This window comes from Hemiscyllium ocellatum, chromosome 35, assembly GCF_020745735.1.
Source record: "Hemiscyllium ocellatum isolate sHemOce1 chromosome 35, sHemOce1.pat.X.cur, whole genome shotgun sequence".
NCBI lineage: Eukaryota > Metazoa > Chordata > Chondrichthyes > Orectolobiformes > Hemiscylliidae > Hemiscyllium > Hemiscyllium ocellatum.
This window is the reverse complement of record NC_083435.1, coordinates 45,916,318-45,988,406: the sequence shown is the minus strand read 5'-3', so window position 1 is coordinate 45,988,406 and position 72,089 is coordinate 45,916,318. Positions and strand designations below refer to the sequence as shown.

At 48.0% G+C, this 72,089-nt stretch overlaps 1 protein-coding gene across 1 annotated transcript; it reads right to left on the bottom strand.

The window, feature by feature from the left end:
* Positions 1–31,514: 31,514 nt before the first annotated feature.
* On the bottom strand, positions 31,515–58,635 carry LOC132832855 (antigen peptide transporter 2-like). The gene is made up of 11 exons (XM_060851042.1): positions 58,038–58,635; positions 54,500–54,614; positions 50,084–50,214; positions 49,350–49,555; positions 47,323–47,520; positions 46,915–47,043; positions 42,334–42,522; positions 38,665–38,838; positions 36,837–36,996; positions 36,378–36,514; positions 31,515–31,966 (listed from the first exon to the last, which is right to left on the bottom strand). Exons 1-11 carry the CDS (start codon positions 58,561–58,563, stop codon positions 31,751–31,753), a joined length of 2,181 nt encoding a protein of 726 aa, XP_060707025.1. The 5' UTR covers positions 58,564–58,635; the 3' UTR covers positions 31,515–31,750.
* Positions 58,636–72,089: the final 13,454 nt, after the last annotated feature.

Genomic DNA, 72,089 nt, shown 5'->3' with positions numbered 1-72,089 from the left:
TGGTCCTGACGGTGAAAGGGATCGAGAATTGGTCGGTCCAGTTCCTGAAGAGCATGGCCTCGCTCTTGGCCCCCGAGGCCTGTTCGAACTGGTCACATATGCACATGAGTCTGCGCACGGACAGCGGATCCGAGCAGAAAACGGCGACGTCATCCATGTACAGGGAGGCCTTAACCTGCAGGCCCCCGCTGCCCGGAATAGTCACCCCTCTCAGGCTCGCATCCTTCCTGATGGACTCGGCAAATGGCTCTATGCAGCACACAAACAAGGCAGGAGAGAGAGGACAGCCCTGCCTGACTCCAGATCTGACTGGGAAGCTATCTGATTCCCACCCATTGATTGAGACTGCACTGACAATGTTGGTGTAGAGCAGTCTGATCCAATTGCAGATTCCCTCTCCAAAGCCCATTTTGGAGAGAACATCTCTCATATACCTGTGTGATATCCTGTCAAAGGCTTTCTCCTGGTCCAGGCTGATAAGGCAGTTGTCCAACCCTCTGTCCTGCACGTAGGCGATCGTATCTCTGAGGAGTGCGAGACTCTCCGTGATCTTCCTGCCCGGCACAGCACAGGTTTGGTCAGGGTGAATCACCGACCCCAGAGCAGACCTGACCCGGTTGGCGATTACCTTTGACAGGATTTTGTAATCCGCATTCAACAGTGTGATCGGTCTCCAATTTTTGAGTTCCTCCCTCTCCCCCTTCCGCTTGTAGATGAGGGTGATGATGCCTTTCCTCATGGATTCACTCATGGTACCTGCCTGAAGCATACTGACACACACCTCCAGCAGGTCCTGGCCAATCAAGTCCCACAGAGCGGAATAGAGCTCGACCGGTAAGCCATCACTTCCGGGAGTTTTATTCTTTTCGAAGGACTCGAGGGCCTTGATCAGCTCGTCCAGAGATAGCGGCTGGTCCAGCCTCTCGCATGTTCTGTCGTCTAAGACCTCCGTGATAGAGGACAGGAATGACTGGGAGGCCGTGCTGTCGGTCGGCTTCGCGTCATACAGACTGGCATAGAAGGATTTACTGATCCTCATGACGTCAGCCTGAGATGACGATATCGAGCCATCTTCTTCCTTCAGGCTGCTGAGCACGGAGCTCTCTTTGTGCACCTTCTGGAAGAAGAAACGTGAGCACGTCTCGTCCTGCTCCACCGAGCGGACCCTGGACCGGAAGATTATCTTGGAGGCCTCCGAGAAAAAGAGCGAGGCTTGCTGGCCCTTCACCTCCTGGAGGTCCTCTGTGACATCGACCCCCATCGTCTGCAGCAGGAGCAGGTTCTGCATACTTTCCTGGAGCTGGGACAGTTTTCCCCACCTCTCCCTCGCCTCCTGAACACCTTTGAGGATGAAGAACCTCTTGATGTTCCCTTTAACTGTTTCCCACCAGTCTGCTGGAGACTCAAAGAGGGGCTTCATGGTTCTCCAACCTGCGTAGTCCCTCCCAGAGCAGTACACATCCACTTTTTTTTATTTCAAAAATATACTTTATTCATAAAATATTTGATACACTGTACATTTGGTAATGCCATACATATGTCAACATTTACATACACACCTCAGAATTTTCATTATTACATACAGATCTGTGCATTTCTCACTCACATATTGAGCTGAGGCGTCAGCAGAGCCCAAATGACTGCAGGGCCCCCTGATCTTCTTTAGACAGGCAGATGTCACAGGGCGGTCTTTCCCCACCGCGCCTTGGCGGCAGCTGCCCCAAGCTTCAGCGCGTCCCTCAACACGTAGTCCTGGACCTTGGAATGTGCCAGTCTGCAACACTCAGTCGGGATCAACTCCTTCAGCTGGAAGATCAACAGGTTTCAGACCACCCAGAGAGCATCCTTCACCGAGTTGATGATCCTCCAGGCGCAGTTGATGTTTGTCTCGCTGTGCGTCCCGGGGAACAGGCCGTAGAGCACAGAGTCCCGTGTCACGGCACTGCTCGGGACGAACCTCGACAAACCCCACTGCATTCCTCTCCAGACTTCCTCTGCACAGGCACATTCCAGAAGGAGGTGTGTGACAGTCTCTTCCCCCCGCAGCCGCTTCGAGGGCAGCGTGCGGTGCGGCTGAGAGTCCGGGCGTGCATAAAGGATCTCACAGGCAGAGCCCTTCTCACCACCAGCCAAACCATGTCTTGGTGCTTGTTGGAAAGTTCTGGCGATGAGGCATTCTGCCAAATTGCTTTGACTGTCTGCTCAAGGAACCACCCGATAGGATCCGCCCTCTCCTTTTCCCGAAGGGTCCCTAGGACGCTACGTGCTGACCACTTCCTGATGGACTTGTGGTCAAAGGTGTTTTTCTTCAAAAATTTCTCCACGAAGGACAGGTGGTACGGAACGGTCCAACTACTCGGAGCGTTCCGCGGCAGCGAGGCCAGGCCCATCCTTCACAACACCGGGGACAGGTAGAACCTCAGTACGTAGTGACACTTGGTGTTTGCGTACCGGGGATCCACGCACAGCTTGATGCAGCCGCACTCAAAGGTGGCCATCAGGGTGAGGGTGGCATTGGGTGTATTTTTTCCCCCGTTGCCCAGATCTTTGTATAGTGAGTCCCTTCGGACCCGGTCCATCCTTGAACTCCATATGAACTGGAAGATGGACCGGGTGACTGCAGTGGCGCAGGTTCTGGGAATAGGCCAGACCTGTGCCACGTACAACAGCAATGACAGTGCCTCACACCTGATGACCAGGTTTTTTCCCACGATGAAGAGCGACTGTAGCTTCCATCTGCCCAGTTTCTGCCTCACTTTACTGATACACTCCTCCCACACACATCCACTGCAGCAAACCCACAGCATCTCAACAACACTTTCTTAATAAGCAGGCTTCGATTAACTGGTGTATGACCCTCGACCTTCTTCACAGTCACCCTGTCTGTGTTTCGAACCCCCTGTCCAGGGCTGCAGGCAGCTATTGAGGCCATAGCTCTTGAGGTTGGCTGGTCCCTGAATTGGCGTTAGGCTGAAGCCAGCATGAAGATCCACCAAGAGCAGGTCAGTGCAACCAAACCATCCTCCAAAGTCCAATCATGATCCAGCAATGATCCCCAACTAGCTCTGGTGACTCGCAACTCAACACCAGTCCTGATCAGAACAGACACTTGATCTTAGCCAAAAGGAATGATTCTTCATCAGAGCTGATGTTTTGCACCCATTTTATTTTAGTTAGGTCACAGCCAGAGTACTGTGTGTAGTTCTGGTCACTGCATTATAGGAAGGATGTGATTGCATTGGAGAGTGTACGGAGGAGATTCCCTGAGATGGAGCTTTCCAGCAATGAAGGGAGGCTGGGACCTGAAAATTAAGAGGACCATGCAGAGGGTGAATGCAGAGCCGCTGTTCCCCTTAGTCAAAGGGTCAATAGCAAGGTTTCATCAACACGGATCGGCTATAATGTGATTGATGAGTAGGTGAATGCTATTTGTTTGGATATGTGTTGGCTGTGATGCGAATTCACCCCCAATACTTTAAGCGTTATTTTTATGGTGCGATTTTCTACAGCGCAAGGTCGTACAAGAATGCAACTATCGCATTAAAGCTGGAGAGACTGCACTTCACTGCAAAATGCCTGTTCAATTCCTTTGCTATCTCTTTAATTGGGTAGCTGAGAGGTCGGATAAATCGCCCTGGCTGGGTGCACAGTTTCAAAGGAGATAGTTGAGGAAATTGTAGAGGCATTATGGTGATTTTTGAGTGAGGGTCCCAGAGGACTGGAAGATGGGCTAATGGAACACCCCTGTTTAAGAAGGAAGGGAGGCAGTAAACAGGGAACTACAGACCAGTTAGATAAAATTTTAGAATCCATTAGAAAGGATGAGGTCACTGAGTATTGAAAGTGCACGGTAAAATAGGGCTGAGTCAGCATGGCTTCAGCAAGGGGAGACGATGACTAACAAACGTTAGAATCCTTCGAGGAGGTGACAACAAAGTTGGACAAAGGAGAACCAATAGAAATAATGTACTTGGATGTCCAGAAGGCTTTTGACAAGGTGCCTCGTAGGAAGCTGCTAAAAAAAACATGAGCTCAAGGTGTTCGGGGCAAGGATACAGGATTGGCTGACTGGCAGAAGGCAGAGTGTAGGGATAAAGGGTTCATTTTCAGGATGGCAGCTGGTGACCAGTGGATTTCCACAGGAGATAGTGTTGACATTACAACTATTTACCTCATATTATTGATCTGGACAAGGGAACTGAGGACATTGTTGTTAAGCTTGCAGATGACACAAAGGTAAGTGGAGGACAGGTAGTGTTGAAGAAGCTGGAAGGCTGCAGTCGTACTTAGACAGGCTAGGAGTGTGGGCAAAAAAAGGGCAGATGGAATACAATGTGGGAAAGTGTGAGGTTATGCACTGTGGTGGGATGAATAGAGGCAGAGACTATTTTCCAAATGGGGAAAGGCTTCAGAAATCTGAAATGTAAATGGAAGTCCTAAATCAGGATTCTCTGGAGATTAACATCTAGGGTAAGTTGACAGTCAGGAAGGCAAGTACAATGTTAACATTTACTTCAAGAGGGGTAGAATACAAGAGCAGACCTGTACTGCTGAGGCTGTATAAGGCTCTGGTCAGACTGCATTTGGAAGACTGGGAGCAGTTTTGGGCTCTGTATCTAGGAAACGATGTGCTGGCATTGGAAGGGGGGCCCCAGAGCAGGTTTACAATGATTGCAGGGAAAACAGACTTGTCATACAAGGCCCCAGAGCAGGTTTACAATGATTGCAGGGAAAACAGGCTTGTCATACAAGGAGCGATTGAGGACTCTGTTTGTACGCAATGGAGTTAAGGGGGAGACTGCTATTCTGAGATGCCTGGATGAGCGGAGATGTTTCCAACTAATGGGAGAGACATGAACTCAAGGGCACAGCCTCAGCGTGAAGGCTGAGGTGAGGAGGAATTTCTTCAGCCAGAGGTTAATCTGTGGAACTCATTGCTGCAAACAGTTATGGAGACCAAGTCATTGACTGTATCTAAGACAGACTGGATAGGTTCTTGATTGGTAAGGAGATCAGGGGTTATGGAGAGAAGTCAGGGGAACGGATTGGACATATATTTCAGTTTTGGGGCAGCACGATGGCTCAGTGGTTAGCACTGCTGCCTCACAGCACCAGGGACCCGGGTTCAATTCCCGCCTCAGGTGACTGTCTGTATGGAGTTTGCACATTCTCCCCGTGTCTGCGTGGGTTTCCTCCGGGTGCTCCAGTTTCCTCCTACAATCAGGTGAATTGGCCGTGCTAAATTGCCCCATAGTGTTCAGAGATCTGTAGGTTAGGTACATTAGTCAGGGGAAGATATACAGTAATAGGGTAGGGGAATGGATCTGGGTGGGTTACTCTTTGGAGGGGCAGTGTGGACTTGTTGGGCCGAAGGGACAATACTGGAGGGATTCTACGGTGATTGAATTGTAGAACAGACCCAATGGGCAGAATGGCCTAATACTGTTCCTGTATTTTATGATCTTACAACTGGAATGTAACTACACTGTGCTGATATCATTGGATTGAATGGCAGCCCTTGTTCTAATTGAACTGCTGTTCAGTTTATGTACTTGTAGACCGGATCAGTGACACAGCTCTCCATAATCCCCAGTCTCTGCAGCATCTTCTGTTTGTGAATGCTGTACGGACGCCAATTTGATCAACAGCTTCACACTTACGTCAGGGACTTTCCAACTGAGACAAACACCAGGGAGGGGCAGGGAGCACAGTAACTGCCAGGGGAAAACCAGATTGAACCAGACTGAGAAACTGAAAGTGGACGGAGACAGTACACAGGGTCAAAGTCCAATATAGCTGATTCCAAAATGTGGAGTGTTTAACAGTGTAGTCTGTGAGAGAGCTCTCCCCTCAGTCCCATCTCCCTGTGTCCTCTCTTGGAGAAAGGGAGAGAGAGAGAGAGAGGGAGATTGAGGAGGATCGCACTCACAGGTACAGAGACTGATTCCCAACGCCCCCATTCTCTCAGTGTCATGCATCAAGGTATATTTAGTTTAAAATCACACTACATCATATTATAGTCCAACAGGTTTATTTGGAAGTACAAATTTCAGATAAATGGTCTGGAAGAAGGTAGAGGTGGTCTGATTAGCAAGTTTGCAGATGACACTAAGATTGATGGAGTAGCATTCTAACAGATGAAAGGCTTAACAGACAATCAATTTTGCAATGTATAATTTCAGTTACATCACACTGTAAATGTTTGCTATAAATTCTGTGTTACGATCGAGCCCTCCACTATTACCTGATGAAAGAGCGTCACTCCGAAAGCTAGTGTGCTTCCAATTAAACCTGTTGGACTATACCCTGGTGTTGTGTGATTTTTAACATTGTCCAACATCGGCACCTACAAATGATGGAGTAGCAGATAGTGAAGGGGACTGTCAGAAAATACAGCCGAATAAAGGTAGATTGGAAAGTGTTCAGAGAAATGGCAGATGGAGTACAATCTTGGCAAATGCGAGGTGATGCATTTTGGAAGATTTAATTCAAGAGTGAACTATAAAGTAAATGGAAATGTCCTGGGGAAAATTAATGTACAGAGAGATCTGGGTTTCAGGTCTACTGTTCCCTGAAGGTGGCAACGCAGGTGGATAGAGTGGTCAAGAAGGTATTCAGCATCCTTTCCTTATTGGATGGGGTTTTGAGTATAAGAGTTGGCAGGTCATGTTGCAGTTGTACAGGACTTTGGTTCGGCCACATTTGGAATACTGTGTACAGTTCTGGTCGCCACATTACTAAAAGGATGTGGATGCTTTGGAGAAGGTGCAGAGGAGGTTCACCAAGATGTTGCCTGGTATAGGGTGCTAGCTATGAGGAGAGGTTGAGTAGGTTAGGATTATTTACATTGGAAAGGAGGAGGTTGTGGGGGGACCTGATTGAGGCCTACAAAATCATGGGAGGTGTAGACAGGGTGGATAGCAAGAAGCGTTTTCCCAGAGTGGGAGACTCAATTACTAGGGGTCACGAGTTCAAGGTGAGAGGGAAAAGTTTAAGGGTGATATGTGTGGAAAGTTTAAATTAGATTCCATACAGTGTGGAAACAGGCCCTTCGGCCCAACAAGTCCACACCGACCCTCTGAAAAATAACTCACCTAACACTATGGGCAATTTACCTACCCTGAGCATCTGTGGACTGTGGGAGGAAATCGGAGCACCCAAGGAAATCCACACAAAACGTGCAAACTTCACACAGATAGTCACCCAAGGCAGGAAGGGAAGCTGGGTCCCTGGCGCTGTGAGGCAGCAGTGCTAACCACTGAGTCTGTAAGTTCTTTATGCTGAGGGTGGCGGGTGCCTGGAATGCGTAGCCAGCAGAGTTGGCAGAGTTGAGCACGATAGCACCATTTAAGATGTATCTAGACAGATACATGAATGAGCAGGGAGCAGGGGGAAACACACCCTTTGAAAATTGGCGACAGTTTCAGATTGAGGATCTGGATTGGCGCAGGCTTGGAGGGCTGAAGGGCTAGTTCCTGTGCTGTAATTTTCTTTGCTCGTCAGGTAGCTAGTAGGACAGGATCATAGGATACAGGATCTTGCCCCACAGCTACTTAATGAAGGAGCGGTGCTCTGAAAGCTAGTCCTTACAAATAAACCTGTTGGACTATAACCTGGTGTTGTGTGATTTTTAACATTGTCCACCTCTGTCCAACACCCATACCTCCACACTGAGATATATTGATCCCCTGCTCTCTCTCCCTTTTGAGGGGTTGGTGTTTTGGGGTTCTTGTCCTGATCTCACTGATTGTCTTCCATTTCCCCCACTCTCTTGGTGGGGCTGACATTTTAGGGTTTGATCATGGGTCTGGGATGGGGAAAGGGGACTGGTAATAGGGTGCAGGTGAATACAGAAGGATGGTTTTGATTCTTGTGTGCATGAGGGGTGAGGGAGAATCAGTTTAATTGTTGAAAACATCCCGCTGATCTTTGAGGTGGTTCAGATCTCAGAACCCACTCAAATCCTGACGCAACAGGACCTCTCTCCCAGCCTTGACACTGTCCACTTTGTCACCCATTTCTGCTCAAAATAAGGGACAGAGCATTTTCCTACAGGACAGTTCACCTCTCTTCCCTCCCTCAATCTCTCCCCTGTTGCTCCTCTCTCTGCCTTTCTCACTCTGGACAATTTTAGGTTCTGTCATCCCCTCACTACTCCGATCTCCCCTTCCCTCAGCCCAAATCTCCGAACCCTGTCCCGATTTCTACTTGTGGGAGAATCCAGATCAGGGGTCACTGCTTAAAACTCAAGGATCGCCCCAATTTAATAGGTTTGCAGATGGTATCAAAATAGGCGTGCACTGGACAGGGTAGGAGGTTCAACAGGGCCCAGATCAGATGGGTCGGTGGGCCAAGGAGGCAGATGGAGCTTAATTGAGATAAATGTGAGGTGTTGCATGTTGGTAAGGCAAGTCATTATACACTGAGCAGTAGGTTCCTGGTCTTGAAGAGCGAAGAAACTTAATGGTGCAGAATCACAGCATAGAATCCCTATAATGCAGGAGCAGAACCATTTGGCCCATTGAGTCCACACTGAACCTCTGCAAAGCATCCCACCCATACCCACCCTCTCTACCCCATCCCTGTAACCCTGGCTAATCCACCTAGCCTGCACACACTGAGACACTATGGGCAATCCAACTGAACTCCCCAGACAGACACGGGGAGAATGTGCAAGACCACACAGACAGTCGCCCGAGGGTAGAATCGAACCCAGGTCCCTGGTACTGTGAAGCGGCAGCTCTAATTACTGAGCCACCATGCCACCCATGAAGGTTCATAGTTCCTTGAAAGTGGAGATATTGTTGGGCAGGACACTGAAGAATGGCTTATGCCAGAAACGTCGATTCTCCTGCTCCTCGGATGTTGCCTGGCCTGCTGTGTTTTTCCAGCGCCACATTTTTCAACTCTGGTCTCCAGCATCTGCAGTCCTCACTTTCTCCGGGCAGGATAGTGAAGGCGGCATTTGGTATGCTTACCTTTATTGGTCAGTACATTGAGTACAGGAATTAGGAGGTTATGTTGCAGCTGTACAGGATATTGGTTAGGCCACCTTTGGAATACTGTGTTCAGTTCTGGTCTCCCTGCTGTAGGAAGGATGTTGTTAAACTTGAAAGAGCTTTAAAAAGATTTACAAGGAGTCACCAGAATTTGAGAATTTGAGTTTTAGGGACAGGCTGAATAGGCTGGGGTTATTTTCCCTGGCGTGTTAGAGGCTGAGAGGAGACCTCACAGAGGTTTATAAAATGAAGGGCATTGATAGGATAAACAGACAAGGTCTTTTCACCGGGGTGGGGGAATCTAGAACTCGTGAGCATAGGTTTAAGGTGAGAGGGGAAAGATTTACAAGGGACCTAATCGGCAATTTTTTTCACACAGAGGGTGGTGCGTGTATGGAATGAGCTGCCAGAGGAAGTGGTGGAGGCTGGTACAATTACAGCATTTAAAAAGCATCTGGATGGATACATGAGCAGGAAGGGTTCGGGGGATATGGGCCAAGTGCCAGCAAATGGGATGAGGTCACATTGGGAAGACTGGTCAGCATGGATGAATTAGACCAAAAGATCTGTGTTTGTGCAATGTAACTGTACGAATCTAAGACAGTATTTCAAACAGAGATGGGGAGAAATCTGAAACAAAAACAGCAATTGCGGCCAATACTCAGTAGATCTGGCAGCGTACATGAGCTGCCCAGTTTCCCCAGTAATCTGTTTCTGTTTCAGATCTGCACCATCCTGCAGTTGGTCACTGATCCTGGGGAGAGATCTGTTCTCTCACAGGGTCATGAGTCTTTACAACTCTCCCTGTGCACAGTCTTTCAGTTTTGTTTAAGACCAAGGTGGGTTGATTCTTATTGAGGGATGGTTAAAATGCAGTCTCCACCCTCTCTCCTCAAACTCAGGGATTTCTGGAAAATCCTTGAATGGGGTGGGTCCCAGTTGGCACATAGACCAATCAGATTAAAGAGTTTGTGCGTGACGTGACGCCATCTGTTGCCGGGTAAAGTCCTTGATTTCAGGTTTGTTTCCAATCTTCGAGCGGACGGCCAGGTTCTGCCGCCCTCGTGTGGGCAAAAGGGGATTTGCAGGGGGACTCCTCACTGGAGAATGAGGAGGGGAGAGAAAAGGGGCAGGATTGAGGCCAGTGTCCTCTCTGGGAGGGTCACCAGTGGCATGGGGTTGGCGGGGAAGGGGAAATAAAGCACAGGGACAGATAAAAGTTTCTCCATTCTGAATCTACAAGGGGTCCAGGAACAATGCTACACTCAGTTATCTTTTACGATAAAAGATTCAAACCCCTAATTCCCTCTCTGAACATTTCTCAAAGTTTTCTGCTCAATCTGCCTCTCTCTAATAAGGTGCCTCACAGGCGGCTGCTAAATAAGATAACATTGGAAGTCAGGCCACACCAGGTTATAGTCCAACAGGTTTATTTGAAATCACAAGCTCCTTTGTCAGCCTCGTCCCCTACCCATGAAGATGGTCTCAGCCATGATAATGGTCCATGTGACAAGGGACAAGGTACTGGAATGGATACAGGATTGGTTAATTGGCAGAAGTTAGAGAGTGGGGAGTCCTGCAGGGGTCAGTGTTGCACAACAATGCATGATATACATAAACAATCCAGACAAAGGAACTGAGGGCATTGCTGTTAAGTTTGCAGATGACGCAAATATAGGTGGAGGGACTGGGAGGTAAGGTTTGTGAAGGTTTGTAGCTCAGGTTGAGGTTTAGGGTGTAGGTTTGCTCGCTGAGCTGTAGGTTTGATGTCCAGACGTTTCATTACCTGGCTAGGTAACATCATCAGTGGCGACCTCCAAGTGAAGCTAGCCAGGTAATGAAACATCTGGTTATCAAACCTACACCCTGGACTGGGAGGGAGCTGGAAGCCTGCACAAATACTTGGACAGGCTAGAAGAGTGATTAAATTGAATACAATGTGGCAAAGTATGAGGCTATGCATTTCGGTCAGTAGAATAGAGGCGGAAACGATTTTCTAAGTAGAGAAATGCTTTGGAAATCTGAACAAAAAGGGACTTGGGAGTCTAATTCAAAATTCTCTTAAGGTTATCAAGCAGATTCAGCTGGTGGTTAGGAAGGCAAATGCAATGTTAGTGTTCATTTCAAGAGGGCTAGAAAACAACAGCAGAGCTTGACTGCTGAGGCTGCAAGGGTCTGGTCAGATCGCATTTAGAATATTGAGAATAGTTTTGGGCCCTGTATCGAAGGAAGGATGTGCTGGCATGGGATGGGGTCCAGAGGAGGCTGACAAGAATGATCCCAGCCATAAAGGGTTTTCCATAGTTGGAGTGGTTGAAGACTCTGGGTCTGTTGTCAATGGGGTATAGAAGGATGAAGGGGGTAGCTAACTGAGACCTAAATAGTGTGGATGGGAGAAGATTTACAGCCTGCACTGTACTTCAATGTCTCAATATGTTGTAAATCTAATCCTTTCAGTACTTCAGTCATCTAACTTCCACAACTCTCAGAATTCCAGCTGTTCACTACTGTCTGGGAGAAGAAATTCCTTTGCTTCCTTTAAATAATTAGAGTCATAGAGATGTACAGCATGGAAACAGAACCTTTGGTCCAACCCGTCCATGCCGACCAGATATCCCAACCCAATCTAGTCCCACCTGCCAGCACCCGGCCCATATCCCTCCAAACCCTTCCTATTCATATACCCATCCAAATGCCTCTTAAATGTTGCAATTGTACCAGCCTCCACCACATCCTCTGGCAGCTCATTCCGTACACATACTACCCTCTGTGTGAAAAAGTTGCCCTTTAGGTCTCTTTCATATCTTTCCCCTCTCACCCTAAACCTTTGCCCTCTAGTTCTGGACTCTCCGATCCCAGGGAAATACTTTGCCTATTTATCCTATCCATGCCCCTCATAATTTTGTAAACCTCTATAAGGTCACCCCTCAGCCTCCGACGCTCCAGGGAAAACAGCCCCAGCCTGTTCAGCCTCTCCCTGTAGCTCAAATCCTCCAACCCTGGCAATATCCTTGCAAATCTTTTCTGAAACCTTTCAAGTTTCACAACATCTTTCCAATAGGAAGGAGACCAGAATTGCACACAATATTCCAACAGTGGCCTAACCAATGTCCTGTACAGCCGCAACATGACCTCCCAACTCCTGTACTCAGTACTCTGACCAATAAAGGAAAGCATACCAAACACCTTCTTCACTATCCTATCTACCTCCGACTCCACTTTCAAGGAGCTATGAACCTGTACTCCAAAGGTACCTTTGTTCAGCAACACTCCCTAGGACCTTACCATTAAGTGTATAAGTCCTGCTAAGATTTGCTTTCCCAAAATGCAGCACCTCGCATTTATCTGAATTAAACTCCATCTGCCACCTCTCAGCCCATTGGCCCATCTGGTCCAGATCCTGTTGTAATCTGATGTAACCCTCTTCACTGTCCACTACACCTCCAATTTTGGTGTCATCTAAAAACTTACTAACTGTACCTCTTATGCTCTAATTGTTCCATTATTCTGTAACAATGTACCCTAAGAGATTCCCCAATTGGTTGAAATATCTTCTCAAAATCTCCCCTGCCAAACCTCTCAGAATCTTGTACTTTTCAATAAGATTCTTCATTGCTTCTAACTGCTTTTCCAACGGATCCATTCGATCTGATAGGATTCATAACCAATGGCATTTATTGCAGATATAATCCTCAATATCCTGTAAACTCTCCCTAAACTCCCACATCCGAAAGAAGAGCGTACCACTCTACTAAAGGCCATTTTTGCTTCTTTCAATCTTCAGACCCAGAAAATACCACTGTCTTATTCCTCTACAAAACACTGCTCCAGGCTAACTTTATACTTATATTTTTAAGTTTAATCAAGAGACATACCTCAATAAAACAAGAAAGAACCCACTCCAATCACAACTGCAGACTTACAGCTGGGCTACACTTAAAACTATTCACTTATCTGCTTCTGTGCTTTGACTTCTCCCAAACAGGTTCCTCCAAGATTAGTTGTGAAGTTCACTGTTTGTTAATTTTCCCAGATGCACTCCGATGTCCTGCAATACACGAATTCAACAGCAAAGGTTGTAACTACCCAGGTTCACTGCTGTATTAGTTAGCAGTGTGGGTTTCTCTCTCTCTCCTGCACTGACCTCAGCATGTGCTCATGTGCTTGCTTTGTCTGTTCCTCTCCCTTTTAAAAGTGCCATTGTTTTGACTTTTTTTGTTCTCCAAAGTTCCAAAACAATGCAACAGCATACAAAACAGTAATTGCTGTTCCTGGAATTTGAGGAAATCACCTCCAACACCTAAAATACCCCAAAGAATGATGGCCTGTTACAGCTAGAAATTTTTCCCATCCTCCATCTTGGATTACCCAGACTACTTGGATTGAAGGGTCTGTTTCCATGCTGCATGACTCTATGACGATGACTATAACCTCTCCTTATAACTCAGTACAGGTAGCATCCTAATGAATCTTTTCTGCACTCTTTCTTAGTTTAATAATATCCTTTCTATGGTCGGATGACCAGAATCTCACACATTATTCCAAATGTCACCAATTATTCCAAATGTCAACAATTTCGGCACTTCCCTGAAGATGGTTTTCAGCAATGATTTCATGGTCATCAGTCAATTCTTAATTACAGACTTAAAAAAACAAATTCTAATTCCACCATCTGCCATGGCAGGACTTGAACCCAAACCCCTAGAACTTTAGCAGAGTTTCTGGATTAATAATCTAACAACAAGGCAATCGTCTTCCCCTATCTCCTGCTCCTCGGATGCTGCCTGATTGGCTGTGCTCTTCCAGCTCCACACTTTTTGACTCTGATCTCCAGCATTTGCAGTTCTCCCTTTCTCTTGTGACTGATGACACCACAAAGATAAGTGGAGGGGCAGGTAGTGTGAGAAAAACAGGAGGCAGACGAACTTGGACAGACTGAGAGAATGGACAACGAAGTGGCAGATGGAATATGATGTGGGGAATTGTGAGATTATGCGCTTTGATGGGAAGAATAAGATACAGATCATTTTCTAAACTAGGAAAAGCTTTGGAAATCTGAAGCACAAAGGGACCTGGGTGTACTATTTCGGGATTCTCTTATGGTTAACATGCAGGTTCAGTTGGCGGTTAAGAAGGCAAATGCAATGTTGGCATTCATTTCAAGACGGCCAGAATACAAGAGCAAAGGTGTACTGCTGTGCTTGTATAAGACTCTGATCAGGCCACGTTTGGAATATTGTGAGCAGTTTTGGGCTCCGTACCTACAGATGGATGTGCTGCTCTTGGAGGGGGTCCAGAGATTGACATGAAAGATCGCAGGATGACAGGCTTGTCATATGCGCAGCAGTTGAGGTCTCTGGGTCTATACTCGAAGGATGAGGTGAGATCTGATTAAAATGCATGGAATATTGAAAGTCCTGGGATGTGGACAAGATGAATGTTTCTCTAGCAGGAGAGGTTAGGACCTGAGGCACAACCTTGACATTTAGATCTGAATTGAGAAGGAATAATTTCAGCCAGAGGGGGTGCATCTGTGGAAGACTTTGCTGCAGGAGATGTTGGAGGCAAGTCACTGAGTGTATTTAAGTTAGTGAGAGATAGGTTCTTGATTGGTAAAGGGATCAAGGGTTACTGGGAGAAGGCTGGAGAATGGGGTTGAAAAAGATATCACCCATGACTGAACAGTGGAGCAGATTCAAAGGGCTGAATGGCCTAATTCTGCTCCTATACCTTATGGTCTTCTCTGAAGTCCCTCTCAACTTCTTATTCAAATGCAGTCAGCAAGAGTTTTTATATATACGTAGCAAAAAACTAACCAGCTTCCAAACATTCTTGGTCTTGTTTTTGTCAGCTTGTCCCTGGCTTCACTATTATCTGCAGGAGCAATCATTATTTTGTGGTTCTCTCTGACAAATAGGCAAGTGCAGAAATACAGGACAACGTAAACTCCTAGCTTCTCCACATCAAGGAGGACCTGGGCAGTGTGTACATGAGCAAATCACTGACGATACAGGGATTGAGAGCTGTGAAGAAAGCATGCCAATCTCCTGGTCATCATTCCAAGGTGCATGGAATACAAGAGCAAGAAGATAGATGGTTGTGAAAGCAAAGTCATTTTTTTATCAATCGGTTCAGAGATGTAATTACACATCAATGGAGCAGGTGGGACTTGAACCTGGATGTCATGTTAGCGACAAGGTCAGCCAAGAGGACCTCAAAGTATAAACGTTCCCTGATTGGGGTTGTTAACCTAGTCCTATTAGGGAGGTCTGGCTGACAGATATAAACAGAAGGGTTCCCTTATCCACTGCCCGGACACGCCTTGGCATGCTCATTTGCCGCCGGGCGGTGGGGATCCCCAGTGGAGGGTCCTCGACGTGGGAGTCCTCCCCCTTTCTCTCGGGGATCTGGGGTGGAGGGTGTTGCACGCAGCAGTCCCCTGCAACCGCAGATTGCGGTGGTTCACGGACTCCCAACCCAACTGCTTGTTCTGTGGTGCTGTGGAGTCCGTGGACCATGTGTATATTGGGTGTGGGCGTTTGCACTCCCTTTTTGATTTTCTTAAAAACCTCCTCCTCTGCTTTTGTTTGCACTTCAGTCCCACGCTCCTGATCTTCGGGCACCCGGTGCGGAGGAGGGAGGGCAGGTCTGAAGACCTCCTCGTGGGTCTGCTCCTGGGCCTGGCCAAACTGGCCATAAACAGGTCCAGGCAGCGGGCCGTGGAGGGGGTCGTTAGGGCCGACTGCCTGCCCCTCTTCCGCGGTTACGTTAGGGCCCGGGTGTCCTTGGAGAAGGAGCACGCGGTGTCCACCAACACCCTGGAGTTGTTCAGGGAGAGGTGGGCGCCGCAGGGAGTGGAGTGCATCATTTCCCCCTCCAACTCTATTTTGATTTAGTCCCTGCCCTCCCCTTCACTGTTTTGATCACACAGCATTGCCCTTTGATGTGAAGGGCACTGCTCATCACTGGCCACTCGGGTGTTTTCCTACTTTTCCTGGTGGTGGAAATTGAATAAAGATTTGTACACCTTGTCTCTCACTGTGTCTCACACCTGCACACACACACCATGGGTGCTGGGGATAAAAATAATAAGCACTACCGCAGTTAGGCGGTAGTGTGGGGGGTTAAAGAAAAAAAAAAAAAAAAAAAAAAAAAAGAAAAAAATAAACAGAAGGGTTCCCTTATCCACTGCCCGGACACGCCTTGGCATGCTCATTTGCCGCCGGGCGGTGGGGATCCCCAGTGGAGGGTCCTCGACGTGGGAGTCCTCCCCCTTTCTCTCGGGGATCTGGGGTGGAGGGTGTTGCACGCAGCAGTCCCCTGCAACCGCAGATTGCGGTGGTTCACGGACTCCCAACCCAACTGCTTGTTCTGTGGTGCTGTGGAGTCCGTGGACCATGTGTATATTGGGTGTGGGCGTTTGCACTCCCTTTTTGATTTTCTTAAAAACCTCCTCCTTTGCTTCTGGTTGCACTTCAGTCCCACGCTCCTGATCTTCGGGCACCCGGTGCGGAGGAGGGAGGGCAGGTCTGAAGACCTCCTCGTGGGTCTGCTCCTGGGCCTGGCCAAACTGGCCATAAACAGGTCCAGGCAGCGGGCCGTGGAGGGGGTCGTTAGGGCCGACTGCCTGCCCCTCTTCCGCGGTTACGTTAGGGCCTGGGTGTCCTTGGAGAAGGAGCACGCGGTGTCCACCAACACCCTGGAGTTGTTCAGGGAGAGGTGGGCGCCGCAGGGAGTGGAGTGCATCATTTCCCCCTCCAACGCTATTTTGATTTAGTCCCTGCCCTCCCCTTCACTGTTTGTACACACAGCATTGCCCTTTGATGTGAAGGGCACTGCTTGTCACTGGCCACTCGGGTGTTTTGCCTGTTAAGAGTTGGACCAGTGGCAGTGTTGTGCCTGAAGAAGGAGAAGAAGAAAGAAGGAGAAAGAGAAGACCAAGGAGGAGGTGGAGGAAGGAGGTGAGAGCTGTGTGTTCTGGGCCCTGTGTTTGAGCTGACCTGGGGCCCACTCCCACTGCTGGTCTCTGGGACCCCGCCTGGGCCTGCCCTCCACCACCGCAGCCTGGGACTCGCCTGAGGCCCCTTCCCACAACCTCCTCCACTGGTGTGACCTGAGGCCTACCTCCACTGCTGGGACCAAGGGCCAGCCTGGGACTCGCCAGAGGCCTGCCTCAACTTCTGCTGCAGCCAGAGGCCTGCCTCCACCAGCGCTACCTGGGAGTCCCTCCCCAACTGAGGGCCTGCCTGGGACTCGCCAGAGGCCTGCCTCCACCACTGCAGCCTGGGACTTGCCTGAGGCCACTCCCCGCAGCCTCCACCACTGCTGCGACCTGAGGCCCACCTCCACCGCTGCTGCCCAGGACATAATTTTGGGGCTGCCTGGGACTTGTCTTGGGGACCCCCCCAACAGGCCTGCCCCCAACACTGCAACTGAGGGCCTGCCGAGGACTTGCCTGAGGCCTGCCTCCACCAGCGCTGCCTGGGACTTGCCTGGGAGTCCCTCCCCAACTGAGGGCCTGCCTGGGGCTCGCCAGAGGCCTGCCTCCACCACTGCAGCCTGGGACTTGCCTGAGGCCACTCCCCGCAGCCTCCACCACTGCTGTGACCTGAGGCCCACCTCCACTGCTGCTGCCCAGGACATAATTTTGGGGCTGCCTGGGACTTGTCTTGGGGACCCCCCCAACAGGCCTGCCCCCAACACTGCAATTGAGGGCCTGCCGAGGACTTGCCTGAGGCCTGCCTACACCACCGCTGCCCAGGACTCGCCTCAGGTGACTGGCCTCGGGCACCTCCCCAAGGGCTCCACTGCTAATACTGCCAGAGGCCCACCTCCACCGCTGCTGCCAGGGGCCGACGGAGTATGGCGAGCCCGAAGGTCGCAGGGCCCAGCCGGACATACGCCGGGGTAGCCGCTGCCTTGGGCTCGGCTGGCCCAACCCCGGCCGCAACCGCATCCCCCTTCAGGCACCTGACCAAACGCCTGGGGGTCAAGGCCTATCCCCATCCCAACATGACCATCGAGGCCTGCAGTAAGGCAATGGCTAGTGTGGTCGGCCCACTGGCCATCGTCGCTGCGGCCCGCATGTACGGGAAGGCCGTCTTCTTTCTTAAGACCGAGCAGGCGGTCCACCTGGCCGTGGAGAGGGGGCTCACTGTGGGCGGGACATATTTGCCAGTCGACCCTTTGGAGGTCACGGCCCAGAGAGTCGTGATCTCCAACGTCCCGCCCTTCATTGCCAGCGAGCTCCTTCTTCCCCACCTCAACACCTTGGGGGAGATCCGGTCAGGTGTTCAACCGCTCCTGCTCGGTCTTAAGGACCCCACCCTCCGCCACGTATACTCCTTCCGACGCCAGGTATTCATTTGCCTGGCCCGGGAGGAGGTCACGGAGGGCGCATTCACCATCCTCCACGAGGGCGCGGCATACCGCGCCTTCTGGACGGCGGACGGCGTGCGGTGCCACCTGTGCCGCGAGGTGGGGCATATTAGAAAAAACTGCCCCACCCAGAAAGCTGCCCAGCCCACAACAACGGCTGCGGGTGGTGCCGCCGCACCCATTCCCCCTCCCCCAAAGCCAACACCACAAGCCCTGGCTCCGGGGGCTAAGCCGGAGGCTCCTAATACCTCAGCCTCTGGCAGGGAGGGGGGTGAGCGTCCGACCGGACAGAAGGCGCTCAGGAAGACGCAACGCGTCAAGCCCGCCCACGGGGAGACCACCCTATCCCCATCCCCTTCCCCTTCCCCTCCACGTAGCCCACGACCTGCCCCGCCCCGGCACGACAATGCCCCTGCGGCCGTGCCAGCGTCGCCCCGGCGCGGGAACCCTGACCCCCGAACCCCCAAACCCGTACCTGATCCCGGTCCCACTGACCCCGACCCCGTTACAGAAACACCTGAGGCTTCAACCCCTCCTCCGGAGACCGAGCCCCGCCCCACCCATACACCCCCTGACACTAACCTGAGGGGAACCACCGCTGCTCCACTTCCTGCAGCGACCGTGTCTCTGGGCCCCGGTGAGGGAACTGGGCCCCTGCCCCGCCCGCCATCACCTGATATACCAGGGGCGGGGCAGGAAGTGACACGGCTGACCCTCCCCACCCTGGCCACGCCCCCTGCCTTCCCCCAGCCAATCGTATTCCGGGAAAGGCGGGGGGGAGGGACCTCGGGCCCCATGACCACCAAGGCGGGCGGGGAGGAGAAGGCTCATAAACTCCCCCCTGTCTCTCTGGGGAAGAGGCACTGGCCCTTGGAGGGGGGAGAAATCCCATCAGCGCGCCGGCGGCGCTTCCCCTCTCCGGGGGATGAGCCGACGGTGCCCCCCCACTGTCCTGCACCATGGCCTGACCTGCCCAAACCCCCAGGGGCGACAGCCGGGCCTTCCACCGCCATAACTCCTCCAGCCCCTGGGGAGGATTTTAATAACAACGTGGGCCATGGTGCAGGCGGCCGTGTTCTTTTTAACATTGGGTCGTCGAGCGGTGGAGGGGAGGAAGGTGTTATCCTCGCTCCTCCCTCCCAGACTGTTTTTCCGGGGGCCTTGGCCCTGGGGGAGGACCTTTTCCCCGAGGAGCCGGGCGTCCCGGTGTCGGGAGAGGAGCGGGGCCCCGAGCCTCTGCCGCCCGGCGACCCGAACTCGGGGCGTTCCGGGAAGGGGTGCGCCGAGGAAGATACGGAAGGTGACCCTGGGGGTGGGGTCACTGGAGGTTTGAGGCCAGTTGGCGGTGCCGGACCAGCCCCCATCCTCTCGGTGGGGGAGGGGTCGGTGACCGAAGGCGACCTCCCGGAGGAGGGTTCTGGATCGGTGGCGGACACCGGGGACGACGCGGAGTCCGTCTCCAGCGACATTTTCGAGTCCCAGGTGCCCCCCACCGATCTCCCCCTCATCCCCCTCGAGGAACTCCGGGAATTTGTCGAGGAAACTCGGAGTCGCCGGGATAGAGCCCAACTGGCGCTCGACCGCTGGAGCTCCTTCGAAAGAATCTACTGGTCGGCCCACGCTGCGCGCCAGGCGCCCGGGCTTGACGTCAATGAGCGAAAGCGAGTCAGGAACTTCCTGGGAGCACTCCTGGTGAGGGCGAGGGACTTCTGTGCCCCTCTCTCGTCCTCCCAGTAAATATGTACATAGTTTAACTGTGTGTACTGGTGGTGGTTGCACTATACTTCCGACATGGAGACAACTATAGCCAGCCTCAACATCAACGGCAGCAGGGAGTCACAGCGCAGATTCCAGACCCTCTCGGTCCTTCGGGACGGGAGGTATGCGGTGTGCTTCCTGCAAGAAACCCACACTACCCCGGGAGACGAAGCCACCTGGCTCCTGGAGTGGCGAGGGGGGGTCTACATGAGTCACCTCACCCGCAGATCTGGCGGGGTGGCTATCTTGTTGGCCCCGCATTTTCAGCCGGAGATCTTGGGGGTCAGGGAGCCAGTGCCAGGCCGTTTGCTTCACCTGACGGTTCGGCTGGGGGGCGCGGTGCTTCACTTGGTGAACGTCTACGCTCCCCTGGCCGGGCCGAGGCAAGCGAGCTTCTTCGAAGAAGTGTCCGCTCATCTCGCTTCCATCGACGAGAACCAGTGCGTCGTCCTCGGGGGAGATTTTAACTGCGTCCTCGAGGACAGGGACCACGGCGGTGCCCGCACGAGTTCGACGTCGGGGAGGAGGTTGGGGGACTTGGTCAAGTCCTTGGACCTGGTGGACGTCTGGCGGAATCTCCATCCTGACTCCATCGCCTTCACCTTCGTGAGGCCTGGGGTCGGAGCGTCCAGAATCGACCGCCTGTACGTTTCGCGGGCGTACGCCTCCTGCTTTCCGAAGGCCTCCACGCGGCAGGTGTCGTGCACGGACCATCACCTGGTGTGGGCGGAACTCCTTCCGTTCGGCGCCAGGTTGGGCTCCGCGTACTGGCACTTTAACAACCTGCTGCTGGAGGACGAGCGGTTCCGGGACTCGTTTCGTCGTTTCTGGGCCGGCTGGAGAAGGAAGCGGGGAAGCTTCCCCTCCCTGAGGCTATGGTGGGACGTGGGCAAGGCTCACGTCCGCGTCTTCTGTCAGGAGTACGCGAGGGGGTCGACGAAGAGGCGGAAATCCAGGATCGGGGAGTTGGAGAGGGAGATGCTCGACCTGGAGTCACGCCTCGGTCAGCCCGACGCGGACCCGGCCCTGCGCGGGGTGTACGAAGAGAAGAAGGCCGCGCTCCGGGACCTGCAGCTCGTCGGGGCTCGGGGCGCGTACGTGAGGTCGCGGCTCCAGCTCCTCCAGGACCTGGACCGCGGCTCCCCCTTCTTCTACTCGCTGGAAAAAAGGCGCGGCACCCGTCAGCAGCTCCTTGTGCTGCTGGCCGACGACGGGTCCCTCGTCTCGGATCCGGAGGGTATCAGGGCCCACGTCCGATCCTATTACACGGCCCTGTTCTCTCCGGATCCGTCCAGCGAGGATGCTCGCAGAGTTCTGTGGGAGGACCTGCCGCAGCTCAGCCCGGAGGGCGCCGGAAGGCTCGACGCTCCCGTCAACTTAGAGGAGCTGACCGGCGCTCTCGAGGGGCAAATCCCCGGGGCTGGACGGGCTGACTGTGGAGTTCTTCAGGGCGTTCTGGGACGTCCTGGGGAGCGACTACGCACAGGTCCTGGGGGAGTGTCTAAATGCCGGAGAGCTGCCCCTTTCTTGGCGCAGGGCGGTCATCGTCCTGCTGCCAAAGAAGGGGGACCTTCGTTCCTTGAAGAACTGGCGTCCGGTCTCCCTCCTCAGCACGGACTACAAAATTTTTGCCAGGGTGTTGTCTTCTCGCCTGGCTTCCGTGCTGGCCCACATGATTCACCCGGACCAGTCCTACACGGTCCCGGGCCGGAGGATACAAGACAACGTCCATCTGGTCCGGGACCTGATCCATTTCTGTCGACGGGCTGGTCTGCCGAGCGCCTTCCTGTCTCTCGACCAGGAGAAGGCGTTCGACAGGGTCGATCACGAGTACCTGCTCGGGACTCTGCGGGCGTTCGGGTTCGGGACGCAGTTCGTCGCCCGGATCCGACTTTTGTACGCCGCCGCAGAGTGTCTGGTTAAAGTTAACGGGTCCCTGACGGCGCCCCTTCACTTCGGGAGAGGAGTGCGTCTAGGCTGCCCCCTGTCCGGCCAGCTGTATTCCCTGTGCGTGGAGCCTTTCCTGCGCCTCTTGCGGAGGAGGTTGTCGGGGCTGGTTCTGCGCGGCGCGGGTGCGGGGGTGGTCCTCTCGGCCTACGCCGACGACGTGCTCCTCACTTTCACCGACCCGGCTGACCTGGGGAGGATGCGCGAGTGCCAGGCCGTGTACTCGGCGGCGTCTTCCGCCAGGATCAACTGGGCCAAATGTTCCGGGCTACTGGTGGGTCCGTGGCGGGTGGACTCCCTGCCGGAGGAGTTTCAGGGGTTCAGCTGGAGTACCACCCATCTCCTCTACCTGGGGGTCTACCTCAGCCCGACCGAGGAATCCTGGCCGGCCAACTGGCAGGAGCTGGAGGCCAAAGTCTCGGCTCGCCTAGGCCGCTGGACAGGACTGCTCCGAGTGCTATCTTACAGGAGCCGAGTGCTGGTCATAAACCAGCTGGTGGCCACCATGCTGTGGTACCGGCTGGTCACTTTGGTCCCTCCTCCTGGCTTTGTCGCTGACATCCAGAGAACGTTGGTCGACTTCTTCTGGGACAAAAAGATGCACTGGGTCGCTGCGCAGGTTCTGAGTCTCCCCATTGAGGAGGGCGGTCAGTCGCTGGTGTGCGTCCGCACCCAGGTCGCGACCTTCCGCCTTCAGACCTTGCAGCGATACCTTTACGTCGAGCCTCCTCCTAGGTGGTGCGCCCTGGCGACGTATTTTTTCCGCCAGGTGCGTAACCTCAACTACGACACGCAGCTCTTGTTCGTCGACCGTGACGGTTTGGAGGTCGCCCTCAAGGTGCTGCCTGTCTTTTACCAGGACCTGATCACTGTCTGGAACATAGTCGAATCGCGTCGCGCCTACCCTCCGGCAGGAGTAGCGGCTGTCGTCAGGGAGCCGTTGCTCAGGAATCCGCACCTCCGTGCCCGCGGGTTCGAGTGGCTGTCGGAGGGGAGGGCCGTGGCGGCGAGGGTGACCAGGGTCGGGGACGTGCTGGGTGCCGGGGGGCTGGGCTGGACGTTGCCGCAAGACATAGCGAGCAGGGCAGCGGTAGACGTCCGGTACGTGGCCACCGGCATCCGACGCCTTAAAACGGCGGTGCTCGGACCCGACGTAGTGCACCAGTTGGAGGACGCTCAGGTGTGCGGTGGGATCCCGTCCGCGCTCACCCCTGCCCGGACGGAATTTCACATCGGCCCCAAGGTCCCGTACTTCCCGCGGGAGCCTGTGCCCCACAACCTGAGCCGCCTCCGTCATTTTAGTTTTGTCCCGTTCAAGGACGTTAAAAGGCGGGTCCTGTACAGACTGCTGCTGCACACCGTCCACCTCTTCTCCCTCATCCACCGCCCGGACACGCCCTGGCGTGCCCATTTGCCACCGGGCGGTGGGGGTCCCCAGTGGAGGGCCCTCTGCGCAGGAGTCCTCCCCCTTTCTCTCGGGGATCTGGGGTGGAGGGTGTTGCACGCAGCAGTCCCCTGCAACCGCAGATTGCGGTGGTTCACGGACTCCTAGCCAAACTGCTTGTTCTGTGGCGCTGTGGAGTCCGTGGACCATGTGTATATTGGGTGTGGGCATTTGCACTCCCTTTTTGATTTTCTTAAAAACCTCCTCCTCTGCTTTTGGTTGCACTTCAGTCCCACGCTCCTGATCTTCGGGCACCCGGTGCGGAGGAGGGAGGGCAGGTCTGAAGACCTCCTCGTGGGTCTGCTCCTGGGCCTGGCCAAACTGGCCATAAACAGGTCCAGGCAGCGGGCCATAGAGGGGGTCGTTAGGGCCGACTGCCTGCCCCTCTTCTGCGGTTACGTTAGGGCCTGGGTGTCCTTGGAGAAGGAGCACGCGGTGTCCACCAACACACTGGAGTTGTTCAGGGAGAGGTGGGTGCCACAGCGAGTGGAGTGCATCATTTCCCCCTCCAACTCTATTTTGATTTAGTCCCTGCCCTCCCCTTCACTGTTTGTTCACACAGCATTGCCCTTTGATGTGAAGGGCACGGCTTGTCACAGGCCACTCGGGTGTTTTCGTCCTTTTCCTGGTGGTGGAAATTGAATAAAGATTCATATACCTTGTGTCTCTCACTGTGTCTCTCACCTGCACACACAACATGGGTGCTAAATAAATAGAAAGAAAAGGAAAAAAAAGAAAAAAAATTAAATTGGAGTTTTGGACATCAGAAAAAAAATTATCAGAAGGGTTCCCTCATCCATCGCCCGGACACACCTTGACAATAGACAATAGGTGCAGGACTAAGCCATTCTGCCCTTCCAGCCTGCACCACCATTCAATATGATCATGGCTGATCATCCTCAATCACTATCCTGTTCCTGCCTTATCTCCATAACCCTTGATTCCACTATCCTTGAGAGTTCTATCCAACTCTTTCTTAAATGAATCCAGAGACTGGGCCTCCACTGCCCTCTGGGGCAGAGCATTCCACACATCCACCACTCTCTGGGTGAAGAAGTTTCTCCTCATCTCTGTCCTAAATGGTCTACCCCATATTTTTAAGCTGTGTCCTCTGGTTCGGCACTCACCCATCAGCTGAAACATGTTTCCTGCCTCCAGAGTGTCTAATCCTTTAATAATCTTATATGTCTCAATCAGATCCCTCTCAGTCTTCTAAACTCAAGGGTATACAAGCCCAGTCGCTCCATTCTTTCAGTGTAAAGTATTCCCTCCAATCCAGGAATTGACCTTGTGAACCTACACTGCACTCCTCAATAGCCAGAATGTCTTTCCTCAAATTTGGAGACCAGAACTGCACACCGTACTCCAGATGTGGTCTCACCAGGGCCCTGTACAGCTGCAGAAGAATCTCTTTGCTTCTATACTCAATCCCTCTTGTTATGAAGGCCAGCATGCTATGAGCCTTCTTCACTACTTGCTGTACCTGCATGCTTGCCTTCATTGACTGGTGTACAAGAACACCCAGATCTCTCTGTACTGCCCCTATACCTAAATTAATTCCATTTAGGTAGTAATCTGCCTTCCTGTTCTTGCCACCAAAGTGGATAACCATACATTTATCCACATTAAACTGCATCTGCCATGTATCTGACCACTCACCTAACTTGTCCAGGTCACCCAGTAATCTTCTAACATCCTCATCACTTTTCACCCTGCCACCCAGCTTAGTATCATCAGCAAATTGGCTAATGCTATTACTAACACCAACTTCTATATCATTAATATATATTGTAAAAAGCTGCGGTCCCAGTACTGATCCCTGCGGTAGCCCACTGGTCACTGCCTGCCATTCCGAAATGGAGCCGTTTATCACTCCCCTTTGTTTCGCCATTTGCCACCGGGCGGAGGGAATCCCCAGTGGAGGGCCCTCTATGCGGGAGTCCTCCCCCTTTCTCTCGGGGATCTGGGGAGGAGGGTGCTGCATGCAGCGGTCCCCTGCAACCGCAGATTGCGGTGGTTCATGGACTCCCAGCCCAACTGCTTGTTCTGTGATGCTGTGGAGTCCGTGGACCATGTGTATATTGGGTGTGGGCGTTTGCACTCCCTCTTTGATTTTCTTAAAAAACTTCCTTCTCTGTTTTTGATTGCACTTCAGTCCCACGCTCCTGATCTTCGGGCACCCGGTACGGAGGAGGGAGGGCAGGTCTGAAGACCTCCTCGTGGGTCTGCTCCTGGGCCTGGCCAAACTAGCCATAAACAGGTCCAGGCAGCGGGCCGTGGAGGGGGTTGTTAGGGCCGACTGCCTGCCCCTCTTCTGCGGTTACGTTAGGGCCCGGGTGTCCTTGGAGAAGGAGCACATGGTGTCCACCAACACCATGGAGTTGTTCAGGGAGAGGTGGGCGCCGCAGGGACTGGAGTCCATTATTTCCTCCTCGAACTCTATTTTGATTTAGTCCCTGCCCTCCCCTTCACTGTTTGATCACACAGCATTGCCCTTTGATGTGAAGGGCACTGCTTGTCACAGGCCACTCGGGTGTTTTTCTGTCTTCCTGGTGGCGGAAACTGAATAAAGATTCATACACCTTGTATCTCTCACTGTGTCTCACACCTGCACACACACAACATGGGTGCTGGGGGAAAAATAAGCACTACCGCAGTTAGGCGGGAGTGTGGGGGGTTTATAAAAAGTAAAAAAGAGAAAAAAAAATTTTAAAAATAAGACAAAGGAAAAAAAAATAAACAGAAGGGTTCCCTCATCCACCGCCCGGACACACCTTGGCGTACCCATTTGTCACCGGGCTGTGGGGATCCCCAGTGGAGGGCCTTCCCTCCTGGTGGTGGAATATAAAGAAAGAAAGACCTGTTGTCTTTCACTGTGTCTCACACCTGCACACGCACAATATAGAATAAAAAAAGGAAAAAAGGTAAAATATAACCTGACGTCTATTCATGTAAGATGCATCTGGACAGATGCATGAATAGGTGGGGAGCAGATACAGATGCTTAGGAATTCGGCGATAGGTTTAGACAGTAGATTTTAATCGGGTCAGACTTGGAGGGCCTGGGCTGTAAATCTTCTTTGTTCTTTGATCTTCTAAACAGGAGAGTCGTGCTTCTAGTCACTAGAAGCCATCTCTGAGCTAAGTGCATCTGTATGATGTACTTTGCATGTGTGAATAAAGGGTGACTTGGTGATACTGGTCTATGTGGAATTATTTCACTGTATCTCATGGCTCAGAGGTAGGGACACTACCACATCTCATAGATTGAATTGATATGGGAAGATTGCCCAACCTCAGCTGAAGAACTGTATACAGCATTTTTTAAAAGGTTACTAATGGAATGTGGACATTGTTGACTAGGGCCATCCCCGTGGTTAACATGACAGTGGGGAGTGTGGCTGAACAAAGAGACCTGGGAGTGCAGGTTCAGAGCTCCTTGAAAGTGGAGTCGCAGGTAGATAGGATAATGAAGAAGGCGTTTGGTATGCTTTCCTTTATTGGTCAGAGTATTGAGTACAGGAGTTGGGAGGTCATGTTGCAGCTGTACAGGACATTGTTAAGGCCGCTGTTGGAATACTGTGTGCAGTTCTGGTCTCCCTGCCATAGGGGAGGTGTAGTGAAACTTGAAAGAGTTCAGAAAAGTGTTCACCAAAGGATGTTGCCTGGTTTGAGTTCTCAGGAGAGGCTGAATAGGCTAGGGCTATTTTCCTTGGAGCATCGGATGCTGAGGGGTGTCCTTATAGAAATTTATGAAATCATGAGGGGCATGGATAGGGCAAATTGTCATGGTCTTTTTCCCAGGATGGGAGAGTCCAAAACTAGAGGGCATAGGATTAAGGCGAGAGAGGAAAGATTTTTAAAGGGGCCGAAGGTACACCTTTTCATGCAGAGGTTGTATGGAATGAGCTGCCAGAGGAAGTGGTGGAGGCTGGTACAATTACAGTATTTAAAAGGCATCTAGATGGGTATATGAGTAGGAGTGTTTCAGTAGGGCGAAGGACTGACAAGTGAGACTGGATTTATCTACGATATCTGGATGAGTTGGACTGAAGGGTCTATTTCCATTCTGTACATCTCCATGACAGAATTACTCAATTTTCTGAAAAGCATAAATCAATGAGTGACTGCTTGCTCCAACTGTGACCATTGAATCTGATATCCCTTTCCTTCTTATGTCTGTACAGGCAGACGTATTACTTGCTTACAATCATGGCATAATATTCCATCCATTGTAATGAGTACCAGCTCCAACCTTGCTTCTTGGACTGAGTTGTTTGGAATCTCAGATGCTGTGGACTACTCAGGCAGTGTACACAATACAACATCACCCAGGTGCCTTCCAGAAGTGACAATACAGCATGAGGTGGTAAATCAGGGCCCCAGTGTTATTTGAAATAAACTTTTACAGCTTTAACAATTTTAGTAGTAACTGCACGGTTCCGTGTCCACAACTGCGTCTCGGTCTGTGCTGGAGAGTGGGGTCAGGTCGATCCTTGCCAGGGCCAGGGTTGAACCCTGGAATGGAACGTTCTGAGAACTTGGCCAATCAGAGGCAGCGAGCCTCAGAATGGAGCTAATGATTCTCAACAATCCTTGAGTCTGGTTTGGTCCCAGAATACATAGGAGAAAGTGAGGACTGCAGATGCTGGAGATTAGAGCTGGAAAATGTGTTGCTGGAAAAGCGCAGCAGGTCAGGCAACATCCAAGGAGCAGGAGAATTGACATTTTGGGCATAAGCCCTTCTTCAGGAATGAGGAGGGTGTGCCAAGCAGGCTAAGATAAAAGGTAGGGAGGAGGGACTTGGGGGAGGGGTGTTGGGAATGCGATAGGTGGAAGGAGGTCAAGGGGAGGGTGATAGGCTGGAGGGTTCCTAGGCAAACCACAAGGGATGAACTCAGATTTCTCCAGCTTCCTCATTTCCCCTCCCCCCACCTCAGTCCCAACCCTCGGACTCAGCACTGCCTGCTTGACCTGCAACCTTCTTCCCGACCTCTCCGACCCAACCCCCTCTTCCTGAAGAAGGGCTTATTTCCCAGAATACATAGCAGGTCCTACTGAGGCATCTGCCCCATCGATCTGGTGTTTTGTTTGTCAGAAAATATCGAAATGCCCTTTCACACCAGTTGATACATGCTTGTGCCTCTCTGGTTTTCAGTTGTCTGGGTTTGAATCTCGCGAGGACTTGACCTGAGGCCAAATTGTTTTGGCTCAGACATTCCCAGCACAGCTTGGACATTGTTTATGCTGTGTTTACTTCAGCTCTTGTGCTGTATTTCTAGCTTTCTCTTCTTAATGATTTTTATTTCACTTTAGCACTCACAGGTTACCACAGCTGGATACCACATCCTCTTCCATTCCTGCTTCTGTTTCTCTGTGGTACATGACCTGCTGATCCTCAGCATCTTGGCTTATTCAATACAACCTCTTGCATAGCTTTTTCACAAATTGTTTACCTCCGCCACATATAGAACAGTATGGCGGAGTACAGGCCCTTCGGCCCTCTGTGAAATCATTTGGAAGCCCATCCAACCTACACTATTCCACTTTCACCCACACATTGATGCAATGACCATTTAAATGTCCTTAAAGTTGGTGAGTCTACTACAGTGTGTTCCATGCCCCTACTATTCTCGAAGTACAGCCACTACCTCTGACATCTGTTCTATATCTATCACCCCTCAATCTAAAGCTGTGTCCCCTCATGCAAGAAATCACCATCTGAGGAAAAAGCCCTCACTGTCCACTCTGTCTCACGCTTTGATTGTCTTATATGTCTCAATTAAGTCACCTCTAAACCTTCGTCCCTCTAACAAAAACAGCCTCAAGTCCCTCAGCCTTTCCTCAGAAAACCTTCCCTCCATACCAGGCAACATCCTCGTAAATCTCCTCTGCACCCTTTCCAAAGCTTCCACATCCTTCTAATAATGCGGTGACCAGAACTGTACACAACACTCCAAGTGCGGCCGCACCAGAGTTTTGTACAGCTGCAACATGACCTCATGGCTTTGAAACTCAATCCCTCAACTAATAAAAGCTAACACACCATACGCTTTCTTAACAACTCTATCAACCTGGGTGGCAACTTTCAGGAATCTGTATGCATGGACACATCCCCAAACAACTTTCTACATGATTATAAGTCCTATCTCTAATAACCCTTTCCAACACTTTACCCACAACTGAAATAAGGCTGACTGGTCTATAATTACCAGAGTTGTCTCTGCTCCCCTTCTTGAATAAGGGGATAACATTTGCTATCCTCCACTCTTCTGGCACTGTTCCTGTAGACAATGGCGACATAAAGGTCAAAGCCAAAGGCTCTGCAATCTCCTCTCCTGCTTCCTAGGGAAAACAAGGACAAACCCCATCTGACCCAGGGATTTATCTATTTTCACACTTTCCAGGATTGCTAACACCTCCTCCTTGTGAACCTCAATCCTGTCTAGATTAGTAGCCTGTATCTTAGTATTCTCCTCGACAACGTTGTCTTTTTTCAGCGTGAATACTGAAGGAAAATATTCATTCAGCGCCTCTCCTATTTCCTCAGACTCCATACACAACTTCCCACTTCTGTCCTTGATTGGTCCTAATCTTACTCTAGTCATTCTTTTATTCCAATATCCCTTTAGAAAGCCTTCCGGTTTTCCCTGATCCTATTTGCCAACAACTTCTCACACGCCCTCCTGGCTCTTCTTAGCTCGCTCTTTCGGTCTTTCCTGGCTAACTTATAACACTCAAGCGCTCGAACTGAGCCTTCACATCTCTTCCTAACGCAAGCCTTCTTCCTCTTGGCAAGAGATTCAACTTCTTTAGTAAACCATAGTTCCCTCGCTCGACCACTTCCTCCCTGCCTGACAGGTACATACTTATCAGGGGCACATAGTAGCTGTTCCTTGAATAAGCTCCACATTTCAATTGTGCCCATCCCCTGCAGTTTTCCTCCCCATCCCAATCTTTCCTAATCACATCATAATTGCCTTTCCTCAGCTGTAACTCTTGCCCTGTGGTATATACCTATCTCTTTCCATTGCTAAAGTAAACTTACCAAGCCTCCGTCCCTCCCATCAATCACCAAATCTGCTGGCAATTCCATTGCCCTTCCCGTGAATAAATCCCATCAGATAAACGAGTTGAGAGCCACCCTAAATCCCAACAGGATGCAAGCGGTTCCAGTGGCTAAATGATCTCTCTTTAATATCTCGTTCAGCCATCCTACTGTATTCTCTATAATATCTCACTCACTCACTACCATATATAAGCTCCGCATATGGTATGGGATATTAAATTTTGTTTATTCACTAGCACAATAAGAATGTGAGAAACTGGAACTGATGGGGACCATTTGGCCTCTCTCAGCATGTCCCATACCTCAATACTTCATAAATCAACCTCCTCTTTCAATACTTTCAGTGAGCTAACCTCCATAATTCTCTGGGGTTACAGAGAGTTACAAATATTCACAACCCTCTGGGAGAAGATATTCATTTGCAGCTCAGTTTTAAATGAATGGCCCCTTCTTTTTGTTGCTTTGTTCACGATCCCCCCCCGTTGGGGGATCTCTGCCCTGTCAAACCTCCTCAGAGTCATCGTTTCAACAAGATCACCCTTCATTCTTCTAACCTGGTCATTGTGCTCTTGCTAAGTCAGTCCCTTCATCCCAGGAATTAGACTCAAGGATAGCTTTTGACCTGACTCTAACGCTAGCTTATCCGTTTTACAAAAAGTGTGCAGGGACCAAAACTGTACACAATACTCCAGGTGCAGCACAGCAAAACCATTATTACCTCGCTAACCTTTCTACGTAAGCATTTCCCTCTCTATTCCTCTAGGCTCACTCTCCATCTATCTGATAATTCCTCCCCATACTCTGCACCCCCTCAACCCCTCTCATTAGCAATCTATCCTAGCTTTTCCCAGCTCCTATCACTTCTGAAGAATTGTCACCAGAGACATGAATGCTGTTTCTCTCTGCATAGACCTGCTGAGTTCGTCTACCTTCGGTTTTTATTTCACATTTCCAGCATTTTTATGTTTTAATCAAACGCGTTTGAACCTAATTACAAACCTCACATTGCTGTGTGAGACAGTGATTACACCAAAAGCTCAGTTCAATATATACAGAAGCAAAATACAAACTACTATCATATTAAAATGAAGACAGTGTGTTTTTCAGGGAGGAGTGATTTGGGTTGTGGCTCCATGCCCTCCATTCCAAAGTCTGGTTAAAACTCAGTCACGCTCTGCTCCCCGTTAGAAGTCAGTCTCTGGAGCAGGTGGAAATAGCAGCCTTTTCTCTCCATTAATTCCTGGTGCTTTCCCTCCTCCACCACCATCCCTCTCTCAATCACAATGATCTTGTCAGCCTTCTCCACAGTCTTCAGACGGTGGGCAATGACCAGGATGGTTTGTCCCGTGTCCTTCGATAATGCCTGCTGGATCTGGGAGAGACAGAGAGAGAGTGAGACAAAGAGAGTGAGAGAGAGAGAATTAACATCAGGCACATAGAGTCAGTGTCGCCTAATGCAGGAACCTCTTTGGGCTGGGGGATCTGGAGGTGTAAATCTGACAGTGCTGCCCATGTCCCCATCACCATCTCCTCTATTAGACTGTGGGAAACCGTCATGACATCAGTAAGAAACCCAACCAATCAACACCCTTCCTTTCCAGGGTGAGAGGAGGCAGACCTGCCCTGGAACACCTACCCGGAGCTAAGCTGGAGGATCAAGGTGATCGCAGGACATTTGCAAGTTTATTGGTTGTTGACCAGTTGATGTTGGGGACTGTATTTCAACTCCAATAATTTAGAAAATATAAATGTGTAAACTAGCACAGGGAAAGTGAGAGTTTATAAGCATAGGGGAGAGAAGCAATTTATTGTATGGCATTGTATTGTTAATATTATGAGACTGAGGCTAAAGTAAATTAGAGGAGGAAATAGATTTAAAAGTTTCAGGTTAGAAGTGTAGAACAGCTCAGCCAAGTGTGTCAGTGGGCAGTCAGGGTCATTTCCAATGTCACATGCAAGCCCGTGTGCAGGAAGTGTCACCATAGCTGGAACGATACTGCAGGAGCAGGAGATTTCTAGATTAGATTAGATTCCCCACAGTGTGGAAACAGGCCCTTCGGCCCAACCAGTCCACACCCACCCAGACCCAATTCCCTCTGACTAATGCACCTAACAATATTAGCAGTTTAGCATGGCCAATTCAGCTGACTGGCACAGCCCTGGATTGTGGGAGGAAACCGGAGCACCCGCAGGAAACCCCACACAGACACGGGGAGAATGTGCAAACTCCACACAGTCACCCGAGACTGGAATCGAACCCGGGTCCCCGGTGCTGTGAGGCAGCAGTGCTAACCACTGCTCTGGGGAAGATGGCCCCAAGCCAGAATGGTTCCACCTGGGTCTGAGCTTCTTGAGGGTGTTTTGTTAGTGTCACGGTGAGGGTTTTAAACTAACTTGGCAGGAGTGTAGGATCAAGTGAAACTAACAGAGAAGACTAGGGTTCCTGAAATGTCAGCTCGCACCAATGAGAGAATAAGAAGTTATTCAGCGGAGTCAAAATCTAAACCATGTTGGTGAATACACAGAGATTAGGGAATATGGTGAGGGAGGTACAGATGCAGATTTTGAATTAGAATTACAATGTGTTGGTGGTGACGGAGTTCTGACTCATTGGAGAGCAAGGTGGTGTTAACTATTCCTCAGTAGAAGGTATTCAGGAAAATACAAAAGGGATCAAGGGTGATGCTTTGTAGTTAAGGAGACCATTGTAGTTCTGAGGAAATAGAACATTTCAGAAGGTTAAAGGGCAGAATCAATCTAATATAAAGGTTTAGACACATTGCTCAGTATAGTCTGTAGAACAGCAGCAAGTGGAGAGGATGAAGAGGAGCAAATCTGCAGGGGAATTAGAGAGGTGTAAACATCATATAATAGTTATAATGGAGGACTTTAATTAGCTGTATACAGACTGGGATAGTGTGGTATAAGGGACAGGGAGGGACAAGTCTTCCTAGACTGTATCCAGGAGAGATTCCAGCAGCAATGTGTGTCCAGTCTAACAAGGAAGGAGGGTCTGCAAGAGCAGGCTTCTGGGAGTGAGGCTGGCCAAGTGAAGGAGGAGGAATTAGGGATCAGTGATCATTGTATCAAACGGTTCTAGACAACGGTGGGAAATGTCAGGGGTCAATCCAGAGCAAGAATAATCAATGACAGAGAGAGGATGTTAAAGGGACAGGAGCAGAGCTGGCCTGATCAACTGGAACTAAAGGTTGGTGGGAAAAACAGCAGCTGAACAACGGGAAGGGGATGGTCCAGGTACAGTCAAGGTATATTCCCTCAAAAAGGAAAGGTGGGACCATCAAACCGAGAGCTCCATGGATGGCCAGGAGATAGACATTTCGATAATGTAGAGAAAGTCTGCTTTCGACAGGTGTCAGACAGAGAATACAATTGAGAGTGAGGAGGAATATTGAAGGTTTGGGTGGGAAGGTGAGGAAATAAGTGAAACAAAGAGAAATTATGGGAGAAGGCTGACAGCTAACATCAAGGGACAATGCCCAAGTCTCCAATATGGACATGAACAGTAAGAGGTGGGAAACAGGGGAAGAGGGCTGATCAGACATCAAAAAGGGGGTGTACACATGAAGGTAAGAGGCAACTCAGAGGGGTTCATGGGATACTTTGCATCTGTCTTTCCCTACAATGTAGGTGCTGCCTGGGTCACAAGACCACATGTCAGGCCATTCAGCCCATCGAGTGAGATCATGACTGATCTGATCATCCTCAACATCACTTTCCTGCCTTTTCCCCCTCACCCTTGATTCCCTCAATGAGGAAATACCCGTCTGTCTCAGCCTTGAATATTCAGAAGGAAATTGTGACAGAGGAGTAAACCCAGTCAGTTAGAAGACTTTTAAATTGATAAAGATGCAGCATTGGATAAACTGTTTGTACTTAAATCAGGGCCAGAGGAGATGCATCCAAGGATATAGAGGAAGCGAACGTGGAAAATGCAGAGGCATAAGCCACAATATTGCAATCCTCCCAGGATTTGAAGTGGTCGAGGATTGCCAGAGGACTGGACAATTGCAAAATTTATAGCCATGTTCAAAGAGATTGTACAGAGAGGCTGAGAAATCACAGCCCATTCAGTATACTCTCATTGGCAAGGAAACGTCAAAGAAAACTATTTCGGGGAAGTTTAATAGTCACATGGTAAAATATTAATGATTTGGAAGAGGCAGTATGAATATCTTACGGGAAAAATGTATCTCACGAACTTGCTGTAGTTCTTTGAAAAGGTAACAGAAAGGGCTTAATGAGGGTTATGCTGTTGCTGTGGTTTATCTGGATTTCCAAGAGGTGTGGGAGAGAGAGTGCCATAGAATGGATGGTTGAGATTTAAAAAGGACAGCAGCAACATGGATACAAGATAGACTCAGTCTTGGATAAGATAGTAGGATGATGATAAATGGGTGTTTTCTGCAGAGAGTAGAGGATTTGTAGTGCAGATCTCTCGGGGTCAGTAGGAGACCCTTGCTTTTCCTGTTATGTACAAATAATCTGGAACTTGGTCTGCTGGGAACAACGTCCATATTTGCAGATGATGCAAAACTTAGAAGAATCGTAAAGTATGAGGGATCAGTGTGGAAATCCAAAAGGACATTGACAAACAGTGGGCTGGGCAAGCGGGGGCATTTAGGGTTCAATGTGGAAAAACTTGGAGCTGATGGACTTTAGTACAAAGAAAATGAAAAGAGTATAAAATAAAGAGTATGATTCTGAATGTTGTACAGGAGCAGGGGTTCCTACAGGCAAACATACACAAGTCATGAAAAGTGTGAGGGAGAGAGCTATTAATAAATCATAGAGTACTCCAGGCTTCATTCATTAAGGCAGTGATTATAAGACCAGAGGGTTTCTGATGAACTTACACTGCATACTTGTTTCAGCCTCGGCTGGAGTATTGTGGACAGCTGTGGGCACCATTTTATAGGAAGTAGGTCAAAGTATAAGAGAGAGTGCAGAAGTGATTTGCAAGAATGGGTCCAGAGATGAGACACTTTAGATGATATGGAGATGCCGGTGTTGGACTGGGGTGTACAAAGTTAAAAATCACACAACACCAGGTTATAGTCCAACAGGTTTAATTGGAAGCACACTAGCTTTCGGAGAGACGCTCCTTCATCAGGTGGTTGTGGAGAATAAGATTGTGAGACACAGAATCTGAGTCTTATGATGTTAAACTCCACAACCACCTGATGAAGGAGCGTCGCTCCGAAAGCTAGTGCTTCCAATTAAACCTGTTGGACTATAACCTGGTGTTGTGTGATTTTTAGCTTTTAAGAGAGAGTGGGGAAAATTTGACTGATCTCCGAGAGGAAGAGAGAGCTAAGTGGAGATGAAAGAGAAGTTTTTAAATCATGAAGTGTCTGAAAAAGTACACAAGTAAGAAAGTGCTGCTGCTCATAATTGGATTGAGAGCCAAAGGCCCAGATTTGAAGTGTTTTGCAGGTGAAGCGAATGCAAGGTGCAGGATGCTTCCCACCCAGCATCTGGGAAATATGGGGAAGGTAGATTCAACTCAGGTATTCAAAAGGGAATTGAACGGTTACATAAATACACAGGATGTACAGGGAAATGGCTGGAGGTTAGACCAAAATTCATATTCTCAGAGTCAGTGCAGGCAAAATGCACTGAATGGACTCCTTTTGCAGAATAACAATTCTGTCACTGTGAGAAATCTGTTACACCGGTAATAAACCCTACCAATCTACACCCTAACACAGTGTAATAACGCTCTGTAATAAGAGTTTCTGTGAACCCTGAGGCTGCTCCCTCACCGTGTGCTCACTCTCCACATCGAGGGAGCTGGTTGCTTCGTCAAGGATGAGGATTTGAGGTTGTCGGATGAGAGCTCGAGCAATGGCTATTCTCTGTTTCTCTCCACCAGAAAGCTGTCCTCCCGTCTCTCCGACATCTGAATGGGAGAGTGGAATATTTCAGTGATGGTCACATCGTATTGATCCCTTTCCCCTTCTCCATACAGTGGGGGCAGCTCAGTGACCTGAGCAGCTCCTCATGTGGCTTCTCTCGGAGACGGAGGTGAGCTCCCCACTGGTGTAGCCCTCCACAGAGATCAGTGGGAGTAACTCCCAAACACACAAAGCCCAGATAGTCAGTTGCCCTCGATAACAGAGTCCCTCACTGTCACACTCCATCCAAGTCCCTGACTGTCCGTCCCGATCATCCTGCCCTCACTGCCAGTCTTGCTGGGTTTAGAGTGTTGTTTCTGATGATACCTGTGCTGTAGCCACGCTCCAGTCCCTCGATGAATTCATGGGCATTGGCTTTCTGAGCTGCTGCAGTGACCGATGACATCGGAACGTTCTGGAGGCCATAGCAGATATTGTCCCTGACAGAAAGTGCAAACAGCACAGGCTCCTGTCCCACGACACCCAACTGAGGAGCAAAAACACAAGAGTTTTGTTCAGAATCACCAGCAGACAGAGACAGACCCCAGTGTGGTTGTAAAATGCTGTCGGTGAGAGAGGACCAGGCAGGATAGTGAGACCTGTACTCAGTACTCACCAACAGACTGAGAGTGGGCAATGAAGGAACATCATTCAACACAGCTCAAAGCATCACACATCTCGAGAAGGACATACTGAGTGTAGTCACTATGGTACACACCGATATTGTGTGTAATTTGGGATGGACAGATGGAAATTGATGTGCACATCCCCCACTGAGGCAGTTGGTAAAGTGATAGACTTACCTTTATTAACTGAGGTATTGGCTTTAAGTGCAGGGAGATGATGCTGGAACCGTATAAAACATTGGGGAGGTCATAGCGAGAGTATTGTGTGCTGTTCTGGAATCCTCATTATAACACTGGAGATTTACCAGGAAGTTGGGCTGTAGAGTTTCAGTACCGAGAGAGATGGGACATACTGGGGTTGTTTTCCTAAAGCAGAGGGGATTTGACTGAGATTTGTACAATTTTCAGGAGCACAGATAGGATAGAGAGGAAGAAACTTCCTCTTGGTGGAGAGGTCAATGACCAGAAACACAGATTTAAGGTACAGGCTGGAAAGTTTAGAGGGCACTTTGAAGGGAAACTGTTTTACTTTGAGGGAGCCTAGAACTCACTGCCTGTCAGGGCGATAGACACAGAAACCCTCATCCCATTAAACAAGGTGGGCACTTGTGACACCAAGGCATACAAGGCAACGGGCCAAGTGCTGGAAAATGGGATGAGTTAGGTGGTTATTTTTGACCAGTGTAGATGTGCTGGAGAGCTCGATAACAATAAATGCTTGCCTTATGTAGTGGGAGTGCAGGTTGGAGGGTAAATGCTTGTCAGGTTAACTCCCCTGATTTCCTTCAGCAAGGAGCCCTGAGTTTTCTCACAGCCAACATAGCAATCAGACAACTCACAGTTCATCTGAATTACTCTATCAAGGTGAACAAGCCAAAGATTCATGGAGGAACAGCCCAGGAGGGTGGGTCGACAGGTTTTGGGCACAAGTGAGGAAAAACAACAGTTTCTTCCCATTATAGCAGGGATAATCTGACAGAGGGAGGTGAGAGGGAGGGTGGTCAGTCCACAGTCAGCAATGGTCTTGCTCAAAGAGATGGGGATAACTTACATTGGCCACTCGGGTTGGTCAACGATCACAGGGTGATGGGCAATGGGCACATTTCAATCCAAATGTAGATGCTTTTCCCTGTCCCAAAAGGTGGCTCAGGATGGAAGTTAGTTCAAATATAAAGACTAAGGTTGGAGCTTTTTGTTTGTCAGTCGTGCCAAGGGAAATGGAACCAAATTGGGTAGATTTAGAGAAGGCGCGGATCAGATGTAAGCTATTTTGTGGTGAACAGGCTGAAAGGCCTCCTCCTGAAGGACAGAAAGCTGGGAGCTGAGATGCAGCATTTGCAGAGAGTGAGTGAGTACAGGGCAATAGAATGAATGCCAATCCCTGGAGTATTATGTGCCCAGTTTGCTTGTGCTATTGCCACTCTGCACCTCCTTATTCATTACAGAATTTTCTCCCTGACCCTGGGGGTTATATGAGCCACTCACTCACTCACTCTATCCCCAGGGACAGGGGGACAGCTGCCCCTCACCTTGTTGTGGTAATATTTATGTTCATATTCCTCAATGGGTCTGCCATCCAGCAGGATCTGTCCGGACTGAGGTCGATAAAACCTCTCGAGTAGGTTCACACACGTCGTCTTACCCCCTCCGGAGGGTCCCACCAGGGCCGTGATCTCACCACACTTCAGCTCAAAGGAGACGTTCTGGAAAGGAACAGGACAGGGAGAAGGAGCAGGTCAGTACAGTGCAAGGCAGGACCCACACATCCGGGTCTGTCAGTGGGAAAGAACAGAGAAGGCAGGTTCAACTGTACCATGGCTCAGAAGCCAAATTACTAATGGTCACATTGAACTAATAAATTCCAACAAGTCTTTTTTTTTACTAGAGGACACACAGGCAGAACATGGTTGTGGATGTATATTCACTGGCCCCCAGGTATATACCTGTGTGAACCCATGGATAATTACAACTGACGGATATCACAGACATGTCTAACAGAGAGAGTGAAGAAGAAGAGTTAATAAGTGGCTGGATCTCCACCCCTACATTTCTAAACTGCCTTAGGAGAAAGCCATCTCTTGCCCACATTTCTATGGTTTACCCTTCCACAAACATACACGGAGTACAGTCCCTAATCTGTAAAGCAACATGAGATCATGTGGACTGGCATTCTGTGAAGGTCACAGCTTGAGGACAGCTACTAGACACCCTTGCACTTCAGGTAAAAATAAAGACTAGTCCTCACTTTGCTGAAAGCTATTCACTGCTGAAAGGAAACAGGACAAAAGAATTTCAGTTAAATTGCAAAGAGAAGAATCTCAAAATTGACTGCTCAACTACCAATATCGGCCCTACTTTATCACCCAATGTAATGGCTGCTACATTCACTATTACCCTTTCACTCTTTCCCAACTGCCCAGAGACTAATCCATATATCTACTCACTTTTATCTTTATATTTGGACTCACTTTGTGTGCCTGTGTTACATTTCTACGTTTTTTTAGGTTTCACTAACTAATAAACTCACTTTTCAATTCAAGAATGGGTAATCAAATGAACTCTTTTTCAAACAGAAGTTAGTTTGGATGTGGGAGAAAGGCATACTATTGGAAGCTTTTCCATGAACATTGTTGTGAACAGTTAGGGGGTGGGGGAATAACGAAGGGGAGCCAGTTTCTGATGATGCAAATAAGATGAAGGCACTTTGTGCTGAGGACCATAAGGAATCTGCAAGTGAATACAGATAGGTGGAGACAGTGGGATAAAACTGGACAGATGGGTTTAATGTAGGAAAGTGCGAGGTCATGTACTTTAATGGAAGGATCATTTTTAAATGGAGCGAGACTCCAAAAAAAAGTGCATGTGGGTGTTCTTATGAAAGACAAGTTAGCATGTAAGTGTAGCAAGTAATGAAGAAAGTACATGGAATTTAGGGCTTTGTGACTGGCGAGGTTAGAAACAGAAGGGTCTTCTTACAACTACACACAATATTGGTGAAGCCATACCTGGAGTACTGGGAACACTTCTGATCCGGTATTTACAAAGGAATGACTGGGATTGGGAACAGTTCAAATGAAGCCCACGAGGTGATTCTTGACTTCTGAAGAATTGCTAACTAGATTAGGTCTTTGTTCATTAGAGTTTAGAAGAAAGTTGGTGATTTTATTGAAAGGCTGATTCTGAGGGGTTTGACAGGGGGGATGTTGAGACTCTTCCACTCATGGGAGAGTCTCAAATTAGGGAAAAGAGCACACTCATTGAAGACTGATATGGAAAGGAAATTTTGCTCTCAGAGGGTAAAGAATGTATGAACTTCCCTACCCTGAAGAGTTGTAAGGATGGCTCGTTGTAAGTTTAAGAGGATTTAATTTAAGAGGATTATTTGTATAGATATATTACTTAATGTCAGAGTTGACAGCTATGCAGAGGCGGCAAGAGAGAGATGAGGCCCAGGACTGATTGGACATGGTTTTATAGAAAGGAAGGACAGGCATAAGGGGCTGACTGGTTAGGGCAGTCATGACCATTTGACGATGTCAAGCTGTCAGTCTGTCTGTCTCTCTGCAGTAAAAATGACTGGAGATAGCCACAATACTGGGAAATGTGATGTTATACACTTTGGCAAGAATAAAGGAATTGAATATTATTTAAATGGAGAAAGACTGCAGAAAGAGGGATTTGGACGTCCTTGTCCATAAATTACACAAAAGGAGTGTCCAAGTCAATAGATCATAGGGAAAACAAACAGAACACTGACCTTTATTTCAAAGGGAGTGGGGTATATAAATAGGGAGGTGTCGCTAAAACTGTATAAGACATAAGTCAGACTACAGCTGGAATACTGGGAAGGGTAACCAAGGAAAGATAATCAGAGGCAGTCCAGAGAAGGTTCACTCAGCTGATCCCAGATATGGAGAGACCGTCATAAAAGGGGATGTTAAACTGATTGGGTATGGACTCACTCAAGATGATTATCGGGCACCGAGAATGGCAAATTTTCGATCAGGAAGGAATTCCAAAGTTACTGGGAACAAAGTGGAGTTGAGGATTAGCGGATCCGCCATGGCCTTATTGAATGGCAGAGCAGACTCAATGGGCCAGATAGCCTACTCTAGCTCCTATATCGATGGTCATCATTGGCTAATCTAAGATTTCCCAGAAATCCACTGAATCATAATGTCAGATTCTCTCAGGGATTACCAGGCAGGTTGAGTCGGTAGTTAGGAAGGCAAATACAATGATGGCATTTATTTTGAAAGGACTTGAATATATAAGCAGGGATAGTACTTCTGAGGCTCTGGTCAGACCACATTTGGAGTATTGTGCGTGGTTTTGGGCCCCATATCTCAGGAAGGATGGACTGGCCCTGGAGCGTGTTCAGAGGAGGTTCATGAGAAGGGTCCCAGGACTGAAAAGCTTAACAGATGAGGAACATTTGAGGACTGAGGGCCTATATTCGATGGAGTTGAGAAGGATGAGGGGGTATCTAATTGAAACATACGGAATATTGAATGGCCTGGACAGAGTAGGTGTTGGGAAAGTGTCCCCATTGATAGGACAGACTAAGCCCCGAGGGCACTATCTTAGAGAAAAGACCTTTTAGAATGGAGATAAGGAGAAAAGGAGAAACTTCTTGAGCCAGAGAGTGGTGAGTCTATGGAATTCATTGCCACAGAAGACTGCAGAGGCCAGGTCATTGGATGTATTTAAGACAGAGATAGATAGGTTCTTGAGAATCAAAGGGATCAAGGGTTTTGGGGAGAAAGCAGGAGAATGGGGTTCAGTCATGACTGAATGGTGGAGCAGGCTGACTGGGCTGAATGGCCTAATATCTGCTCCTTTGTCTTAAGGTCTTCGGTCCCTGATCTAAGATCTCACTGTAATCCACTGCAATAATATGCTCCGTACCTGACCGATGATGTAACTGAGACCTACTCCAATAGTACACATTATAGTTACAGAATCAGTACAGGCACAATGGAACAAATCTGTCCCATAACGATGGAGCAAATCTCTCCTTCTGTCCCAAAATGATTCTGCTCTCACTGACATCATTGTCTTAGTATTGGATTCAGATCTCAGTGAGATCGCCTGCAAAATTACCCTCAACGCCTAATCCAGGATTACTCTGGGATCCACTGTAACATTACAATGCCTGATCTCAGAGGATAGAGGAGATGATTCGATTATAATCTTACCTTTAAGGACTGAACGTCAGGTCTGGTTGGGTAAGAGAAGGATACATTCTGGAATTCTACATGTCCTTTCAGAGTCTCCTTTACCAGCTTCCCGTCCGTGGGAACACTGGACTTCCGATCCATATACTCAAACACTTTCTGGGCTGCTCCCACCGAGTGGGTCATCTCCGAGTACATGTGAACCAGGGTCTGTTTAAATAGACAGAGAACAGCTTTACCTTGGCAAAGTCCATGCTCGTCCTCACAAAGACAGACCAAACACAGCAGCGCATGTATCAACAACACACAGACACACAGCAACGGCTGAAAAGGAGGCCTGAAGCTGAAAGGGCAGCGGCCTTCCCATCGGAGAGCTGTTTCTCATGGTGACCCACAAGAGCTGGGTAATGCTGCCTACTCGGGTGCACTCATTGAAACAGAACTGTTAACTTCATGAAATCAATGCTTGCCGATTCAGACACCCGAGCTCGAAAGAAGTGGTACACCTAGACTGCCACGTGAACTAACTTCAGAGAGGCTGGTATCCAGTTCCCCTTTATTTACCTGCGGAAAGTCTGAGACACTGTTCCAGCTACCTCCGAGTGAACAGGAACTCCGACGCTTCTATTTCTAACGGTCAGCCAGGGCTCCCTGATTGGGGCTGTTCAGCTGGTCCAATCAGGGAACTCCATCTCTGAGATCCACTTGGCTGACCACGTTACCATCACTACACCACAAAATAGTGACACTGTCTAACTGTCCACTGGTGATTCGGAGTGATCTGTCAGGACGTAAGATCATAACGTCAAAAGAGAGAACGGGAATATGTGATTGCTGCCAATTTGGAACTCGTATGTGGTCTGTGCAAACTTGAAGGAGTCCTTCCCTGTGTTTGTGGAAAACTTATCTAGAACTGGATGCAACATTTAGAAACATAGAAACTAGGAGCAGTAGTTGGAGGTTCACCCTGTGAACCTGCTCCCTCATGCAGTGCGATCGTGGCTGATTATCTAATTGTGTACCCGTTTTCCCACCATACACTGGATCTCTTTAACCCAAGAACTATATCTGACTCCATCTTGAAAACAGTCCATGTTTTGGCCTCAACCACCTTCCATGATAGAGATTTCCACAGGCTGATGACTGGTTGAAGACATTTCTCCTCATGTTAATCCTAAAAATGGCCTACCCCATATCTTTAAATCATGACCCCTGAGTCCAGGCTCCCTGGTCATCAGGAACATCCTTTTTGCTTTTCCCCTGTCTAGTCTGGTTAGAATGGTTATAGGTTTCTATGAGACTCCTCTCTCATTCCTCTAAATTCCAGTGAATGTAGTCCGAACTGATGCAGTCTACCTTCATACCTCGGTCCTGCCATCCCAGGAATCAGTCTGGAAAACCTTTGTTCCATTCCCTCCATAGCCAGAACATCCTTCCTCAGCTAAGGAGACCAAGAGTGCACACAATACTCCGGATGTAGTTTCAGCAAGTTCCTGTAATATTATTGCAAGACCACCCTGCTCCTGGACTCGAATTCTTTCACAATGAAAGCATCTTATTCAGTTTCTTCATCAGCTGCTGCGCCCGCACGTGTCTGCAGACTTTCAGTGACCGGTGTACAAGAGGGACACCCAGGTCCTATTGCATCTGCCCCTTTCTTAAACGATCGCTGTTCAGACAATAATACGTCTTCCTGCTCTTGATACTTAAGTAAATAACGTCATATTTGTCCACGTTATGCTTCATCTGCGATGTATTTGCTCACTGACTCAACTTGTCCAGATTACACTGCATCCTGATCACAGCTCACCCTTCCACCTAGCTCGTAGTCAGCTGCATATCTGGAGATATTCCATTGAGTTTCTTCATCAAAATCAGCAGTGAATAGTTGGGGTCCAAGCACTGGCCCCTGGGGTACTCAAGCAGACAGAAACGAGGTTTATTAAGCAGAAGGTTAATTGTGCTAACAGTTCAGCTTAAATAAGCTTCTGGTGTGGTTGTGTTTCCAACAGGTTTAGTTTATGGAGTCATGATTTGGAAACTATCACTGTATTCTAACAGATGAAAGGCTTAATAGACAATCAATTTTTCAATGTATAATTTCAGTTACATCACACTGTAAATTTTTGCTATAAATTCTGTGTGTTAGGATCGAGCCCTCCACTATCACCTGATGAAGGAGTGACACTCCGAAAACTAGTGTGCTTCCAATTAAACCTGTTGGACTATAACCTGGTGCTGTGAGATTTTTAGTTTTTGGAGTGGTTGTCAATAGAGGCTCACGTATACACACCAGAGAGATGGCATTTCCTGGGATCCCCTCTAGGTCCAGCTCATGCTAATTCCATTAGAAGATCTCCTTTGATAGAAAAACCTTTAAGCCTTTGCATATTTCAGATATGTAAGTGACATATTCAGAATATTTCAGCCTGCAAGCTTAATAAACGCCATCTTTCTCCCACATTGACCATTGAAACGGAACACGCAAATGAGCCCACCCTTCTCCATGTCAGAATTCTCAACCAATATAATGGTTGCTTAACCCTTACCGAGCAAAGGCCCACACTCTCTGGTCAATATCCACACCAGGATTCCCACAGTTGCATGCTACAAGTTTGGTCTTATTGGGAACGACATGAATTGGGCCAGAGCCATTTGCTCACTGTGAGAGGTTGCTGCTGAGATGGGAGAGGTGTCAGTGAAACGGCACAGTAACAGGTACCCGAACCAATCACCAAGCACTTGTACAGTGAAAACTCATGAAAGGGGCCTCTGTCCACTACCTCTGGCTGAATGGCGCCCAGTCTAGCTCAGAATACCCTGGAACGAAATGGAGTCCCAGAAAATCCAAGCAATCAGTGAAGCTAGTTGCCTCACTCAGCAATAAATCCATGAGTAGGTTGTGTCCACTAACAGCATATTGCTATTAATGTTTTGCCAGAAACACAAATGAGTAAGGTGGTATCTTGAGTTTCAGTGATCGAGCGATTCCAGGTATGCAGGCTGTATCTATCAATGACAGGGGGCGACCATATCGAACAATGTAGCCCGATTATCATTCGCTGTGGACAGTGTCTGATCCTGCATAACCAGCCCAGGGCCGCAAACCTCTGAAAGGATAGCCACCATTGGATGTGCACTCTGCTATTGGACATGATTAATTAAATAACCCAGACTGTGTTCAGAGACTCACCACAAGCCAGTTTAAGATGATCAGTTGGGCCCCAGAGTGACACACTGGCACATGCTGAAAGCTACATTCGTAGGAACAGGAGGAGGCCATTCAGCCTCTTGAGCTTGTCCTACCATTCAATGGTACCAATCATGGATGATCCGCGGTCTAATGCAATATGCCTGCCTTTGGCCCAGATTATACGTTTGCTTTAAACCATAAACACTCAGGGCCCTGTTTTGTATAGGAAAGGAATTTGTACATGAATTGCACCTTCTCCAAAAGAAAAACAGTGATCGGGACAGTCGAACCCACTGTGTTGTCATGGCAACAGCCTGACCAATCAGCATCCACCTGCCGAGCCTGAGCATGAAGATTGACAGTTAGCTGGTCTCCCTTCATCACCACGTCAAGGATGGACAACCAATGTATGAACCAATGTCTCTTCCACGTTGTGATGAATGCAAGGTGAAAAGCTTGATCTCTTTTTATCACTGTTTTAAGGTCTGAATTACCAAGCATTTATTTAACACACACACACACACACACACACACACACACACACACACACACACACACACACACAAAAAAGACAAAAACACAATACTCGCACACGCAAGTTAACAATTGTGCCAAGCAAGTGGTGGCTAAGGAAGAAATCTAACCACAGCCCCTGACATTCAGTGGTGTGACTATCACAGAATTCCTCCACTATCCACATTCTGGGGGTTACCATTGACCAGAAACTCAACTGGACTCACCAAATAAACAGATCACAGGCTGGGAAGACTGCAGTGAGTAACTCACCTCCTGACTCCCCAGAGCCTGTCCATCGTCTACAAGGCACAAGTCAGGACTGCAATGGAATACTCCCCATTTCCATGGTGTGGGTACAAAGAGGGGAATATACAGGGACTGAATGAGAAGATCATAATGAAGGCAATGCACTGCATAGGTATGAGACTGGAATCTAAAGGGATGGGGTGGAAATATAAGGGAATGGGAAAGCGCTGTAGGCAGTTTGGATAGGAATGTGGGGAACTCAACTGGGAATGTACAGGAATTGCCAGATCCAATGGAAATATACTGTGATAGGAATAGGGAGAATCTGGATGGGATTGGACTGCAATTGGAAAGGAATCCAGAGATTGAATGGGAGCGTACAGGGATGGAATCGGAGTTTAAAGTAATGGGACTCGAAAGAGCTTAGATACCACCACAGAATTCTAGTGAAGTTCATTATTTTTCAGCTCGTATTGAAGCTGAGTATGTGAACAGCAAATGGGCTGGCTGTAGTTTTCTGGCTGTGTCAATATGATTGGAGCCAGAGAGAAGGCAAAAGCTAACTAAACCGTATAGTAAACTCTGCATCCCTCAAAGGCAGCAACCATCAAACCACACTCAGACCAGCAGAGAACGGAGAGTCTTACCCGGACGTAAGATCCGAAGTCCCCCTGGTACAGGATGAAAGCGACAAGATCCCCACTGCTCATCTGCCCGTTCCGGATCAGGTACTGTCCAGTGTACAACATGATCAGCTGCATCATGAGTAGTATGTGCTGCAGAGACACAGCAAGGGGAAGGAATGAGACCACAGGCAGAGGGACAGACATTGTAATACACACCTGAACAAATAGAGAGACAGATAAGGGAGAATCTCACGGTGTAGATGGCACCCTGGGGGGAGGTGCACTTTCCCTCAGATTGCTGATCCCATCTGAAAGTGTTGACATCTGAAATGATGGCTCTTTCTGCTCATGCTTCGGACAGACTGAGTGCTGAAGCAGTCATTACGTATGCAGTGAGGGGGGATGGGGCAGACTGTCGTATCCACTTACCCTGTGGCACACCAGGTACACCGCTGTGACAATATCCCGTTTGTTCTTCAGCTGATGCGTTGCCTGGAGCTTTTCCTCGAACAGTTCAGATTCCTCATTCTCGGCAGCAAAACTCCGGACTGTCCTGATCCCGGAAACAACCTCGCCGGCCAGTTGGTTTGACTTGGCGATGGAATCCTGCACCTCCTGGACCAGTTTCTGTGTGTAACACAAAACAAAGCAGTCAGACACAATCCCACTCCTGGAAATCTGTAACGATTCTTCTTGACTGCGTAAAGCGCTGATCTATCCCATTGGAACCACAGGTGAAGATTTGGTTGGGGTAGAAAGTGGGTCCTGGAACTATCAATCACACTGCAGCAACATACATTTGAAGATATGGTCACCTCATTACAGCAAGGATATGACTCCACCAACAAGCGAACAAGGGAGATTTGCCAGGATTGGAAAAGTGCTGCTATGAGGAAAGACTGGATGGGCAGGGAATGCTGTATGCACCTTCAGTACTGTAACCTGCAAGGAAACAAACTGGGGTGTTTGGAATTCAAGTCCTACTCTGGAAGCAGTATTGGATAAACTCATAATTTGCTGAGACTCCTGGCCCCGATAGCTTGCAATGTGGGGTCCCAAAACAGGCAGCTACAGAGATAGCAGACGCACTGGTTGTAAATTTCCAAAAACCTGGAGAAGGATTGGAAATCTGGCAATATGACACCACCTTTCAAAAAGGGAGGGAAGGCAAAAAGCATGTAGCTGGTTGGTCTAACATATATTGTTGGAAAAATATTGGAATCAATTATTAAGGAAATAACAGCAACACATTTGTAAAATTATAATGAAGTCAAGCATTCCTGAAAGGGAAATAGTCTCTGACTAATTAGAATATTTTGAACAAGTCTCAACCAGATTGGGTAGAGGGGATGTGGATAGGTAGATAGATGTGTTGAATTTCAACTTCTGGAAGGTGTTTGACAAGGTACCTCACAAAAGTCTTAAGATGTCATGGAGGCAGGATTGGTGTGCACAGAGAATTGGCTCATGGGCAAGAAATATTGAGATTTTTTATCAGGTTGGTGACCAGTGGGTTCCACAGGGATCAGGGCTGGGACGACACTGTTTACATCAAAATGACTTGAAGGAAGGAAGTGAAGCCAAATTTGCAGATGACATAAAAATAGTTGGAAAGGCAGGTGGTGAGACAGATAATGATATATTAAGTGAGTGGGTAACAAGTTGGCAAATGGAATATAACATGGGAAAATGCAAAGTTGGGCATTTCAGAAAGGACAACAAGAGAACAGAGTGCTGTTCAAATGAGCAAAAAGCTGCAACACAAAGGGACTTGGCGAACTTGCACACAAACTCAGAAAGCTGGCACAGAGGTGCAGCAGGTAATCAGGAAGGTTAGTGAAATGTTGGCCCTTATTTTGAAAGGGTTGGGGTGTGAGAGTAGGGGAGCCTTACTGCAACTATACAAGGTGCTGGTGAAACCACATCTGGAGCACTGTACCGTCAGCAGTTTTGGTGCCATTATTTAAGGGAAGATTCATCTTATTGGAGGCAGTTCAGAGAAGGTTTACAAGGATGATCCCTAATCTAAACATCAGGTCATAGACAGAGAACACAGGGGACTAACACCTTCAACATATTGTCCAGCTATCACTATTGTTAACAGCTAACCCGAGAATGCAACATTAAAAAAAGATTTTGTGATTTACACATGAAAGAAGTGAAACTATCACTGTATTCTAACAGATGAAAGGCTTAATAGACAATCAATTTTTCAATGTATAATTCCAGTTACATCACACTGTAAATTTTTGCTATAAATTCTGTGCCTTAGAATTGAGCCCTCCACAATCACCTGATGAAGGAGTGACACTCCGAAAGCTAGTGTGCTTCCAGTTAAACCTGTTGGACTATAACCTGGTGTTGTGTGACTTTTAACTTTGTACACCCCAGTCCAACACCGGTATCTCTAAAAAGTGGTTCGCTACAGTGTGTTGTATTGCTAGCTGCGTACTCACCATGTGATACTTATTATACAGCTTCTGAAGGACTATGGTGAGAGGAGACTCGATAAGTATCAGCAAGGTGAGCTGCCAGGAGAGGGAGACCATGAAGAAGAGGATGCCAACTGTCTTCACCAAGCTTCGCAGGAAGATATTCACATTGGCTGCAATGGAGCGACTCATGAGGGCAGTGTCAGTGGAGAGGCGTGAGGTGATATCACCTGTGGAATAAACAACACAGACAAAACTAATGTCTATTAAATAAGGACAGTTATCACAATGCAACAGCAAAACAGGAGCGATACTAACCACCATCTAGAGCCAATTCATTACAGTCATATGATTGCTTGTAATGAATGCACTGTCATACCAGCCTGGTATGGTGATTTCCCAGCCCAGCCGGGCAGTCTCTTGACAGCACCTGGTGGTCTCTCAGCCTGGCATGGCCTCAACGTGGACGTCCTGCCCCGGTGATTCCAGAGTGGTCTCCCACCCTTGTGAGCCTCAAGGTGAAGCCCACTGCAGTCTGGAGTCTAGGTGCCAGGGTGGACTGGGTTGGAAGTACTGTTGTTCTGAACTTTTTTAGGTTCACTATTTTCTAATGTATTCTCACAATATGTAACGCTGGACTTTTTAATTTCATTATTTTTCTAGCTTTTCTTTCCCTAAGAGTTTGTACCGTGGAATCTATGCCTAGGTATCTTGTAACAGTAGCTGGAGGAAATACAGCTGTTTGGTGCTGTCCTTACCAGAACGAGTTATTTCAAAGAAGCCGATTTCCTGCTGTACCAGGGATGAGAAGAGCAGTTTTCGCACCCGTTTGTTCAGTCTGTACATTGTGAACATGAAGAGGCCTCCCCGGAGACCGGCTGAAATGGAGCTGGAAAAGGAACAATTCCTTCAGTCAGATAAGGCTGGAAGTTATTGGGGTGGGAGTGTGTGTGCTGGACTCTGCACTCCCTCCCTCCCTCTCTCACTGTGGGAGCTGTGGAATTGCTGATTTAGAGGTTCCCATCTGAACACAAGCACAGTCTGTTCATTATGAAGAGAGTGCAGGAATAGACCATTCAGCCCCTCCAGCCCAGTAACATCATGACTGATCTGATTCTAACTACAAACCCATGTTCCCACCTACACCTCCTCCAATTTACCTTTCACCCCTTTGTTTTACATGCCCACCTCTGCCTTAAAAATATACAAGGAAATGGGTCTCGTTCAGTTTATCAAACCTGATCAACAAGGACAAGTTGGGCCAAAGGTCTGTTTTCATACCTGTATGTCTCTGTAAATCTGCTTCCACCCGCTTTTCAAATCAAAAGTCACAAACACTCACAATCCTTTGAGACAAAAACTTTGCCATGGCTCTTTTATTTTTAAAATGAATCGGGCTTATTTTTAAACAATTCGAGGTTCTCCCACAAGAGAAAACATACCCATATCAACTTCAGACCCTTCAGGACCACATTTGTTTCAATCAAGTCACTTCTTACTCCAGTGGATACAGGCCTAGTCTTTCTGACATTTCCACACAAGACAACTCGCCCATTCCACATTTTCGTCCAGGAAACATTAAATGAACAATCTCCAACACCTTTACACCGTGGGCGGCACGGTGGCACAGTGGTTAGCACTGCTGCCTCACAGCGCCTGTAGACCCGGGTTCAATTCCCGACTCAGGCGACTGACTGTGTGGAGTTTGCACGTTCTCCCCGTGTCTGCGTGGGTTTCCTCCGGGTGCTCCGGTTTCCTCCCACAGTCCAAAGATGTGCGGGCCAGGTGAATTGGCCAAGCTAAATTGCCCGTAGTGTTAGGTAAGGGGTAAATGTAGGGGTATGGGTGGGTTGCGCTTCGGCGGGTCGGTGTGGACTTGTTGGGCCGAAGGGCCTATTTCCACACTGTAAGTCTAATCTAATCTAATCCTTCCTTCAGTGGGGTAACCAATCCCATCTACAATGCTGCAGACGTGATCTCACCAGCATCCTGTAACTGAAACATGACCTGCCTAATATTCAAATCCTTTTGCAATAAATAGTAACATTTTATTACTTTGCCTAATGACATACTGTACCTACATATTAACCTTTCACCATTCATTTACTAGGGCACCAAAAACCTGCTGCATCGCAGAGCTCTGCAACCTCTCATCATTTAGATATTAAGTTTCTTTTTATTCTCTCTGCCAGAGTCACTTTGGAAGGAGTAACAGGAATGAAGAGTACTGGGTGAATGTTAAGATTCTTGGTAGTGTAGCTGAGCAGAGGGATCTTGATGTCCATGTAAATAGATTCCTGAAAGTTGCCACTTGGGTTGTGAAGAAGGCACACAGTGTGTTAGCTTTTATCGGTAAAGGGATTGAGTTTCAGAGCCATGAGGTCATGCTGCAGCTGTACAAAACTCTGGTGCGGCCGCATCTAAAGTACTGCATACAGTCCTAGTCACTGCATCATAGGAAGGACGTGGAAGCTTTGGAAAGGGTGCAGAGGAGATTTACCAGGATTTAGCCTGGTATGGAGGGAAGTTCTTATGAGGAAAGCTTGATGGACTTGAGGCTGTTTTTGTTACAGTGAAGAAGGTTAGAGGTGACTTAATAGAGACATATAAGATAATCAGAAGGTTAGATCTGACACTTGGACTATTCCACCGAGTCCAGAAATGATCGGAACCTCCACAGAAGGAGATGAGTGCCTGGTGCTGCTGGTTCCTGTTGTCCTAGTCCTGCAGTGGTATACTCCATGTGGCTGCATTGACCTTTTCACCCATCATGCACTGAGCAGCTTGCCCTCAGGAGCAGCCATGGTGGGATGGATCAACAGGGGGAAAAAAAACGTGCTTTCATTCACTGTGCCTGCACAATGGCGAATTGAAAATGAAATCAACTTGTTGGTGTTGTGTTGCATTTCCAGTTGGCTAGCTTTGGTCAAAGATTTCGCTGGCCTTCAACATCTAATTTTTATGTCACAGAATCATACAATCTTTGCAGGAGGCCATTCAGCCCATTGTGCCCTCCCCTGTTGTATTACCTACTGTTAATGTCCTGCCTTTACCACATATCCCTGCACACCATTTCTTTCCAAATAACCACCCAATGCCACTCTCAATGCCTCAATTGAACCTGCCTCCACTGTATTTCCAGGCAGTGCGTTCTATACCTTAACTACTCGCTGTGTGAAAACACTTTTCCTCAAATCACCCTTGCTTTGTTGGCACATTGATACAAATCTATGCCCTCTCGGTCCTTTTTAAGTTCATGAGCAGAAACATCTGCTTCCAGTCCAGCCCACACATGTTTTGGAAACTTCTACCAAATCTCCTCTCGATAGAGAGCAGTCCCAACTTCTTCAATCTATCGTTAGAAGCGAAGTGTCTCATCACTGGAACCATTCTTGTAAATCGATTCTGCGTGAATCTAATGATTGTTACAGATGAAAAAGTGAAAGTTTACCTGCGTTTGCCGTGCACCAACACACTCAGCAGCGTGGTTAACTCTGTCAATATGTCATACAATCGCTTTGCTAATTTATGTAACAGGGTATCAGGTACCAGTGAAACTGCACCAGAAAAGGTGGAGGGGAATGATCAAATAAACTTTTCTGTAGAAAATGTAGTGGGTCGTTCTGCCCTTCAAGCCTGCTTCCCTCTTCGTCCTTGGTTTCTGCCCATACCTTTGATCCCTTTAGCTTTAAGAACTGTATGTATTTCCCTGAAAAGGTTTGGCCTCATCTGCTTTCTGTGGCAGAGAATTCCACGAGATCACCACTCTCTGGGTGAAGACATTTCTCTTCATCGAAGTCCAAAATGGCTGACCCCGTATCCTTAGACTGTGACCTCTGGTTCTGGACTGCCTGGTCATCAGGAACACCCTCCCTGCTTTCACCCTGTCCTGTTCTGTTGAAGTTTTTTTAAAGATTTTGAGAAAATTCCTGCTCATTTTTCTAAACGCCAGTAAATATACTTCTAACTGATCCAGTCTCGATTCATATGTCAGACCTACCAGCTCAGTCTGATAAACCTTTGTTGCTCTCCCTCCATTGCCACAACATTCTCCCTCAGATAAGGATACTGAAACGACACATAATACTGCAGGAGAGGCCCCACCAAGGCCTTGCATAACTATAGCAAGATACGTGAACACGCTTGACCTATTCCTCTGAAAGTTGACTGCAATTCAAAAACTAAGACGACGACTTGGGACTGGTTTCTGGTTCATTGTCCAAGCTATGCGAAGTAGGTCTGTGAATCACCTCTTTCTGATCCAGTGAGCAGTGTTGGAAAGTATTTGTGTGGATTTCTGGTGGGGACGGAGTTTGACAGCGATGTCTTTCATAGACCGATGTTAAACTTGTGTTAAGTCCCACCTCAGTTGGAGTAGGGTGCCCTGTGCTGGTAAGAATGTGACCGTGTTGGAGATTGCAGAAAACATTCACAAAAATGGTTCCAGGGACGAGGAACTTCTGTTATGAAAATAGATAATACAGGTCAGAGTTATTTTCTTCAGAGCAAAGATGGCCAAGAATAGATATGATAAAGGTTCTTAAAAATCATGAGGGGTTTGGTCAGTGTGAATGGAGAGAAAACTGTTCCCAATTGTGAAAGTACCATGAACACAAGGTCACAGATTCCAAGTAATTGCGAAAAGACGCAAAGGTGATACGAAAGGAAAGCTTTCTCATGCAATGAGTGGTTCGGGTCTGAGAGGCTGGTTCAATCCAGACATTCACACAGGAATTACACTGTTATCTGAGAAGAATGATATTCAGAGTACAGGGGGAAGGCAAGGCAATCCCACAACACACGTTTTTCATTTGAGGTGTCAATACGGACACGATGGGTCAAATGGCCTCGATCTAACCTGGAAAGGATTCTGTGAAGTGGAAGCAGTGCTCTTCTGCCAATATCATTGGACTAGTAATACAGACACCCATGTTCATGCTCCAAATCCTTTTGCACTAACCAATCACCACACAATAATCCTTTCCTAACGCCAATCTAATGCACACCCCTGATACCAACACCTTCCAGAATCCCCATTCAGGCTTGACCTTATCCCATCCTATCAATACAGGGCGTCTCTCTCTCTCTCTCTCTCTCTCTCTCTCTCGAGGGTGGGGAGGGTGGGGGGGGGGGGGGTCAGTGACGAGCAGCCACCTCCATCACTGACGGCTTACCTTCCCACGGAGCTAACGGACATGTAGAATATGGCGATGAGGAACGCTCGATGGTCAAAATCAGACTTCAGTAAATCAATCACCTTCCCTGTGTAGTAAGGCATGAAGACCTCACCTGAAATCAAACACACATCGACACAATATGAATACTATCAGGGGATGGGTGAGGGTGCAGGAGGACGGCTTAGAGAGATGGAGTGAGACAGCGCGATTGGTCAGAGGAATACAGACAAAGTGGGGTCTGCGTCAGAGGGATAAAGGGAAAGACAGAGAGGGGCAGATCAGAGACAGTGGGGAAGTGGACGGGTCAGAGAGATACTGAGGAAGAGAGGGGGGTAATAGATCAGAGAGATAGTGGGGAAGAGAGAGGGGGGTAATGGGTCAGAGAGATACGGAGGAAGAGAGAGGGGGATGGATTAGAGAGATAGTGAGGAAGAGAGAGGGGGATAAGGTGATACAGAGAGATAATGTGAAATACTGATCCCATGTACCCCACTCACTCTGGTTCCCGAAACACTTTTTACTCTGGTATCCACTCCGGAGTCTCCTTACACAGGAGAAGTCCCACCACACTTGTTCCAAACCCCCTCTCACTCTGCAGACTACCCCTTTTCGTCAGGTTCCTGGATAACACTCCCACCAGATCCTACTCAATGGCCCCACGCTCTGGCTCCCCAATTCACTCTTGTCAATCCAAATTCACCCCTCCTTCCTTTTTGGCATTTCCTCCTCCATCCTTCATCCCCCTCCCTCAATCACGGTGATCAGATTCCTCAACCCACCTCCACGTAAGAACAGCATAGAAACAGACCCTTTGGTCCAAGCCAAACAGAATCTGAAACTAAAATAGTCCCACCTACATGTGCTTGGTCTCTATCCCTCCAAACATTTCTTATTTATGTACCAACCTAATTTTTTTTTACAGCGTTGTAGGTGTTCCTGCATCCGCCACTTCCACGAGTTCATTCAACATTCAAACCATTCTCTGTGGAAAAGAATTGTCCCTCATGTCTATTTTAACCTTGAAATCCCCTATCCTACAAAAAAAGATACCTGCCATTCACATTATCTACACCCCTCATTATTTGATAAAGCTTTAAAAGATCACCTCTCAACATCCAATGCTCCAGTAAAAAGCTCTCAGACTACCCAGCCTGACCTTTATTAACTCAAATCTCCCACAACATCCTGGAAAATCTCTCCCGAATCCATTCTAACTTAATACTGTGCTTCCTGTATCAGGGAGACCAGAAATGGACAGAGTACTGCAGAACAGGCCTCGCCGAAGTCCTGTATAAACACAACATCCCAACCCTTATACTCAAATGTCTGAGCAATGAAGGCAAGCATGCTCATGTCTTCGTAACCTATCCACATGTGACACAAACTTCAAAGAATTATGTACCTGAACGTTTTGGTCTCTGTGTTCTACAATAAGGGCTTTTGTCCAAAATGTCGATTTACCTGCTCCTCGGATGTGCCTGACCTGCTGTGCTTTTCCAGCACCACTCTAACGTTGACACTGATCTCCAGCATCTGTAGTCCTCACTTTTGCCTAATACTACCCAAGGCCCTAATTCTAACTGTATAAGCCCTGTCCGTGTGTGTTTTACCAAAATGTAGTAACTCACATTTATCCAAATTAAACTCCATCTGCCACTCCTCAGCCCACTGACCAATTTATCGAGATCTCTATCCTCTCAGACAGCCTTCTCTCTCACCACTACACCATCTTGGTGTCACCTGCAAACTTAGTCATCATGCTTTCTATATTTTCATCTAAATCATTTAAATAAATGACAAACAAAAGTGGACCCAGCACCTATTCCTATGGAAGCCACTGGTCACAGACCTCCAGATCTGTATCCAATTGGCAAGCTCACCCTGAATCCTGTCTGATTTAACTTTACTCATTAGTCTACCATGTGGAACCTTGTCAAAGACTTGACTTATGTCCAAGTAAACAAAGTCTACCACTCTGCCCTCATCAAGCTTCTTATTCATGTTGTCCTCCTCAAACAAAGGAACAATATTCTCCAGTCCTCTTGGTCCTCTCCTTTGACTAAAGAAGAAAAAGATTTACAGCCCTGGAACAGGCCCTTCGACCCTCCAAGCCTGTACTGATTCAAATCCACTGTCCAAACCTGTCTCCCAATTCCTAAGCAACTCGATCTCTTTGCTCCCCCACCTACTCGTGCATCTGCCCAGATGCACCGCAAATGAATCTATCGTGCCAGCCCCTACTACCTCTGCTGGCAACACACTCCAGGCATCTACCGCCCTCTGTGTAAAGTACTTTCCAAATGTATCCCCCTTAAACTTTTCACCTCTCACCTTGAAAGCTTGACCTCTAGTTATTGAATCCTTCACCTTGTGAAAAAGCTTGTGTCTATCCACCCTGTCTATATCCTTCATGATTTTGTAAACCTCAATCAGGTCCCCCCTCAATCTCTTTTTCTTTTTGACTAAGCTCTCAATTTCTCTGGTCATCTAAGTTTCCTCAATCTTGTCATTGTTATCCTTCACTTTCACAGGAACATGCTAGTCCTGAACTCTAGTCAACTGGCCTTTCCACGGTTCCTACATGCCCGATGTGGATTTACCCTCAGTGATCTTAATCTGCACTACCTGGGATTCTGCCGAATATAGTGGAAGATAACCTCCCCTCCAGTTTATTATTTTCACCCAAGACTACTTTTATCCTTAAGTAAAAGTAACTTAAAGCTTCCAAAACTTGCACCCCTCAATCTGGATCCCTCCTCACACCACCCCCGCCCCCAACTCTAATTCAGTTCACTCCTGTTGTCAATTCATACTGCATAAACTCCATCCCCTCAATTCAGATCATCTCCCTGTCCCCTCAATATGGGTCCCCTCACTCCTCTCAATGCAGATCCCTGCACGATCCTCAGTGCTGGTCCCCTTACCCTATCCCCATCCAGGATCACCCTCATTTCTCCCACTCCTCCTCCCTCTGTCAATCCACAACTTCCCCTCTCCCCGTGCCCCCCATCCCTGTCACTCCCCTCCCCTAACCCCACTGTCCCCCTCTACTCCACTCCAGCCCAGCCCACCCCACCCCGGGTCACTCCCCGAGATCCCCCTCAATCTGGGTCACTCAACCCAACAACCACCCCCCACCCTCCTGCCCTCGTCACTCTCACCTCTCCCCCTGGGTCACTCCCCCCAACATCATTCCCCCAGCTCCGTTCCGCTGGGTCACTTCACCCACCCCGTCACTCCCCCAGCACCCTTCCCCCCCCAGGTCACTCCCCCAGCCCACTCCTCCCCGGGGTCACTCCCCCAGCCCCCTCCCCCACCAAACTCTCCCAGCCCCCCACCTGGGTCACTCCCTACCCGTTACTCTCCCAGCCCCCACCCCGTCACTCTCCGCGCCCCCCCGCCACTCCTCTAGTCACTCCCCACCTTCAATCACTCCCCTCCCCCCGAGTCACTCCCCCAGCCCCCTCTACCCCCTGTTACTCTCCCTCCCCCCAGGTCACTTCCCTCCCCCCGGGGGGGGGGGGGTCCCACTCACCGATCACGGCCAGGGTGAGGAAGGTGAACGCCCCGCTCAGAGGGACCAGGTCGGGCCGGGACAGGGCGAGGAGGCGGCGCCTGATGCTGCGCTGTGTCCCCGGGAGGGAGCCGCGGGCCCGGGCCCGGAGCAGAGCCGCCGCCGCCGCCTCCAGGAGGGCGAGGGCCAGGCCCGAGGCGGCGTGAGGGAGGAGGAGGGCGGCCAGGGAGCGGGGCGCCAGGCCCAGGCTGAGGCCCAGCCCCAGGGCCCGGGCCGGGGCCGGCAGCAGGAGGCGGTACAGAGCCGGGGAGAGGCCGCAGCAGGCGGTGTACAGCAGCAGCGGGCGGTGCAGGCCGCCCAGGCTCCGGCTCAGGGCCAGGCTGAGGGCCAGGGCCGACAGGGACGGCACCGCCTCCGGCACCGCCAGCAGCGACAGCCCCAGCTGCAGGAGAGGGGCCAGGGCGGCCAGGAGCAGGCGCCGGGACCGGGGCAGGGGCAGGGTCCGGGCCGGGGCCGGGGGGGAGAGCGCTGCTCCCGGGGACTCCATGGTCAGCAGCTGCAGGCACAGACACAACTGTGTCCCCCAAAAGTTTCACTTTCACTCCCAGAGACAGAGAGAGAGGGAGCCGCCCCGGAATAAAATCATCATCAAATAAAGATCAACATCATCATTAATATCAATAACAAACATCATCAAATAAAGATCAATAACATCAATCATAATCATTAATATCAATAACAAATATCAAATCATCAAATAAAGATCAGTAACATAAATCCTAATCATTAATATCAATAATAAACATCAAATAAAGATCAATAATATAAATCAAAATTATTAATATGAATAACAAATATCAAATAAATATCATTAACATAAATAAAATCATGTTTATATCAATAACAACCCACCAAATAAAGATCAATGACATAAATATCAATGATGTGGAGGTGCTGGTGTTGGACTAGGGTGGACAATGTTAAAACTCATAGAAATACCAAGTTATAGCCCAACAGGTTTATTTCAAAGCACTAACTCGAACAGAATTCCCACAGTGGGGAAACAGGTCCTTCACTCCCAACAAGTCCACACCGACCCTCTAAAAACCAACTCATCCAGACCCATACCCCTACAATATAACTGTATGTTTTTCCCATGATTAATGCATCTCACCTACACATCCCTGAACACCACAGGCAATTTCCCTTTGCCAATTAACCTAACCTGCACAACTTTGTATTGTGGGAGGAAACCAGAAGACCCGAAGGAAACCCACACAGACACGGATCCCAGGTCCCTGGCACTATGAGGCAGCAGTGCTCATCACTGTGCCACCCCCTCATCAGGTAGCTAGTGGGGCAGGATCATAAGACACAATGTATAGCTAAAAATCATAGTGTCATGCAACCGAAATGATAAATTGAACAAACCTAGATTGCTGTTAAGTCTTTCATCTTTTAGAATGGGTTGCAAGTTTCAGTTCATTACTATGTAAATCCCAGAACTTCTCAAGATAACTTAAGGTTTTATAAAGAAAGGTGGCATCTCAGCTCAGAAAATGCATTGAAGGTGTGAGGTTCGAGTCTGTCAGCCCAATATTAAGCCAGACCGATTCTATTTGCAAAGTAAAAATTTGTAAACTATGACATGGATTGCTTGCCTGCATATTGTGTGCTTTTTGAGCAAAATAGAATGTGCCTGCAAATATAATTCTGCAAATGCAAATTCAAACCATAGACTGAAATGTTTGTACACGTTCATGAGAGAGAGTGTGTGTGTGTGAATGTGAGTGCACATGACAGAGTGTGTGTTTGCGTTTGCATGCTTGGTAAAGTGTGTGTGTGTGAGTGTGATGGAGTGTAAGCCTGTGAGAGGGTGTATACTTGTGTGTGAGAGTTGGGGATGTGTGTGTGTGGGTATGAGAGAGAGCATGTGCATGAGAGAGGTTCTGCGCTAGTGTGTCAGTATGTAAGTGTGTGTGTATGTGTGCTTGTGTGTGAGAGAGTATAGTGCAGTGGGGTCACATGTAGCGTGACATGAACCCAAGGTCCAGGTTGAGGCCATCCTCATGAACTTGGCTATCAGCCTCTGCTCGGCTACTCTGCATTGTTGTATGCCCCGAAGTCTGCCTTGGAAATGGTCATCCAAAGATCCAAGGCTGAATGTCCCTGAACACTGGTGTTCCCCGGCTGGGAGGGAACATCCCTGTCAGGCGATTGTTGCACGTTGTCAATTTATCTGTTGTCATAGCCTGTGCTCAGACTCGACAATGCGCCATGCCTCGGGGCATCCTTGCCTGCTGTGTATGAGATAGACACCGTTGGCTGAGTCACATGAGTACCTGTTGTGTACAAGGTGAGTGGTGTCCCCACGTGTAATGGTGGTGTCTACACTCTGACACGTCTTGCAGTGGTTGCTATAACAGGGTTGTGTGGTGTTGTGGTCGATGTTGTCCTGAAGGCTGGGCAGTTTGCTGCAAACACTGGTCTGTTTAAGGTTTGCCGATTGTTGAAGGTGGGAAATAGAGGTGTAGGGAAGTTATTGGCAAGGTGCTCATCCTCATCAATAAATAAATATCAACACCAATAATATCAATAACAATTATCATAAATTAAAAGAACAAAATTATCAAATAAAGATCATTGACAGAAACAAAATCAAATGAATATCAATAACATAAAATCATATTAATGTCAATAACAAATATCAATAATAAATTAATATCAAAGAAAACCGGACAAGTCATGGGGACAGTGCTGAGCTGGAAGTTTGAAACTAGGGTGAGGTGGGGGAAGGGAATTTCACGGGCTCTCCGCTCTCTGGGTAAGATATTTCTTCTCATCAGTCCTAATTGGCCGATCCCATATTTGTAAACTGTGCCCCAAAGTGCAGCATTGAAGTGCTGAACTGTATTAAAGGTGAGTCTGAATTGCGCCATGTTGTGTGGTATGACTGGGCCTTGACACACGAGGGTGCCGGCAGTTTCTGCCTACGCCGAGATGTTGGGGAATGATGCCCCAAACAGGGTTACCCAGGGAAGATCCTGATGAGGCTGCAGCCAACAGGCAACCATTCAGACTTTCCAAATCAGGAATTGTGGGGTATACTTTCTCAGGTGGATCAGGGAGAATTGCAAAATGTATTTAACTGAAGTGAGCTGGGCTGGTTATACGTGTAAATAAGACCCTCACCACTCACTAATGATGTCCTCACCTCATTATTAAAACCATAAGCCGAGAAATTGGGCTATTTTTCTTGACGTCAAGCGTTTTATCTTTTGAATTTTTTTTGCAAATCTCTTGCCATTGCCCACCTCATTTTCGATGCTGTAATAATTTAGCCCCCCCATTCTATGTGATTCTATGCCCTTCCCCCACTACCTGGTAACCCCTTCGCTGAGAAACATTCCCTGGAATTCCCCGTTGTTAAACTGCTTTTACTTTCCTTCTTCATTTCTCCGTCTCCCTGCCCTTTCTCCACATTCACACCCCAACACAGCCGGAATAGCCCCCCCGACAGGCAGCTCTCTGACCCTGCTCCAGTTGTTGCCGGGAAGATGAGATTGGGACAGGTTCCTTTCTGGGACTCCACCCTCGGTCTGGTTTACAAAGTCAGAGAATGGCAGCTGAGAAAGACAGCCTTACATTCCTATAGCGCCCAATGCCATCTCAGGCCACCTCAATATGTTTAACAATGTAAGAAGTATTGTTAAAGTTGTAACAAGACAGAGAGAAGTTAAAAGTGCCTGTGTATCTTACACACACAAAAAATATTAAAACTTGGAAGTTCCTGTAGCTTTGGTCAGTTTTAGTTGCTGTTGTGCTCTCCACAATTAGTCTGAGCCTCCCTTTTCATGGGGCCCTGTGTTACGAATGACGTCCGTCACTGAGTCTGTTCGCAAGTGGAACACAATACTGGATTTAGTTAAATATTCATTCTTAAGGACAGGAAATGTTCAAATATCACCCCCCCCCCCCCCCTTCCTCCCAACACGAGTTAGGCTGAGTCGGCAATTGGTGACCCCCTATTTATCTAGTAGGGGAAGAGAAATTGAAGAAAACTCGAGTACAATGATATTCTGCCTTAAGTTATATCACAAACAGAACGAGAGAGAGAGAGAATAGATATACAGAATAATAGGTGCATACATAAATGTATGCATGTAAAGGGACATCGGAAGAGTGACTGTATTAAAATAAATTCATGTTTTAGAAATTGTACCCTATTAGAACACAGAGAGAAAGCTATTCGGGCATGAGCTACAAAAAAAATCAATTCCACTCAGACAGACTGAGATATGAACAGTAAACCTCCCCCCAGTTTTTCTCTCAGTGGGTGGGGTCTTCTCCTATCCCTTGGGTCTGATCACTGTGTGTGTGTGTGTGAGAGAGAGTGATGCTGGGTGTCAGTAAGGCGAACTCTGACGCTGGCACCTGCAGTGAGTGTCTCTCCCTGACATTGAGGAGGTTAATGCTGATATTTTGCTCGCGTTTGAAGTTTGAGACTGTGTGTCTCTCTCAGTGCCTGCTCTGCCTACAATCCCTGTACCACATCCCACCGCCCCCCCCCCATAGGGATTTTTCTGACAGCCTGGAATTCCCCTGTGTTGAACTGGTATTACTTTCCCTTTACCGTTTTTGCACATTCGCGGTCCAGCAGAGCCCGAATAGTTCACTCCACCCACAGACTGCTCCCTGACCCTGCAGCAGGTGTTGCTGGGGACATTACATTGGAATAGGCTCCTTTGTGGGACTCTGTCCTCAGCCTGGTTCCCAATGTCAGACGGTGGCAGCTGAGAAAGACACACTTGTATCCCTATAGTTCCCTTCACCACCTCAGCACAACTGAAAGAAATGTAACGTTGAGAGAACTGGTGGTAAAGTGTAACGTTTTAATGTCAGGAACAGACCAGCCTGTTGTATATTTATTTTTGCAATGTTGTTTCAGAGATAAATCAAAATGGCAACAGTTACTCTTAACTGATGGTTTGTGATATTTTCACTCATATGAGATACTGGAGGAAGCCTTGGTTTAACATGTCAAACTCAGAACAGTGATATATTTCCAAGACTGGATGGTGAGTGGCTTGCAGGTGGAGGTGTTCCCACATATCTGCTGCCCTTATCCTTTGAGATGTAAGTGGTTGTGGGTTTGGAAGATGCTATCTAATGATATTTGGTGAGTTTCTGTATCTTGTAGATGGTACATACTGCTGCTACTGAGTGTTGGTGATGGAGAGAGTGGGTATGGTGCCAATCAAGTGGTGTTCCAGATGGTGTCAAGGTGGTTGGAGATCCACCATCCAGACGAGTGGCAAGAATTTCATCACATTCCTGACTAATAGATGGGCTTTAGGGAGTCAGGAGGTGATTTGCTCGCTGCAGGATCCCGAGTCTCTGTCCATTTTCTTCAGATGGCTTGTCGAGTTCAGTTTCGGGTCAGGATATTGATAGTGAGGGACTCAGTGATGGTAATACCAATGAATTTCAAGGGAAATGGTTCAATTCTCTTTTGTCAGATATGGTCATTGCTTAGTATTTATGTGGTGAGATTGTTATTTGTCGTTTATCAGGCCATATCTGCATAATATTCAGGTGTTACTGAATATGGACACATGCTGATTCAGTATGTGAGGAGTTGTGAATGTGCAACGTTCAGCACCAATCATCGGAGAACATTCCCACGTCTGACCTTCTGATGGAGGGAAGGTTATTGATGAAGCAGCTGAAAACATTACCTTCCTTTTGAGATCCTTACAGTCTGCTCTTGCTTTCTCATTATTTAGAAAATGTTGCTATCTGTCTCAGATCCAAAGTGGATAACCTCACATTTGTTGTCAAGTAGGAAACACAGCTTCCAAGATGTGCACAGCAGCTCCCACAAACAGCAAGGTGATAATACTAGCTGAAAATGTGTTGCTGGGAAAGTGCAGCAGGTCAGGCAGCATCCAAGGAGCAGGAGAATCAACGTTTCGGGCATGAGCCCTTCTTTATTATCCAAGGAGCCTTTCTCCTGCTCCTTGGATGCTGCCTGACCTGCTGCGCTTTTCCAGCAACACATTTTCAGCTCTGATCTCCAGCATCTGCAGTCCTCACTTTCTCCTAGGTGATAATACTAGCCTGGTAACTGCCATTTATGTGATACTGGTTAAGGATTGGCCAGAGCACTGAGGAACTGCTCTGCTGCTCCCCCCATGATTTAAACCCATTCAGTAATGTGCAGATAAGATGGTCAACATCCACACTTTAGCATTTTAAACATTAAAAAGGTAAGTGTACACACGATTCTGTTTGTAAAGAAATTGTCTTGATGATGCTGCTTAGTTTAAGGTCACAAGTATGATTTAAGAGGCAGCACGATGGCTCAGTGGTTAGCACTGCTGCCTCACAGCACTAGGGACCCGGGGTTGGATTCCCGCCTTGGGTGACTGTGTGGAGTTTGCACATTCTCCCCATGATTGTGCAGGTTTCCTCCGGGTTTTCTAGTTTCCTTCCACAATCCAAAAAAAGATATGCAGGTCAGGTGACTTGGCCATGCTAAATTGCCCACAGCATTAGGTGCATTAATCAGGGGTAAATATAGGGTAGGGGAATGAGGCTGGGTGGGTTACTCTTCAGAGGGTTGGTATGGATTTGATGGGCCAAATGACCTGTTTCCTCACTGTAGGTAACCTAATCTAATGATGACACTTCAGCAAAGTGGCAGCGATTAAACCATTCAGCCAGGCTACTGGTTTGGGTTTTGACAGTTGCTGGTCTTGACTGAGATTTGATTTCAAATGAGCCTTGACCAGTTCATGGGGTCTCTGCATTGTACCTGTGGTGCAGAACACCAACATCTTTGATCCAACCATTTTCCTGCATGTGATACACTGTGAAACAAAACAGACACAACGGTTCCCTCATGCTGCGTGAAAGAAATCTATTTCACTCCTTCCACTTCACTTGCGGGAAACAGTAACTAGCAGGCTTGCTGAGCACAGTGAGAAATGGGCAATCCCAAGGATTATTATCGATGAAGGGACTGAGAAATAGAGGGGCTCAGATTTAAGGCAAATGGCAAAGGAACTTGGCACACAGACTGCAGTGGTTCAAGAAGGCAGCTTCTCAAAGGCAACTAGGAATAGGCCTTAAATGTTTGCCCAGCCAATACCACCCACATCCCATAAGTGAATAAAAACAATGTGGGAATAATTTACAAAGTAGTGACTTAAAGGGACAAATGGAGTTTAATACAGAAAAGTGATTCACTTTTGAAAGGAGTAACAGGAATGCAGAGTACAGGACTAATGGTAAGATTCTTGGTAGTGTAGATGAGCAGAGGGAACTTTGACAAAGGGTCAGTTAGACTCGAAATGTCAGCTCTTTTCTCTCCTTACAGATGCTGCCAGACCTGCTGAGATTTTCCAGCATTTTCTCTTTTGGTTTCAGATTCCAGCATCTGCAGTAATTTGCTTTTATCAAGAGGGAACTCAGTGTCCAGGTACATAGATCCTTGAAAGTTGCCACCCAGGTTGATAAGGTTGTTAAGGTGTTAGCCTTTATTGGTCGAGGGATTGAGTTTGGGAGCCATGAGGTCATGCTGCAGCTGTACAAAACTCTGGTGCGGCCACACTTGCAGTATTACATACAGTTCTGGTCACCGCTTTATAGGAAGGATGTGAAAGCTTTGGAAAGGGTCCAGGGGAGATTTACTAGGATGTTGCCTGGTATGGAGGGAAGGTCTTATGAGGAAAGGCTGAGGAATGTGAGGCTCTTCTTGTAAGAAAAAGGTTGAGAGGTGACTTAATTGAGACATACAAGATAATCAGAGGGTTAGATAGGGTGGACAGTGAGAGCTTTTTTCCTTGAATGATGATGGCTAGCATGAGGGGACATAGTTTTAAATTTAGGGGTGCTAGATATAGAACAGATGTTCTTTATTCAAAGAGTAGTAGGGGCATGGAATGCATTGCCTGCAACAGTAGTAGACTCAACTTTAAGGGCATTTAAATGGTCATTGGCTAAAGACATGGATGAAAATGGAATAGTGTAGGATAGATGGGCTTCAGATTAGTTCCACAGGCTAGCACAATGGCGAGGGCCGAAGGGCCTGTACTGCGCTGTAATATCCTATGTTCTATGGGACATGATTGAGGTATGTAAGTTTATGAGAGATATGGACAAGGTGAATAGAGAGCAGTTGTTCCTCTTTGGTTAGATTTGGGGAAAAAAACGTTTTCACTCAGTTGATGGTGGGAATCAGAAATGCATTGTGTGGGAAGGTAATGAGACTGGAAACCTTCCAACCTTTAAAAAAACATTTGGACAAGCGCTTGAAATCTCAAACATTCATGGATGTGGGATAAGTGCAGGAAATTGGGATTAGCACACCTTTTATGGTAGTTATGTCAGTGCAGACTCAGTGGACCAGAGGGCCTTTTCTGTGCTGTCTGAATGTACGGTTTATAAGGTAGTGGAGGGTCTGAAGGGTTTGCTCATCAGTAGCAATGTCTGCTGGTGTTTGTTGTCTGTGGGAGGCTCTGCTGGGTTTTCTCTCTCTCCAACCTGGGGACTCACTCTGTCGCTATCACCTTTATTTGTCCATTGTCTCATGTCCCACAGACATTCCTGGGAGTTCAGTTGACAAGTCAGCGAAAGAAATTGATGAAGAATTGGGAAGGGGTGGGGAGGTTTCCATGGAGGTGATAGCGTTACACTAATGTTTCTATTTGATAGTAAAAGGGTGAGGGAATCTTGATTATAAAATTGTGTTCATTCCATTTAGCAAACCTGCTGATTTAAGCTTTGATTTGCATTGATGTTTGTACTGACTCACCCAGTCACTTCAGTCTGAGGCTTGTTTTCAATGTTGTATTTTAACGGGTGAAGCCCCCACTTGTGACTGGGCTGAAGGGAAGGGACTCTGTGGGAGAATGACTCTCAGCTCCAGCTCACTCACAGTCTGGCTGCTGTGTCAGATACATTCCCATTCCATATGTTTACACCCAACTTGTCCTTGCCTGGTATTTTGTAAATGACATTAGTTTTGCTTGTTGTCTGTATAGGGTCTTTCAAGTTCCTGAACTTGAAATGAACCAGCAGCTAATGAACTTGAAAGACCTATACAGACAATGAGCAAAACTAATGTCATTTACAAAATACCGTGCAAGGACTGTAACAAACACTACATTGGACAAACAGGCAGAAAACTAACCACCAGGATACATGAACACCAACTAGCCACAAAAAGACATGACCCTCTCTCACTAGTATCCTCACATATGGATGAGGAAGGACACCACTTCAACTGGGACAACACATCCATCCTAGGACAAGCCAAACAGAGACATGCATGAGAATTCCTAGAAGCATGGCATTCCAACCGGAACTCTATCAACAAACTCATCGAGTGAGACCTCATTTACCACCTCCTGAGAAAAGGAACAGGAAGTGACTTCACCACAGGAAATGACATCACCAAGCCAAAGATACCCAAACATATAAATAGAAAGCAGGAATTCTCAGCATTGCTTCGCCTGAGGCCCATTGAAGATGTTACCGAGTAGGGTAACGAAACGTCTGGAAATGATCATTGCAGCTCAGCGAGTAAACCTACATCCAAAACTGGAAAATGGCTAATGTAATATCCCTGTTTCAGAAGGAGGGGAGGCAGAAGACAGAAAATGATAGGCCAGTTAGCCTGACCTCAGTTGTTGGTAAGAGTTTAGATTCCATTATTAAGAATGAGATTGTGGAATACTTGGAAGTGCTTAGTAAAATAGGGCTGAGTCAGAACGGCTTCATCAAGGAGGTCAGGCTTGACAAATTTGTTAGGATTCTTTGAGGAGGTAATGAGCTGGTTAGAGAAAGGAGAGCCAGTGGACATGATCTATTTGGATTTCCAGAAGGGCTTTGACAAGGTGGTTGCGAAATAAGATAAGAGCCCATGGTGTTCATGGCATGGATAGAGGATTGGTTGGTTGCCTATCTGGTTCACTAATGTCCTTTTGGAGAACGAAACTGCCATCCTCCCCTGGTCTGGCCTAGATGTGACTCCAGACCACAGCAATGTGATAGATTCTAACCTGCCCCCTGAAATGGCCGAGTAAGCTTCTCGGTTGCACACAAACATAGAAGATAGGAGCAGCAGGAGGTCATTCTGCCCTTTTTGAGGCTGGTCTGCCATACCTAATAATCAAGGCTGATCATCCAACTCAATAGACTAATCCTGCTTTCTCCCCATAGCCTTTGACCCCATTTGCCGCCTCTTGAATACATTTAATGTTTTGGCATCAACAACTTCCTGTGGTACTGAATCCCTCAGGTTCATCACTATTTGGATGAAGAAATGTCTCCTCATCTCTGTCCTAAATGGTCCATCCCGAATCCTCAGACTGTGACCGCTGGTTCTGGACACACCCACCATCGGGAACATCCTCCCTGCATCTATCCTGTCTAATCCTGTTAGAATTTGATAAGTCTCTATGACATCCCCCCTCACTTGTCTGAATTTCAGTGAAAACCATCCTAACTTAGTCAATCTCTAATGTCATTCTTTCCATCCCTAGAAACTGCCTGGTAAAGCTTCACTGCACCCCCTCGGTCAAGAGCATCCGTCCTCACAAAAGGAGACCAAAACTGTATGCAATATTCTATGTGTGGTCTCACCAAGGACCTGTATAACTGCGGCAACACATCCTGCTCCTGTAATCAAAACCTCACGCAATGGAGGCCAACATCCCATTTGCCTTCTTTACTGCCTGCTGCACCTGCATGCTAACCTTCAGTGACTGGTGCACAAGGACACCCAGGTCCTCACTGTTCACCCTCCCACCCAACATGGTATCATCTGCAAACTTTGAGAAGTTACATTTTGTTCCCTCATTCACGTTATTGATATATATTGTGAACTGTTGGGGTCCCAGCACCAATCCCTGTGGACGCCCACTAGTTAGTCCATTCCTGATGAAGGGCTTATGCCCAAAATGACGATTCTCCTTCTTCTCAGATGCTGCCTGACCTGCTGTGCTTTTCTAGCAACACACTCTCGACTCTGATCTCTAGCATCAGCAGTCCTCACTTTCTACTAATTGATTTTAACCCCACTAGTTACTGCCTGCCAATGTGAAAAGGGCCCATTAGTTCCCACTCTTTGTTTCCTCTCTGCCAACCAGTTTCCTATTCATCTCAATACACTTGCCCTAATCCAAAGCACTTTAACCTTGCACAATAATCTCTTATGTGGAACTTTGTCAAATGTTTTCTGAAAGTCTAAATTTGCCACATTGACTGGCTCCCCTTTGTCAACTCTACTAGTTACATTTTCATAGAATTCCAACAAATTTGTCAAGCATGACTTCTTCTTAATATCAAACCAATACAAAGTCTGATCAAAACATGAAATCGGATGAAATGCCTCTCTCAGCATCAACACACAGCGTGATTGATTCTGCAAAGACCTCCTTACTAACATCCAGGGGCGAGTGGATATCTGTCACTCACTATTCAAGCAGCAGCTAATACAATCACACCTTACAGACAATGTCCCAGACACCATGATCCTGGCTATGTCCTGTCCCAATGGCAGGACCCGACCCATCAGAAATGTATCACTGTTTCTTCACTGCTGCTGAGTCATAATCCTGGAATTCCCTCCCTAATGACACTGTGGGTTCACCCACAGCACATGGACTGCAGCAGTTCAAGAAGGCAGCTCACCCCCACCTTCTCAAGGGTGACTAGGGATAGGCAATAAATGCTGAGCCCAGCCAGTGTCATCCACGTCAAATGAATTACTTTAGAAAAAGGATGTAAAGGTACTAGAAGTGACAGGAGTTTCACAGGAATAGTTGCAGGAATGAGGAATTTCAGTTCTGTAGGTATTTGTAAAAAGATGGGACTATTGTTCTGGGAGAGGGAAGATTCTAGTGAGAAATATTGGAGGTGCTCTAAGTCATGAGGCATCTGGGACAGAGTCTACTAGGAGAAACTGTTCACAGTCAGTGAGGGGGCACAGATTTCTAGTAACTAGCAGAAGAAACCATGGTAATATGAGGATAAACTGGTTTGGAAAAGCCCTTGAGAAAGGGGTGAGGCAGGGTCAAAGCTGCCCTCAGATGAGAATTGCAGAACTATCAAGAAAATAGATTGTAGAGCAACAGGGGAAACTGACAGGAGTGGGAGAAGGTGAGTCAGCCTTGCAGAGAGCTGGAGCAGGCATGAAGATCGAAATGGCCTTTTACTGGTTTGTATGTGTTCTGTGATTCTGTAGGGGGTGGGGGTAGGTGCAGAGGAGCTCAGAGGCGGAGTTGGGAGAAATTCATGTGCCGAAATAAGGAAATGACAAAAAGGTATCGAACAAATATTGTCTGTAAGTTTGACCATATTTTGGCTGTTTCAATTTTGAAGTGGTTTATGAGGCTATCTCTCCCTGAGCACTGGCAAAGTTACTGCACACAGTTTTACACTGTTCACTTTTATTTGCATCATGTTGCTATAGCATCGCTCCTGACCATCATGTGCATTAGTAAGTGTCAATACTCACTCTTGTGAGACCCTGTTGTATTTAAATGTCAGCCGTGGAGTTTGAAAGGCTGTGAGTTAGGAAAGACCTTTCCAAAATAACGTCTTTCTCCATTGCAGTACCATGCAACAAAGCTGAGAAAGGCAAAGTTAGCACCTTGCATCACGGACAGGACCTTGGATGAATGATTGAGAGGAGGACCGTGCCCTTTACCTCAGGCCCATTATGGTACCAAGTGCTGGTCAAAGATAGCTAACCAGCTCAGTGCCACTCCCAGGATCTGCAGAAACACCCAGCAGTGCCCAGAAATGACCTTGACTGTCCTGCCCAGGTGAAAGCCACCCTTGTGACCTGACATTCTGCCACTGCATCCATTGCCTTCATCAGCATGTGGTCTACCACTGTTGCGGCTGCATGCAGCATCTTCCCTCCATTCCCTCAAACTATGAAGCCATCCTGCCCTCTGTGCTTCCTACTCCCTCACTCGTGGCCCATCCCAAATTCTCTTCTCCTGCACCGACACAAACAGCTCCTCCCTCAACTTTCATCTCACTCAATCCCTCTGTTTGTGTCAGTGCAGGAGAAAACATCCCATAGTAGGGCTTCGATGAGGTGGCTAACATTCATCGCCTTTCCCACCTACAAGGAGGAGATCATCAAACTGGCCAGAAAGGACCCTGACTGATCACACAAGGAACCAAAAACTCCATGGCAAGGCGATCCAGTCATCTTCACGGTACTGTTCTGCACTGCTCAACCTTTGCCGTCACTGCTCACCATTGACCCACTAGTCATTGCTGTCTCCATCAAGGGAGAATATTTCTTCCTACCTATCTGGTCTACACCCCTTATAATTTTACACACCTCAATCATGTCCCTTTGCAATCTTCCCTACTGTAAGGAAAATGAGCCCACTCTTTCCAATCGCTTCCCATAACTGAAACTCTCCAACCTAGGCAACATCCTGGTAAATCTCCTCTGCACCCTTTCCAGTGCTATCACATTCCTTCTGTAACTGCACACAATACACTCACTGCAGCTGAATCAACATTTTATATAGTTCCAGCATCACCTCCCTGCTTGTAAACTCTATGTCAAGTACTCTATCTGCCTTCTTAACCATTTTATCCACCTGTCCCGCTACCTTAAGGGAACATTGTATATGCACATCAAGGTCCCTGTGATCCTTAGTGCTTCCCAGGGTCCTACCATTCTTCTCCTGTATATTCCTTTGCCCTTCCCCTCAACCCCTACCAGGATGTCTCATGTGTTTAAAAAGGGGATCATTAAATGTATTTATCTCAACTGAGGAAGACCTAGAGGTAACTTGATTGAGGTATTTTGAAGAAGTGACAAAGATCACTGATGAAGACAGAGTGATGGACTTTGTCTATAAAGACTTCAGTAAAGCAGTTGACAAGGTTCCGCATGGTAGACTGGTGAGCAAGATTAGATCACATGGAATCCAGGGAGAACTAGCCATTAGGATACAAAACTGGCTTGAATATAGGAGACAGAGGGTGGTGCTGGAGAGTTGTTTTTTGGACTGGAGACCTGTGACCAGTGGT

Coding starts and splice junctions, on each gene's coding strand:
- LOC132832855 (XM_060851042.1), bottom strand. CDS start 58,563: ATGGAGTCCCCGGGAGCAGCGCTCTCCCCCCCGGCCCCGGCCCGGACC. Junction 50,215..54,499: donor TCCGTTAGCTCCGTGGGAAG/GTAAGCCGTCAG, acceptor TTCCTTTTCCAG/CTCCATTTCAGCCGGTCTCC. Junction 47,521..49,349: donor TGTATAATAAGTATCACATG/GTGAGTACGCAG, acceptor TGTTACACACAG/AAACTGGTCCAGGAGGTGCA.